General features: G+C 43.9%; 2 protein-coding genes across 2 annotated transcripts; both read left to right on the top strand.

Moving 5' to 3' along the window:
* Positions 1–5,930: 5,930 nt before the first annotated feature.
* LOC141133801 (E3 ubiquitin-protein ligase TRIM39-like) lies at positions 5,931–10,775 on the top strand. Its single transcript, XM_073623358.1, has one exon. It carries the CDS (start codon positions 5,946–5,948, stop codon positions 7,596–7,598), a length of 1,653 nt encoding a protein of 550 aa, XP_073479459.1. The 5' UTR covers positions 5,931–5,945; the 3' UTR covers positions 7,599–10,775.
* A 41,531-nt stretch (positions 10,776–52,306) lies between these two features.
* LOC141134948 (E3 ubiquitin-protein ligase TRIM11-like) lies at positions 52,307–54,672 on the top strand. The gene has a single exon (XM_073624382.1). It carries the CDS (start codon positions 52,322–52,324, stop codon positions 53,975–53,977), a length of 1,656 nt encoding a protein of 551 aa, XP_073480483.1. The 5' UTR covers positions 52,307–52,321; the 3' UTR covers positions 53,978–54,672.
* Positions 54,673–72,089: the final 17,417 nt, after the last annotated feature.

The raw sequence follows: 72,089 nt of genomic DNA, 5'->3' as shown, positions 1-72,089 counted from the left end.
TGGACCCACACATCTGGGATTTCATTTAAATTGGACTTTTTTGCACTTTTTTTTGCATTACCACAGCACTTGTAGGGTGTTTTTTTTGCATATGGACTTTCCCTCCTTTTTTTACCCTTTTTTTTATATTTTCTCCAAAATATGATATTATTTTTTTTTTGTTTTATATATACTGCAATCCCTCACGGTTTTATGTATGAATTTGATTTGTTATTGAATATATTCCTTTAAGGGGAAGTGGGATCAATCTCCCAACCTAGTATTCAGTTTGTCACACTTATCATATGTTTATATTTTTATATATAGGCTGAGTACTTCTCTTCAGTCATACACATGTTAGTTTTTGCTTTGAGCACGAGTCAATTTTTTTATTCTCACTAGTTATACAGTTTTATAGGTGGCGGGGCTGTAGTGGACCTAGTGCACCTCCAGTTGAAACCAGAGGCACTGATCGTGCATTTGGTTTCTAGTCCGGTAGTCCCTCTGATTGGACACCGGCCCTCTCAGGTAAAAGGGTAAGGCATGGCCAGTCCATACCACCCTGGAGTAAGGGAGGGGTCTGGGGACCCCTGTATTATTACTCTCTGTTCTTGTTACATGTATGACAGTTTAATGGATCAGATTTCAGTAACTTGCCTACTCCCTCTAATACTCCCTCTCACCCCTCTCCTTTCTTTCTCTCCCTCTCATCACATGAGCACTTCCAGGTTCCGCATTCGCTTCTGGCCTTTCCTCATAGGTCTTTGGTTCCCGGCAAGCTTATTCCTAGGTATCCTTGAGGCACTCTCCTCCACACGTACAGGTAAGACCTTTCTCATAAGCATGACCTTACAACACTCAAATTATGACTGACCTCCCTAAAGTCCCCCCACCCTCAAAATGTTATCACATAATACACAGGGACTGAACTCCCCCGTCAAAAGAAGGAAACTGTTTTAACTCTACCATTCTATGCACACTGACATTCTCTTTTTACAGGAGACCCATTTCCCCATATCATACCAACCCACATTTCTCCATCGCAACTTTCCCCAATTCTTCATATCCTCTGTACCCAACAAAACAAAAGGGGTGGCAATATGTTTTGCCAAACATATCAATCTCTCTCAATCTCAGACGATTATAGACCCTCTGGGACGCTTTATACTAGTATCGGGGAACATAGATGGTGAACAATACACCTTTGTATCCTATTACTCTCCTAATAGAGGTCAAAGGGCTTTTTTTGAATCCATACTACACAAACTCCGCCCTCACCTTAAGGGCACAACTATTATTGGTGGGGATTCCAATATAGCTTTTGACTTCTCCTTGGACAAGTCTGGAGCTGGGATACCCTACTAGACAGAGCGTTAAAGTAGCTAAGTTACTACATGAGGCGGGATTGGTAGATGCCTGGAGGGAAACTAACCCTCGCTCTAAGGATTATACGCATTTCTCAGCACCGCATAACTCCTATGCCAGGATAGACCACATCTTTACACATCCCTTTGGTCGTACGGTCACGGATTATGGACTCCCCTCTATCGGACCACTCAATGGTCACTCTAATCCTCCACAGACCATCAGGACATAGGGAGCGCAATCGTTGGCGCCTGCAGGAATCCATTCTTAATGATCCCATACAGGCCACTATCATAGAGAAATTCATTAAGGAATACTTTAGCCTAAACACCATGACTGACGTCTCCCTGTCCACAGTATGGGCTAACTAAACGAATGCAATTATCAGCTACACTAAAAGCGGAACACAAAAGTGACACGATCAAATTAACAGCAAACTTTCGATCTCTCGCAAAAGCCCACAAACAAAATCCCACTTCGGAATCTCTGGCTCACTTGGATAAGGCTCGGGCCCTTCTCAACCTGAACCTAACGACAGCTGCTGAAAAGCATCTCAGGTGGACAGGGGCGCGTTTCTACTCCCAGAGAGATAAGATAGGGTCGAAATTAGTGCTAAAACTTAGTCCTAAACCTCGCCAACTAGCATTCCCCAATATTAACTTAAGCTCAGGTGACCTGACCCAGAACCCCACCAAGTTTATGGAAGCCTTCCAACAGTTCTATTCGGAACTATATAGATCTCAACATCACCCTTCAGGTCAATCACGAGGAGGTTTCCTTGACTCCTTGCCTTTACCTTCCTTGACTTCAGATCATAGGGATCTACTTGAAAGCCCCTTTTTGGTCACTGAGATTCTGGGTACAATTACTTCCTTGAAAGTCGGCTCTTCTCCTGGACCTGATGGGTTCTCCACCGGGTATTATAAAAAATTTGGGGAAACATTGGCCCCACATCTCACAAAGTTTTTCAATTTTCTTAGGGAAGGTTCCGCATTGGGGGCAGACTTAAATGCAGCATATATTTCGGCGATTCCCAAAACAGGGAAAGACCCAAGCGAAGTTGGCAAATTACAGGCCTATATCCTTAATTAACAACGACATGAAGATTATGACCAAGATATTAGCCAATAGATTAGCAAGTTTTATCCCCTCATATATCCATAGAGATCAGGTAGGTTTTATACCTGGGAGGCAAGGCCCAGATCAGATTAGAAGGACAATAGACGTTATCTCCCTCCTTAAATCTAGCTGGGATGGAGGCTCCCCCCAATCGGGTTTTATTCTCTCTATAAACCTACACAAGGCGTTTGATTCAATTGAATGGAACTATCTTTCAGAGATCCTTAGAAGATGGAACTTCGGCCCCTATTTCCTAAACATAATCAACTCTATGTACTCCAATCCATCTGCCCAAGTGAGGTTAATGGGAAGATATTCGGCCTCCTTTCCAATTGGGAGGGGCACCAGGCAGGGCTGTCCCCTCTCACCCCTTCTCTTTGCAATGGCCATAGAAACTTTGGCCATAGCAATTAGAACAAATCCCGATATCAGGGGTGTTGCGTGCGGGGACCAGGAGCACAAATGCGCACTTTATGCGGACGATCTCTTGCTATAAACAATCTCACCTCTAATAACCACTCCGATTATTTACGGGGTTCTGAACTCATTCAGCAAAATCTCTGGCTTAAAGGTCAACATGTCTAAATCAATTGCCTTAAACATCACTGTTCATCCTGACATGGTGAAACAACTAACAACTTTGAGTTTTCCTGGGCCCCCACGACTATCCCCTATCTAGGGATTAATTTAACCCCAGATATAAATAACCTCTTTAAAGCTAACTATCCCCCCATGATCAACAGGTGCAGGGGGGGATCTCCAACAGTGGTCGAGATGTGGTCTGTCCTGGTTGGGAAAAGTACACGCTGTAAAGATGACTCGTCTTCCCCGTCTTTTATACCTGTTCCGCTCTCTACCAATCCCGCTTACGAGGAATGTTCTTCACAAATTCCAATCAGAGATTACACGCTTTGTCTGGGGCAATAAGGGTTATAGATGCCCATCTAAAATACTTCATCGCCTTAAGTCACAGGGAGGTTTAGGCCTTCCGGACATCTGGGACTACTTTTATTATCGCAAATATCGATCATTTTAACTAAGGGCCCAAAGCCCGAGTGGCTCTCAATGGAAAGGTGGGCTACACCCCTCAATACCATTGATTTTCTCCTTTGGTGTGACCCTAAACAAAGACCTGCCATAATGGCCCCCACACTTTCTCACTCTATTGCAATATGCACTAAATTATTTAAACACCCCTCCCTTATATCGCCGCTCAAACCTTTATCCCACATATTCCATAATGCTAAATTTTCACCAGGAATGAACATCCAAGCATTCCCATGGTGGACTGGCAATGGCCTTTACTGGATAGGACATTTGCTTTCCCCAGCTGGCCCTCTTACCCTGTCTTATTGTAAGCGTAAACTAGAAATGCCTGACATGGAACAGTTCAGATTTACACAAATCTCCCACTTCTTAAACTCTATTTGAATCACCAAACCTGAACCTCCCTCAATAACCCCTTATGAACACTGGTGCTCTAACCTTTCGGAACAAAAGGGAGGAATCTTCTTGATTTATACCGCACTACAGACAAATCTGGAAAAGCCGTCCTACGCAAAGACCTGGGAGGAGGACACGGGCGAAATGTGGCCGACGACAGACTGGTTCCGATCCTGGACATGCTCCTATAGAGGTATTTGTAACATCTCCCTTATAGAGGCCAGCCTAAAGGTCCTGACCAGGTGGTATTATGTCCCATCCAGATTGACATTGATATACCCTGGGACTTCACCTCTCTGCTTTAGGGGATGTGGACTTGAGGGTACAATGCTACATACATAGTGGACTTGTCCCCGCATCAGAACCTTTTGGAAGAAAATCTTCCATACAATTGGTAAACGAATAAAGGTCTCGGTGGCCCCCAACCCACACATTGCCTTACTTAACCACAATATACCCAATACACCTAAGCACCTACAGGTACTACCCTACTTTATTTTATTGGGTGTGAAAATCACCATAGCAAAAGCATGGAAGAGACCCTTCCAGTATTGCAAGAGAAAGGTGTCCTGGATTATGTCCCCGGAACAAATAGTAGCGAAGCTGAATGACAAAATTGGGAAGTTTAATACCGTCTGGGAACCCTGGGCACCATTCTGCAACATAAATCTCATACCGGGTATTGATCCTGACACAAGTTTAGTTTCTGTTATTAACTGAACCTCACCCTACCTTTCCCCTCCTATCTCAACCCTTTTCACACGTTTCTTATCTTTTCTTTATGGGTTTGCTCAGATCCTTCTATTCATCAGGTACAACTTGACATATACGCACCCAGAGGGGAATTCTTAAGAGAGTGTTAACCAGAGTATCCGAGGGACCCCTTCTTCTCCTCACTAGAGGTTCAGTAGTTACCGCAGTTGTGAATTGGAAATGGAGGTCTCCGCTTTTATAGCCCTTCCAACCAGTTCATAACGCTCCTGGGGGAGTCGGCTGACTCGGGGCAGAACCTAAACACACCTACAGGAAGATCCCACAGGGGGGGTGTGTGAGGGTTCCCTGGGTCATCCGGCGTTCATCCCCCAGAGACGAATCCCTACATCTACCTTTCCTCCCGCACAGATGGGCTCCCTCGGATAATTCCGTACAGTAAATACAGATCAACTGACTCGAATTTACCTTTCTGTCTCTTGAGATCTCCGATGGAAATCGCTGAAGGTACCTTAACTGTAATATTACCCTCATGGGGTTATCCTCTGATCCTTGAGCACCAGTATAGCTCTCTGACATACAGGACTGTTCATACTTTGTTCATTGGTTTCTTTATATTAATACATCAACATTTTTTTTTTTCCTTTTATTACTTTGCTTTGAACAGAGAAGTTTGCTACACTACTGAGTTAAGCTTGACTACAGGACATAACTGAGCCTCATATAGCTGCAGTGAGTTAATTTGGTAGTGACAGTTTTGCAACTATAACACTCAGTTCGGCATATAAGTGATGTTCATAAATGTAAGATACTTTCTGTGTAACTTTTCTTACTTCTTTAGAAATGTATGCAACTTCCTGTATGGTATGCACAAATTCTAATAAAAATGATTTGAAACTAAAAATATATTTTTTCCAAAATTGTTGTTTATTTATTTTTTTATAGCTCAAAAAAAAATGCAGTGGTGATCAGATACCACCAGAAGAAAGCTCTATTATATAAATGTAATTTATGTACAATGTAAATATAAGTTATAGTTAGGCAGTGTTGTATCGCAAAAAATGACCTGATCATGAAGGGGGGTAAATCTTCTGGAGGTCAAGTGGTTATATAACCAATTTCCTTTTCATCATGATGTAGTCATCTCCACTTCTCATGTCATTGTACTTAGTGCTCCGCATGTCTTCTCCACATCCGTCTTTCCCTCTTTCTCTCTTCTAATGTTGGGAGGTATAATTATCATTACTACTGAAAAACTAATCTTCTCCCTTCTGTACTCTGATCTCCGTGTCCTATAATATTCATACAGCCTCACCCTGTGTAGGAGGATGTCACCCCTCCCCCATCCGCATTCCTCTCCGGTGTCAGAGACTTTCAGTTTCATTTCTCCTCCCCTGTCAGCAATGGCGTCTGGTGATCTGAGAGCTGAGCTGAAATGTTCCGTCTGTCTGAACATTTATACCGATCCTGCAATGCTGAGATGTGGACATAACTTCTGCCGGGTCTGTATTGATCGTGTGCTGGATACACAGGAGGGGTCTGGAGATTTCTTCTGCCCTGTATGCAGAAAAAGGTTCAGGAGTCGTCCTGAACTGCACAGGAACATAACACTACGTAACATAGCAGAGACTTTCCTGTCTGCTCACCCAGATCGGGAGGAGTCTGGGGTCTTCTGTACTTACTGTGGGGACTCTACTGTACCTGCTGTTAGATCCTGTCTACACTGTGAGGTTTCTCTGTGTGATAAACACCTGAGAGTCCACAAAAAGTCCCCAGAACACGTCTTATGTGACCCCACCTTGTCCATGGAGAGCAGGAAATGCTCCATCCATAAGGAAGTTTTGAAGTATTTTTGCACCAAAGATAACGCCTGTATCTGCGTGTCCTGTAGTTTGGCTGGAGAACATCGGGGACACCAGGTGGAGACACTGGATGAGGCTTCTGAGAAGAAGAAGGAGACACTGAGGAATGTTCTGCAGAAACTTCTGACAAAGAGAGAGGAGATGGAGGAAAAAGTCCAGAGTCTGCAGGAACACAGGAGGAAAGTAGAAGAAGAAGCAGCTGGTGATACCGAGAGAGTCCCTGTCTTGTTTAGAGAACTCAGGAGACGTCTGGAAAACCTGGAAAAGAGAATCCTGAGAAACATCTCCAGGAGGGCAGAGCAGATCTCCATCTCCATCCGGGATCTGGAAATAAAGAAGGAGGAGCTGTCCAGGAAGATACGTCACATTGAGGAGCTGTGTAACATGACGGATCCACTGACTGTCTTACAGGAATCAGACACAGGTGACTTGTGTGATACTGAGGATGGAGATAATGAGGACAGAGAGAGACATGAGGAACTCCTCCATGAAGGAGGGGGTCTGGATGTGGCGGGGGTCTTACACGCAGGTTTATCTGGTATAATAACAGAGGTATATGTATACTATATACAGGGAGCTGCAGACATATTACTGGATGGAAACACAGCTAATAATAATCTACAGATATCAGATGACAGGAAAACTGTATCCAAGTCAGATAGGAACCAGAATCACCCAGAAACACCAGAGAGATTTCAGGATTGTTCTTTTCAGGTGTTGAGCAGTCAGAGTTTCTCCTCAGGGAGACATTACTGGGAAGTGGATGTCGGGGGATCAGATATATGGAGAGTAGGGATGTGTTACCCCAGTATAGAGAGGAGAGGGGGGGAGTCAGTGATTGGAAATAATAAGAAGTCCTGGGTATTGGACAAGGATGAAGATGATGATGAGTATTCAGTGGCACATGACAGTAAATGGTCCCTCTTACCCACCAGTCCCTCAAGTACCAGAGTCAGAATATATCTGGATTATGAGGCCGGACGGATCTCCTTTTATGATCTGTGTGACCCGATCCGACATATCCACACCTTCACCACCACCTTCACTGAGCCCCTCCATGCTGTGTTAGGTGTATGGAGAGGTTGTATAGAGATATGTGGGGGGAGGCGGGAGATGTGAGAACTCCGCCCACAGTCTGGTGATGTCAGACGAAGGAGGGGAATTCATTTAATATTCATCCAATAGTATATAGCAGTGGGTGGGGCTTCCTGCAAGTTTTATCTTCCATGACAATCTGACATAATACTTTCTGTGTTTTGTCACAGTATGTGACATCAGCCATCTCCTCCCCCTGCCCCTCCCCCTCTCTGCCCCTCCCCCTCTTCTCCCTTCCTGCCCCTCCCCCACATGTGGTCCCTCTGTTAGGGGGGCAGCCATGATCAAACATAGAGGGGGGTGGGGTCGCTGTGAAGGGATAGGATGGGGTCACCTCTCCTCTCTGCCCCTCCCCCTCCATACAATCTATACTACAAAGAGATGGAAATAAATGGTACAATCGTAGAGGAAATCTATGAAGACGTCATCTAGAGATTTATTACTGAAAGAAAATAATGTGATCAGAGAGTCAAGACTGTTTTTTAGGCAGAGTGGGTCAGGATTAGATCCCCTGTCAGCTTTTTTCTTCTATCCGGAGCTCCATTACAGAGATTTCCCCTCACTTCCTGTCCCGGTGACAACATTTATCTAGACAGGAAATGAGGGAACTCTCCAACAGGAACACAGACTGAAATAAGAATGATATGTTTAGTATAGTAAGGAAGGGGAAGGTTTAGAGCCCCTGTCAGATGTTTATATGTCTGTGTCCCTGTACAGATTTCTCTCACTCCTTGTATTGTTGTCACCAGGACAGGAAGTGAGAGGAAATCTCTCTAAGGCTGGGATCACATTGCTGTGCAGATCACATGTCATGTCTGTGTGATGTGAATTCAGCCGTACAAACTGTGTGACTGAAATCACATTCACACCAAAATGGTGCCGGACCCTTTTTTTGGTCCTCACTGGAATCGGATCACATTGGGTGTCACATCTATACAATTCAATTCCTGCGCCATTTCAGCGTTTGCACTGCGATCTGCGAAGTGATCTGGGGGTGTCATTAACTTTCCATTGACCCCCTGCAGCGGTTCTCAGATGTCAGTGTGAACGTCCGGTGATTGAGGTGTGATGAGGGAACCCGCACAGGAATCGCACTGGTTCCCGCATCCCACAAGTCTCATCCCAGCCTAATGCTCCATACACACGATCGAAATTTCCGTCAGAAAAAACTTGGATGGTTTTTCCGACGGAATTCCGCTCAAGCTTGCCTTGCATACACACGGCCACACAAAAGTTCTCTGAACTTTCGACCGCCAAGAACGCGGTGACGTACAACACTACGACGAGCCGAGAAAATGAAGTTCATTGTTTCAGAGCATGTGTCATTTTTTGCGTGTCCGAATTGCATACAGACAAACGGAATTTCCGATAGGAACTTTTTCCAATGGGAAAATAGAGAACCTGCTCTCAATCTTTTGCTGGTGGGAATTCCGCCAGCAAAAGTCCGATGGAGCAAACACACGGTCGGAATTTCTGACCAAAAGCTCACATACGATTTTTGCTGGCGGAATTTCCGATCGTGTGTACGGGGAATTAGGCTCCATTCACACCTATGCAGTTTGTGTTTCAGCCTTCCTTTTCACTGTGCTTTCCACAGGTTTTTTTTTTTTTTTTTTTAGATAATTTGCTGTTTGAGCAGAATTCAAAATGCAAATTGTGGCAAAATTGAAGTAAAAACGCTGTAAAAATGCACTACATGCTTTTCTGCAGCTTCTCCATTGAAGTCTATTGAACCATAAAAAGTAAAAACCTTTTTGCGTTGAAGGCTCCATTCAGGCCAATGCATTTTTTTCATTTTTTTTAACATGGATCCCTATGGAACACGTTCATATCAATGCATTTTTGTGCCTCTGCATTTTTGAAGAGTTTTCAATTGTCAAAAGTGTGATTTTTTTTGGCTCGATTCACATCTATGTCTGTTGCTTTTTAGTGTTTCTGCAGTGTTTTTTGTGTTTTGAACATGTGATTTTACCGCGTTTTTGCCGCGCTTTGTGTTTTGCGTTTTTTTTATGCTCTTTTTATCTAGGAAAATTTGTTGTTGGGTAGAAAAATGTAAAACACAAATTGTGGCAAAAAATGCGGTAAAATCACACTAAATGCTACATGCTCACTTAAGGCAGTCATAGCCCCTCCCCCCGACCAATTTCTATCCCCTTTCATAGCCCCCCATCAATCCATGTCAGATCCCAGAGTACTCACCTGTGTAAGATACATGGTGGGTTATGTCGGAGAACTGATGATGTCACCCCTCCATCATGTGACAGTATGTAAGTCCTGTGATTGACTGCTCAGGTCTGATCACTGCATGTTGGGAGAACATCACATGATCCCTCATACCCAGGAAAATGGGGACTTATTGAGAACTTAGATGGAGGAACAACAAAGAAAAGTATAAGTGGGTGTGTATGGCTCTTGGATCACCTATAGAATGGGCGGGGCATTTGTTCTAATGGCTCCTCCCAGTAGATGAGCACTGTGTATAGTTACATACATAGTTACATAGTAGTTGAGGTTGAAAAAAGACACAAGTCCATCAAGTTCAACCTAGTGAGATGGGACGGTGAAGAATTGTACTTTATAGAGTTCCGGAGCTGAGAAAGAGCACAGAGTGTAATATGACTTATTGTCTGTGTCCGAGCTGTGATGTCATAGTAGAGAAATGGCTGCCGAGGGACCCAATGTGGAAAGTACAGATAGAGGCATACTGGCCTTTTAGGAACAAATCTATCTATCTATCTATCTATCTATCTATCTATCTATCTATCTATCTATCTATCTATCTATCTATCTATCTATCTATCTATCTATCTATCTATCGGTTTATAATGTGTAGACGGGTCTCATTCCTTTATATTAATACATTTACAATTAGTTTATTCTATTGATTATTTTATTGTGTGAAGAAATAGAAATGTATAATAGATCTACAAATAAATAGAAAGAGATGAAAATCGATGGAAAAATCTCAGAGGAAATATATGAAGAAATTATCCCGAGATTTACTAATGAAAGAAATAATGGGATTTATCACTAATATAATGATATCACTATAATAACGCATGATTACTAGAACTGGAATGTGATCCCATTATAATGTGTCCCCATAGAATGGATCACCAATAGAATTCTGTGTGATCACTTTTATAATGGATCCTAATATAATGTATCATGTGATGGTGTATCTTATAATCACTAGTTGTGTCCCGGTGATGGAGGAGGAATTTGGAAAGATGTTAATGTGAATAAATTTTTTCTCAGTTGTAGATGTGAAGTGTTAGTGTTATACTTACCTGCTCTGTGTAATAGTTTTGCACAGAGCATCCCGGATCCTCCTCTTCTCAGGGTCCCTCCCCTACTTGGCCCTCCCTACAATTGAGTGCCCCCACAGCAAGCAGATTACTATGGGGGCACCCCAGCCGAGCTATAGCTTCCTGTTTCAATTCAGATATGGAGCCGAAGCCCGGTCCGCCTCTTTCTCTCCTCACTGGCTGACTGACTTTAATTGACAGTAGCAGGAGCCAATGGCACTATGCTGCTGCTGTATCAGCCAATGAGGAGGGGAGGTCCGGATGGGCGAGACACTCCTGCAACATTGCTGGATCTAGAGGGACCTCAGGTAAGTATTAGGGAGATGAGGGGGCTGCTGCACACGGAAGGCTCTTTATCTTAATGCATAGAATACAATTACATTTCTAAATAAAATAATGCTAAATACTTTGCAACAATTTACAAAGAGTGGCAAAACGTGTTTCATAGCACAGCACATGGTATTCATTTAATGCAGTACCACACTGTATTGTCTGCAGACCTTAATCAAATGTCATCACAGAGTGTACAAAACACCTCAATAGATAGAGTTACACGTTCCATAGATGAGGCAATTGTTATGAAGAAATAAAAATGACACAGCCGTATTTCAGAGACAATAGTCAGACAAATAACACAGTGGCTGGATAGTATGTAAGCAGCTTGATTGGCAGCAAATTAAGATGGAGAGACAAGGCAAGTTTTGAAAAAAATGTATAAAATAAAAATTACAGTGATTATGCCGAAATATTGCAGAGACATGCTGCAAATCATGTAAGCCTTTTAAGTGGGTCTAATTTGAAGAGGGAGAGAATCAAGGAGGTTTTTTTTTAGCAAGAAATAAATATTACACTGATTATGTTAAAGACATAAATAAGGAGTATTACAGGGACATGATGAACATCCTGTAAGCCTTGGTGGTAGGTCTCTTTTGAAGAAGGAGAAATGAGGCATTTTTTATCCAGAAATAAAAAATGCATTGGATTAAATCAGAGTCAAGAGGCAGAAATCCTACAGAGACACACTGCACATCATATAACCCTTCTAGTAAGCTGCATTTGAATATCGAGAGATGAGAAATTTTTACCCAGAAATAAAAGTCAGTTTGCTAGGTCAGAGACATGCTGCACATCCTGTAGTCCTTTGTACCGGGCTTCTGTAGAAAGAGAGAGACATGAGACACTTTTTTAACCCAAAAAAAGGAATTGCATTGGACTATGTCGTGGACAAGAGGCAGAAATTTTACAGAGATCCTTTGCCCATCACGTAAGCGTGTTTTAGTATTCCGCAATTGAATATGGGGGGGCACTTTTTTTTACCTGAAAATAAGAATTACATTGAATTAAGTCATTTTATATTATAGAATTGGAAGAAATATGGCAGATACTGCATGTGTAATGATATATTTCCGGAAAGCCTCCTTTGATTAAATTAATCTCATGCAGATTTTAGGACAAAGAACAAAAAACCTGTTTATTTTTGTCCACTTTAAAAGGAAAGAATGAATATTGTACATATTGCACAGACAGTATTGCTATTTTATTTTTCTTGTCCGCATTTTATAAAGTACAGAACGCGTGCATTTTTCCAGATAAAAAATATATACAGTATACTTCACATAGAGATTGAATAAATAACTGAATCATTCCATAGACACCATTTAAGCTACATAGTTATGTTGCATTTGGAATATAGGGACCACAGTTTCAACCTTAGAGTGTTTTTTCCCTGGAAAGAAGGTTAGCATTAAAGGGTTACTAAACCCTTGTTTTTTTTAATAACAAACATATCATACTTACCTCCACTGTGCAGTTCATTTTGCACAGAGTGGCCCCAAACCTTGTTTTCTGGGGTCCCCCGGCAGCGCTTGCGGCTCCTCCTGGCATCTGGAAACCCCCTAGAAAAAGAGCTCTTCCAGGGGGTTACTGCCGGTTCACTCCTGAATCCAGCATTTGCGTCTATAGACACAGAATGCCAGACTCGGCCCCGCAGCCCCAGTGGCCCGCGTCAGTGGATTTGATTGACAGCAGAGGGAGCCAGTGGCTGCGCTGCTATCAATCTGTTCAATCAAGAGCTGAGACAACGGGCAGATAGGTAGAGCGCGTCTCTACCATGGGAATGAAAGGGCTCAGGTGAGTAAAATGGGGGGGGGGGGCTGGGGGGTTGCTGAGTGACAGAAGTTGTTTTCACCTTAATGCATCAGTGCTGCCTTTTAGTACCCATCAGTGCCGCCTATTCGTGCCACCTATCATTGCCCATCAGTGCCACCTATCAGTACCCATCAGGCTGCATTCACACTACAGCACTTTGAATTGCAGGCAGATCTGCCCGCGATCTGACAGCGCTGATGTGTGAATGACAAAACACGGACCTCGCATTTGAGATGCCATTCATTTGAACGACACCTCAAATTGCGGTGTGGATCTGCTGCTATTGTCGCACGATAAAATGTGCTGCAATCGTGGCAACCAGCATCGCGGGATGCACATCACCCCAAAGTAGCTCCTGACTGTTCTGTCTCTCTTGGGAATGATCGTCGGCTTCCAGCGAACATTGGGTCTGCCTGACCCACTGATTGGCTCCCGCTGCGTCCAATCACATCGGGAGCGGGTCGCTGGAGGCGCGCATGCCCACCCCAGCCCTGGAAGTGCAGAATCACGTACAGGTAAGTGAATCTGCACAGGAGAGCCGCCTTGCCGCTGTATATATACGGTATACGGTCGGCAAGAGGTTAAAGTCTATGGACACAAGTGGGATAGAAGTCGCCTTGAAGTAGTACAGGAACCTTCTCTAAAGTTGGAGTGACTACAGTAGTACTAATTAGGAGATCGCTCTCATTGACTAAAATGGGATTTCACATGTCTTGGGGTCTTACAAGTCAGATCCCAAGTCACGGTAATGTGAACCGAGCCTAAAAGGAAGAGGATGCCTTATCCAAAAATAATGGAAATTTGTTTAATTAAAAATCAATGCACCATCACAATATATCATGGATGATATCAGCAACTGTGCAGTTTTTAGCAACCTTGTTCTTCCTCAATATAAAGTGAAATAATCCTGAAGTGCTCCCTCTTTATAGTATTGTGGTCAGTGGCGGCACGTCCATTAGGGGCACTGCCCCCCTAATCCATGTGTCCATCCCCCTAATCTACATTCAGGGCACCGGACGCATGGATTCCAATGTTTTTTTTTTTTTAGAAGCACGTGATTAAAGCCTGAAGCTCTAATTGGCTTCAAAAAAGGGTGGGCTCGGGAGCGCAGTGAGCCCACCCAGTTGTGTGACAATAGCGAAATAATATTCAATATGGTCTTCCTGATTCTCCTCCATGCCAATCAGGAAGCCGGTCCCAATTGGCCGAAAGGAAAGGCGATCGTATTGGTCACCAAAGAGGAGGAGAAGACACAGGGGAAGCCACCATTAAGCCGAGGAGGAGAAGACGCAGGGAAAGCCAACGAGGAGGAAGTGCTGCACGCAGCCTGGATGGGATAAGTGCGGGGGGGCTGGTGGTCTGATGATCGAGTGACGGCGGTCGGGTGTGTGACCAACCTACCGAACCGGGGGTATTGGGCAGTTTTGCCGTGCCCACCCCTCAAAATGGATCACCAGCCGCCACTGATTATGGTTGATAAAAGTGTTCCAGCGGCTGCTCACATCGGCACAGTGTGTCCCCACATGTATACATAGGAAAGAATAGAAGATAGATGTGGTGCTTTGCTAATAGTGTGCTATACTAGATAAAAAACATAAAGTGTCTCAATGTTGCAAAGAAGAGAGTGGAAAGAGAGTGGAAAGTGAAAAAAGTGCATTTTGCGCCCAATCATGGCTCAGTATAAGCTGTTTGTTAGGGAGCAGGGTCAGGAAGCTGGCCGTGGCGTACCCAACAACCGATGAGTCATCAGCTGTCAATGGGTTTCCCCCGCTGACAGCTGAATAAAGAAAAGAAAATTGCCAGCAAGAAAAAAAGAAAAAAAAAATGGCGTGGGGTCCCTCTCAGTCCATACCAGGCCCTCATCCAAGCATGCAGCCTAGCAGGTCAGGAAAGGGGGGATAAGTGTACGCCTCCCCTCCTGAACCATATCAGGCCACATGCCCTCAACATGGGGGTGGGCTCTGCCCCAAAGCGCCCCCCCAAAGCACCTTATCCCAATGTTGATGGACAAGGGTCTAATCCCCACAACCCTGGCCGGTGTTTGTGGGGGTATGCTGGTAGGAGGCATATCAGAATCTTGAATCTTTAACGAGGGGGCCCCCAGATCCCGTCCCCCCATGTGTCAAAAAGTAATAAAAATAAAGAGACAGTTTGACAGTTATTGAGCGAGCATTCCCCCTCCCCACCCCTTTCCTGATCTGCCAGGCTGCATGCTCGGATAAGGGTCTGGTATGAACTGGGGGGGACCCCACACCATTTTTTTTGTTTCAGTTTTTTTGCCAGGTGCTGGAAATTGCAACCACAAGTCAATTTAAATGTGATTTGACTTTTGTTTTTTTCCTTACAGGCACATTAAAGGGACCCCCCAGGCACTACAGTGGGACAAAAAAAGTATTTAATCAGCCACCAATTGTGCAAGTTCTCCCACTTAAAAAGATGAGAGAGGCCTGTAATTTTTGAAAGAATTTATTTGCAAATTATGGTGGAAAATAAGTATTTGGTCACCTACAAACAAGCAAGATTTCTGGCTCTCGGCGCATGCGCGGCATGGGACGGAGCGGCCGCTTCTAATCAGAGCTCCGGTGCCTTCAGGGCTTAAAGCCACTTAAACGGGGCCATAAACTCATAAAAACAGCCTGAAAGTAAGATACCCCCCGCGGACTATCATCTGTGCATGCCGAATTCTCGGAAAAAGAGACGGAAGAGCCAACAGAACTCTCTCACTCACTATCTGCTCAGATGAAAGGAGAAAAGCATGGCTAAATATGGCGCTGGCACCCTGCCTACATCATCTGCCGCCCATCCCCCCTGCTAAAGAACTACAACAGACAGACACAGGATCTTCAAAAAGCAGCGAGTACTCACCCTTATCTAAATCAGATTTGGGCAACAGCTTAGAAGCTTTATACTCTAAACTGCTCACTAAATTCCAAACAGAGATACAAAAATCCACTTGTACCTTATCCCAGGAAATTGCAGCAACAGGAACACGTACTGACCTGCTAGAGAATAAGCATGATGAACTATCAATTGCTTATAATGATCTCTCCAGAGAACATGAATCTCTTGCATCAGCTTTTTCCCAGTTGCAGGCGCATGTGGAGGATATGGACAATAGAAACAGAAGGAATAATCTTAGAATAAGAGGAGCCCCAGAATCTGTCACAGATTTAATCGCATACTCCACAAAATTATTCCAGTCTCTATTACCAGAGCAAAACCCCGAATCCTTCAAATGTGACCACATACATCGTGCACTTAGAGCTAAACCTCCGCCTGATAAACCCCCCAGAGATATTGTACTTTGTATGAAAGACTTCCTAATTAAAGAAGAAACAATGCGTGCCGCACGGAGCATCAGAAACATCACGTTAGATGGAGTCCAGCTACAGATCTATCCGGACATCTCGCAGGCAACGCTTGATAGACGCAGAAAAATGAAAGAAATCACCTCAGTTCTCTCTACAGCAAGGATCCGCTACAGATGGGGTTTCCCCTTCAAGCTAATAATTCCTCATAATGGTACCACCTACATAGCCACCAACATCACCGAAGGTCAAGACATCCTGATAACATTAGGTCTTCTAAACCCCAGCAACCTCCCACGTACTCCCTCTACAAACAGCCCAGCGCCTATCTGGAACACCCCGGCTTCACGTGGAAACAGACGCAGATACAGACACGATCCCGCTCAATGGAGCTAGACAAGAGCTACTAAAACTTTTTAGTTCCCCTTTTCTTTCTCTCATAAAGCTTTAACAGGAAGACAATTATTTTACATTTATTATTTTTATTCTTTTATATTTTTATTTTATTTTTATATATATATATATATATATATATATATATATATATATATATATATATATATATATATATATATTTTTTTTTTTTTTTTTTTTTTTCTGGAGTTTTTTGAGTTTTTTTTTCTACTTCCTCAGTACACTGCTTATTATAAGTCATTGAGCATCTGCTACTATATTTATGCAGAAGTGGGAATTTTGATACATGCATTTTTATGTATTTTTGCAAACTCCATATTATTTTATTTTATTTCATTTTATTCAAATTTACTTAAATTTCTTTTTTCTTTTTTTTTTTTTAACCACTTCCCTACCCACCTATAGTCAAATGACGTCCACAGATGGGATCTCCCATCCTGGGTGGACGTCATATGACGGCCTCGGGTTCCCGGCCGCCTAGGGGGAGCGCGCGCACCTGCCGCGTTGCTCGGGACCCGGTGCGTGTGCCCGGCGGCCGTGATGTCCGCCGGGCACCCGCGATTGCCCATTAACTGGGCCGGACTGTGGATGTGTGTGTGTAAACACACACATCCACATCCTGTCAGCTCAGAGGAGAGCGATCTGTGTTCCCAGAACAGCGGAACACCGATTGGTCTCCTCCCCTTGTGCGTCCCCTCCCCCTACAGTTAGAAGCATTCCCTAGGAAACACATTTAACCCCTCCCCGCCCCATAGTGGTTAACCCCTTCACTGCCTGTCACATTTACACAGTAATCAATGCAATTTTATAGCATTGATCGCTGTATAAATGTGAATGGTCCCAAAAATGTGTCAAAAGTGTCCGATGTGTCCAATATGTCGCAGTCATGAAAAAAAATCGTGATCGCCGCTATTATTAGTAAAAAAAAAAAATTTTTTTTTTAAAAAATGCCATAAATCTATCCCATATTTTATAGACGCTATAACTTTTGCGCAAACCAATCAATATACGCTTATTGTGATTTTTTTAACCAAAAATATGTAGAAGAATACGTATCGGCCGAAACTGAGGAAAACATTTGTTTTTTTTAAAAAAAAATTGGGATATTTATTTTAGCAAAAAGTAAAAAATATATATATATTTTTTTTTAATTGTCGCTCTGATTTTGTTTATAGCGCAAAAAATAAAAAACGCAGAGGTGATCAAATACCACCAAAAGAAAGCTCTATTTGTGGGGAAAAAAGGACGTCAATTTTTTTTGGGTACAACGTCGCACGACCGCGCAATTGTCATTTAAATTGCGACAGCGCTGAAAACTAAAAATTGGTCTGGGAAGGAAGGGGGTGAAAAGGCCCGGTATTGAACCGGTTAATATATTTCAGTATTATTTACAGTTTAGTACATAACTGGTATGTGCCTACTCACCCTTACTAATTATTGAGGCCTTGCAATCACATACATCTATGAGTAACTAATGGTAATTCTGTATTAATTCAATATATGTCTTCATAATAAGGCAAATATATTCAGATGGACTTTCTAAGCTTATCTGAATAATGGCACTACACTGACATCTACTGTCGCTACATGGCACTACATGCCTTAAATATCTTTCTTCACACAGGCTTTTAATAATCTCAATGCAGTTTTGTTATATGTTATACCATACCACAACACTGCCATCTTGTGTCATATACTGGAAAGACATACCAATTAAAAGAACCAGACCATAGTCACTTTTTGCTCTTTTACAGGTATGCTTCGCTCAATCCTCACTAGACATGTGCCCATGCAGCAACATGGTTTGCATCTCTTATACTAATTAACAATTTGGCCTGACCTTCAGTAGATCAATATACCTATTGGGTATAACAGATAATACTTCTATTACATGCTTCATTCTCTGGTATGGTAGTATTATTGCATACTATTCATTACGTATTAGTATACAACAGTACAATGAATCTAAAGTTTGATCTATATGTGTGTGTTCTTCAACATCACTAGACTTTTGGATCTATTCCTAGTTTTTTTTTTTTTTTTTTTCTCTTCCTTAGCTCCCTTTCCCTCAGGTATCAATAATAGATACAATTAAACCGTCTTTAAGCTCTAGAATACTAGACATAAGCTGCACAGTTATACTTTCCTATGACATTGGATTTGGCGTCCCACCTATGCCAACATGATTGACCCCCCTCTCAGTCTCTACATATTTTCTCACTAGAGAAATTTTTTCTATTTTTTCTAAAAGATTATTCATATATCTTTTTATGTTCTTATTAATGTTATCTCTTGTTATACACAAAAATTTTGTCTCATATACTCAAAGACTGAGTTTAAATTCTAGGGTTCGATTTAACTTTCTCGGTCGGTTGGAAAATGACTCTCTTTCCAACCCCATACAGTTTGTTCACTACAAATTTGGTTTACTCTTAATTAATGTTATGTTACTCTTAGACACTATACAGAAAAATGATGGTGCAATTTTTTTGTTATGCCTCAAGCTGCACTTGATTGTAAAGATTATTCACTGGATTAAATCCTTGTACGCCTATTTTACAGTATCTATCCCTATCACAATTCATCAATTATACACCATGTTTCCCTTATTTTATCAAATCTTATTACTTCCTGATGAGCCCCCAAATTTGTTTCCAACCACATGACTATAACAATCTTATCTCACAACGTCCAAGGATTTAATTCACCACACAAGAGGAAAAAAAGCATTCTTACAATATAAAAAACTAAATGCCAAAGTATTATTGTTACAAGAAACACATTTCATGAAAGATGGACACCCCACATATTTCCATAAAGCTTTTAATCAATCTTTATACCACATCCACCTCCAAAACTAAAGGTGTGGCAATTTTTATCCACCATTCTTTTCCATTGGAGGTTCAACAGGTTTACAAGGATCAAGATAGTAGGTACATCATCATAAAGGGATTGTTATCCGGTAGAGAACTAACGATTGCTAATGTATATGCACCAAATGATTCACAAACTACTTTTTTCACAAATTTCTTTAATATACTACAACAATACCACTCACCACATATTATTTTAGGTGGTGATTTTAACTCGGCCTACCAACCTAACTTAGACCGCAGCAAACAAAATCAAAACTCCAAAACTTTCTCAAAAACAACCATAAATAGTCTACAACTAATCGATACGTGGAGATCATTGAATTTAGGTGCTCGTGACTATACCTATTACTCTCACCCACACGATTCATACTCACGTATCGATTACATCTTTTGCACTCCAATAATCCTTGCCAACTCCCACGATGCCTCAATACACCCGTGTGCTTGGTCAGACCATCAAATCACAACGTTTAATACTCAATTTATAGGCCTCACTTCTACTCCATATTCGTGGAGAATTAACGAATCAATTCTAACAGACCCCATACACAACCAGGAGATCGCTTTAGAAATAAAAGACTATTTCAATCTAAATTCCACCCCAGAGATCTCCCCAACTTCATTATGGATAGCACATAAGGCTGTTCTGAGAGGCCTTCTCATTAAAAGAGCAGCAAGATGTAATAAACTAAAATGGGAAAAAATCCATACCCTTACTAAAGATCTTCACAATCTATACAAAATTCATACCAACACGCACGACCCAAACATATATTCATTAATATCCCAAAAACGTAATGAATTAGACTCATTACTCACATATAAAGCAGAAAAGTCCCTTAGATGGTCAAAAGCAAAATTTCTCCTGTCAAGTAATGCATATTCGTCAATGTTTGCTCGCAAGCTTAATCAATCTATAAAACCCACCCATGTATATAAACTTAAAAATAACTCAAACCAACTAGTCACTCATCCACAAGAAATATTATCTATCTTTAAAAAAATTCTACTCTGACCTACTTTCAGCCCCTAACTCATCGATCGCGCCCACAGCAATGTCCTGGTTGGAGAAAATCCCTTTCCCAAAGCTAACCCAAGCACAAATAGAAGCTTTAAACGCCCCATGTACAGAGGAGGAAATACATCATATAATAAAATCCCTTAAAAAAAACTCAGCCCCGGGCCCAGATGGTTTCACCTCATTCTATTATAAACAATATCAACAATTATTAACCAAATTTAGCAAAATGATATAACAACATTCTTAAAGGAGAACAGTTCCCAGAGGAAATGCTTCTTACAAATAAGTCTCTTATCCCAAAACCACACAAAGACCACACATTGCCACAAAACTACAGACCAATTTCTGTAATAAACAATGACCTTAAGATATTCTGTAGATTATTATCCAATAGACTTGCATTAATAATTCCCTCACTAATCTCCCCCTACCAATCAGGGTTCATACCTGGTAGACAAATTACAGACAACATTAGATTAGCCACTAACATAATACAAGACGCAAATATCAACTCCAAATCTGTTTTACTTCTTAGTCTCGATATCAATAAAGCATTCGATAGTGTATCCTGGGATTTCCTTGACTTAGTTCTGAAAAGATACGGCTTCTTAGGAGAATTTCTCCACGCCTTTCACGCTCTTTATCATAACCCATCTACTAGGATTAGATTACCAGGCTGTAATTCAGACTTTTTCAGACTAGGTAGAGGAACAAGACAGGGTCGTCCCCTATCTCCCTTATTATTCGCATTAGCGCTTGAACCCTTAGCTACAGCAATACTGCACAACCCAGATATAAAAGGTTATAACTCTAACAATAATACCTATAAATTGAGTATGTATGCAGACGACATGGTATTATTCCTCACACAACCCAATATTGCTTTACCAAATTTACTACACACTCTTAAAACATTTGCCTCACTATCTGGCCTAACAGTGAATGTCACCAAATCTATAGGAATGCCAATTAACATCCCATCATCCCAATTAGACTCCTTACGTTCCTCATTCAATTTCTCATGGTCAATGGATTCTCTCCCTTATCTTGGTATATTTCTTACACCAAATATTAATGACCTTTCCTTAAAAAACTACACCCCATTAATACAAAAAATGAGATTGATGCTCAAATTATGGAAATCATTTAAAATATCGTTTCTTGGCCGAATTACGATTAAGATGACAATCTTACCAAAAATGTTATACCTATTTAGAGCCCTCCCAATCAGATTAAATAAAGTAACTATTACTAAATTCCAAACAGAAATCGATAAATGTATCTGGTCAGACTCCTGTCCATGTCTATCTAGATCAGTATTACACAATCCACAGAAAAACGGTGGTCTGGGTCTCCCAGACTTCTGGCTTTATTACCTATCCGCCAGATGGTCACAAATAGCACAATGGCACATTCCCAACCCCAAAGTCCCATGGGTTAGATTTGAAAAAGACTCCATCCAACCATATTCTATCTCAAGTATATTATGGGGTAATAAAGTATCAACTCACATCCTAGACAACCTTAATCAATTAGTCTCACATTCATATCAATTATGGAAACTACATAACAAAAAATACAAATTAACCTCTAACACACCTCCACTTGCATCTTTTATTGGTGACCCAAAATTCCCCCTTACCTCCAATGAGAGAGGAGACTTTTCATGGTGGACAAATAATAACCTAATATCCCTCTATCATTTTATAGAAAACAACAACTTCACTTCATTCTCTTCATTGAAATATAGACATCAGATCCCCAATACTGAGTTTAATAAATTTCTCCAAATTAGACATTTTTTTAGTACATATTTCCAAACAGTAAACTCACTCCCACCATCATTTTTTGAAAACATTTGTCTAAAAACACCTAGGAGAGCAGGCCTGATATCTGAAATCTACTCTAATCTAGTCAATAATGCAGAACAATCCAAACTTCCCTATATGCTCAAGTGGGAACAAGAATGTGATTTCTCATTTACAATAGAAAATTGGGACAAATGTATCTCTAACTTACACAAATGCACAAGATCGATCACGATCAAAGAAACTGCAATCAAACTTTTTACAAGGTGGTATTATACTCCAGTTAAAATTCATGCTATTTTCCCTGACACCCCTCATACATGTTTCAGAGGTTGCAATTCAGCAGGATCCTTTTCTCATATCTTCTGGGATTGTGATAGAGTTACTCAGATATGGAAACAGCTGGAAAAATTTGCCTCCAAAATCTCAAATAGCAACATAAACCTCACTATATATAACTGTCTCCTATTTTCCCCGATCATCGGTCTTTCCATACATAATATGAGATTGATCCACACAATATGTGTTGCTGTACACTGGTTGATAGCATACCATTGGAAATCCCCCACAGTTCCTCTTTCACATTTGAAAACCAGAATTAACAATATTAATTTAATGGAAAACATTCCACACAATACAAAACACTAACCAATTCTACACAAAGAAATGGGACCCATGGTTTAACCGTGCTAATCTCTTCTTTAACCCTGAATAATTCTACTAAATACTGAAGTTCACTGAAGAGTATTATATGAATATAGAGTTTAATGTATAATAGGAATTGCTATATTTATATATAAATGTATACTCCATTCAAGAACCGCTTAATATATATTGTTATTCCTTTTTGTAGAAATTACTTTGATTGTACATTTTATGGCATATGTCAATGAGCTTTTTGTACTATTTATTTGTACCAAATAAAAAAGTTTGTAAACAAAAAAAAAGAATATCACAGTTCATTATTACCTTACTACTGCCACCTTCTGTCCTAAATATGAACTGCAGTTATTTTTGTAACAATTCTGTAACTATTCACAATCTTTTTTTTGGCACCTCTCTAAAAACAATAAATTATAGTAGAGCCATTAATAACTGAAGATATAATCTGTTCATCATCAAACCTTCTCTAGAAACAACTCCAGAGTTAACTACTTTATATGCAATTTAATGTTTTTCGGTTATATCTAAAATATAAGAATATTATTCTTGAGGGATTAGACATCAAGGGGAGTTTATATCTACAAGGTATTCTAGAGTCTAACACAACCCTGTGGTCATCATTCTTTCAAAGAAGTTATACATAACATGCACTATAGTATTAAAACATGAGTTTAAACCCAACTAAACTTATTATGGCCTCAGTGGATCTATCAAACTCTCTTGATGTCTAACTCTCCACCATTGTTCACCAAGTTCATAATAACTTCAATAGCTGAACCATTTACAACTTCTTTAGTTCAAAATGTAATAGATATTATAGCACAGCTAATAAGATATACGTTAACCACTTCCGGACCGCCCGCCGTCGTTTTACGTCACTACTTTGAAGAGGAATATTGTTGTTATGGTAGAAGCTAGCTACCATAACCCCGGTACCTTCTTCAAGAGTGGGTGGTCCAGTTTCAGATAAAAGTGGTCTCTGCAGCAGATTCGCCGCAAGATCACTTTTATCGACGGTTGGAGAGGGGGGCCCCCTCCTGCCGCTCTCCGGTGCCCTCCGCCGCTTACCGGAGCCATCAGCGGCAGCGGAGGTGATGGGATCCTCTCACATCTGTGGCATGGAGATGAGTGAGGAGAAGATGGCCCCCACCCATCTCCATACTACTGCAGGGCGGAAGCGACGTCAAAACGTCACTTCTGCCCAATGCTCTTACAGAGACATTTTTTTTTAAATGACATTCAATTTTTTATTTTTCATTTTTTTATTGCATTTTAGTGTAAAAATATGAGATGTAAAGTCTTTTTGACCCCAGATCTCATATTTAAGAGGTCCTGTCATGCTTTTTTTCCATTACAAGGGGTGTTTACATTTTTTTTTTTTAAATTGTGAAAGATGATGATACACCGAGTAAATTGATACCCAACATGTCACTCTTCAAAGTTGCGCCCGCTCGTGGAATGGCGACAAACTTTTACCCTTACAAATCTTCATAGGCGACGTTTAAAAATTTCTACAGGTTGCATGTTTTGAGTTACAGAGAAGGTCTAGGGATAGAATTATTGCTCTCGCTCTAACGATGGCGGCGATACCTCACATGTGTGGTTTGAACACCGTTTTCATATGCAGGCACTTCTCACATATGCGTTCGCTTTTGCACGCAAGCTCGGCGGGACGGGGCATGTTTCAATTTTTTAATTTTTTATTATAATTTATTTTATCTTTTATTTTACTTTTTTTTTTTAATTGTGTCACTTTTATTCCTATTACAAGCATGTAAACATCCCTTGTAATAGAAAAAAAGCATGACAGGTCCTCCTAAATATGAGATCTGGGGTCAAAAAGACTTTACATCTCATATTTACACTAAAATGCAATGTAATGTCATTTGAAAAAATAAAAAATAAAAATGCCCCTTTAAGAGCTATGGGCGGAAGTGACGTTTTGACGTCGTTTCCGCCCTGCAATGTAATGGAGACGGGTGGGGGCCATCTTCTCCTCACTCATCTCCATACCAAGCCAGGGAGAGGACACAATCGCCTCTGCCGGCAGCTCCGGTAAGCGGTGGAGGGCACCAGAGAGTGGTGGGAGGGGAGGGGGCCCTCTCCTGCAGTCGATAAAAGTGATCTTGAGGCGAATCCGCCACAGAGACCACTTTTATTTTGAAGCGACCGCCTGCTGAAGAAGAGGATATCTGGGTTATGGTAGCTGCTGCCATAACAACGGTACTCCTCTTCAAAGTACCAACGTAAAACGAACGGCGGGCGGTCAGGAAGTGGTTAAATTCCACCCCAGATATATCTCCCACAACACTATGGCTAGCGCACAAAGCGGTCCTGAGAGGTCGCCTCATCAAAGCTCAAGTGAAGAAGAAAAAATGGGAAAAGACTCATTCCCTCACAACAGATCTCCATAAACTATATAAAGACCACACCAATATACATGACCCCAACATCTTTAACATGATCTCCCAAAAAACGTAATGAATTTGATTCATTATTTACAATCAAAGCGGAAAAAGCGATTCGCTGGTCAAAAGCAAAATTTTTCCTGTCTAGCAATTCATATTCTACAATGTTTGCCCGTAAGATCAATCAATCAATAAACCCACTCATGTTTATAAACTCAAGAATAACGCCAATCAGCTGATCACTCACACCCAAGAAATACTGTCTATATTCCAAAAATTCTACTCAGACCTTCTTTACACCAACCTCTTCAATCTCACCCTCCGCACTGTCCTGGTTAGACAAACTTCCTACCTACACTAACCTCTACACAAACTGATAAATTAACCACTTCCCACCCGACACATCTACGGCGGGGTGGGCACTTCCTCCTTCTGAGTGGATGTTCAGGAATGTCCCTCAGAAGGAGGGGGATCACGCACGCGCGTTCCCGCATACTGGTGCGATCCCGATGCATTCGTGTCACCCGGACCCGGCGCATCTCCGATCGGCAGGAGGGCTCTGTGATTGGCCCTCCTGATCACATGACGGCTGTCTCCAATAACAGCCGTCATGTGATGTAAATAGAGAGCTGGTTGCTAGGTGATCGGCTCTCCTCTCACAGAAGTTGTCAGTGAGGAGAGGAGAGCGGATCGCTGCAGCCAGCTGGTGATCAGTAAGTATCAGATGATTTTTTACAGCTTTTTACACACTGATCACCGGCCCAGTGTCCCCACACATGTCCCCACACATGTCCCCACACATGTCCCCACACATGTCCCCACACATGTCCCCACACATGTCCTCACACATGTCCCCACACAATGTCCCCACACATGTCCTCACACACATGTCCCCACACATGTCCCCACACATGTCCCCACACATGTCCCCACACATGTCCCCACACAATGTCCCCACACATGTCCTCACACACATGTCCCCACACAATGTCCCCACACAATGTCCCCACACATGTCCTCACACATGTCCCCACACAATGTCCCCACACATGTCCCCACACAATGTCCCCACACATGTCCTCACACACATGTCCCCACACAATGTCCCCACACAATGTCCCCACACATGTCTCCACACATGTCCCCAAAATAGTGTCCCCACACATGTCCCCACACATGTCCCCACACATGTCTCAACACATGTCCCCACACAATGTCCCCACACATGTCCCCACACAATGTCCCCACACATGTCCCCACACATGTCCCCACACATGTCCCCACACAATGTCCCCACACATGTCCCCACACAATGTCCCCACACATGTCCCCACACAATGTCCCCACACATGTCTCCACACATGTCCCCAAAATAGTGTCCCCACACATGTCCCCACACATGTCCCCACACATGTCTCAACACATGTCCCCACACAATGTCCCCACACATGTCCCCACACAATGTCCCCACACATGTCCCCACACATGTCCCCACACATGTCCCCACACATGTCCCCACACAATGTCCCCACACATGTCCCCACACAATGTCCCCACACATGTCCCCACACAATGTCCCCACACATGTCCTCACACATGTCCCCACACATGTCCCCACACAATGTCCCCACACATGTCCTCACACAATGTCCCCACACAATGTAAACACACAAAGTCCCCATAATAGTGTCCCCAAAACACTGTCCTCACACACATGTCCCCACACAATGTCCCCACACATGTCCCCACACAATGTCCCCACACATGTCCTCACACATGTCCCCACACATGTCCCCACACAATGTCCCCACACATGTCCTCACACAATGTCCCCACACAATGTAAACACACAAAGTCCCCATAATAGTGTCCCCAAAACACTGTCCTCACACACATGTCCTCACACATGTCCTCACACATGTCCCCACACATGTCCCCAAAATAGTGTCCCCACACACATGTCCTCACACAATGTCCCCACACATGTCCTCACACAATGTCCCCACACAATGTAAACACACAAAGTCCCCATAATAGTGTCCCCAAAACACTGTCCTCACACACATGTCCCCACACAATGTCCTCACACATGTCCCCACACATGTCCCCAAAATAGTGTCCCCACACACATGTCCCCACACATGTCCCCACACATGTCCCCACACAATGTCTTCACACATGTCCCCACACATGTCCCCAAAATAGTGTCCCCACACACATGTCCCCACACATGTCCCCACACATGTCCCCACACAATGTCCTCACACATGTCCCCACACATGTCCCCAAAATAGTGTCCCCACACACATGTCCCCACACATGTCCTCACACATGTCCCCACACAATGTCCCCACACGTCCCCACACATGTCCCCACACATGTCCCCACACATGTCCTCACACATGTCCCCACACATGTCCCCAAAATAGTGTCCCCACACACATGTCCCCACACATGTCCTCACACATGTCCCCACACAATGTCCCCACACAATGTCCCCACACATGTCCCCACACATGTCCTCACACATGTCCCCACACATGTCCTCACACATGTCCCCACACATGTCCCCAAAATAGTGTCCCCACACACATGTCCCCACACATGTCCTCACACATGTCCCCACACAATGTCCCCACACAATGTCCCCACACATGTCCCCACACATGTCCTCACACATGTCCTCACACATGTCCCCACACATGTCCCCACACATGTCCCCACACATGTCCTCACACATGTCCCCACACATGTCCCCAAAATAGTGTCCCCACACACATGTCCCCACACATGTCCTCACACATGTCCCCACACAATGTCCCCACACATGTCCCCACACATGTCCCCACACATGTCCTCACACATGTCCCCACACATGTCCCCACACATGTCCCCACACATGTCCCCACACATGTCCCCACACATGTCCTCACACATGTCCCCACACATGTCCCCAAAATAGTGTCCCCACACACATGTCCCCACACATGTCCTCACACATGTCCCCACACAATGTCCCCACACAATGTCCCCACACATGTCCCCACACAATGTCCCCAGACAATGTATACACACAAAGTCCCCATAATATTGTCCCCAAAACACTGTCCTCACACACATGTCCTCACACATGTCCTCACACACATGTCCTCACACATGTCCTCTCACACATGTCCTCACACACATGTCCTCACACATGTCCCCACACATGTCCTCACACACATGTCCCCACATATGTCCCCACACATGTCCTCACACACATGTCCCCACACATGTCCCCACACATGTCCTCACACATGTCCTCACACACATGTCCCCACACATGTCCCCACACATGTCTCCACACATGTCCCCACACATGTCCCCAAAATAGTGTCCCCACACACATGTCCCCACACATGTCCCCACACAATGTCCCCAGACATTGTAAACACACAAAGTCCCCATAATAGTGTCCCCAAAACACTGTCCTCACACACATGTCCTCACACACATGTCCCCACACATGTCCCCACACACATGTCCCCACACACATGTCCTCACACACATGTCCTCACACACATGTCCCCACACAATGTCCCCAGACATTGTAAACACACAAAGTCCCCATAATAGTGTCCCCAAAACACTGTCCTCACACACATGTCCTCACACACATGTCCCCACACACATGTCCCCACACATGTCCCCACACACATGTCCCCACACACATGTCATCACACACATGTCCCCACACACATGTCCTCACACACACGTCCCCACACATGTCCCCACACACATATCGTCACACACATGTCCTCACACACATGTCCCCACACATGTCCCCACACACATGTCCTCACACACATGTCCCCACACATGTCCCCACACACATGTCCTTACACACATGTCCTCACACATGTCCACACACATGTCCTCACACACATGTCCCCACACATGTCCTCACACACATGTCCTCACACACATGTCCTCACACACATGTCCTCACACATGTCCCCACACATGTCCTCACACATGTCCCCACACATGTCCCCACACATGTCCCCACACATGTCCTCACACACATGTCCTCACACACATGTCCTCACACATGTCCTCACACATGTCCCCACACATGTCCCCACACATGTCCTCACACACATGTCCTCACACATGTCCTCACACACATGTCCTTACACACATGTCCCCACACATGTCCTCACACACATGTCCTTACACACATGTCCCCACACACATCCCCACACATGTCCTCACACACATGTCCCCACACATGTCCCCACACATGTCCTCACACACATGTCCTTACACACATGTCCCCACACACATCCCCACACATGTCCTCACACACATGTCCCCACACATGTCCTCACACACATGTCCCCACACATGTCCTCAAATACGTCCCCACACATGTCCTCACACACATGTCCTCACACACATGTCCCCACACACATGTCCTCACACACATGTCCCCACACACATGTCCTCACACACATGTCCCCACACACATGTCCTCACACACATGTCCTCACACACATGTCCTCACACACATGTCCTCACACACATGTCCCCACACATGTCCTCACACACATGTCCTCACACACATGTCCTCACACACATGTCCTCACACACATGTCCCAACACATGTCCCCACACATGTCCCCACACATGTCCTCACACACATGTCCCCACACATGTCCTCACACACATGTCCTCACACACATGTCCTCACACACATGTCCCAACACATGTCCCCACTCATGTCCCCACACATGTCCTCACACACATGTCCTCACACACATGTCCCCACACATGTCCTCACACACATGTCCTCACACACATGTCCTCACACATGTCCTCACACACATGTCCTCACACACATGTCCCAACACATGTCCCCTCACATGTCCTCACACACATGTCCCCACACATGTCCTCACACACATGTCCTCACACACATGTCCCCACACTCGTGTCCTCACACATGTCCCCACACTCGTGTCCTCACACATGTCCCCACACACGTGTCCTCACACACATGTCCCCACACATGTCCCCACACATGTCCCCACACATGTCCTCACATACATGTCCTCACACATGTCCTCAAACAGTAAAAACACCTGTCCCCCACATATGTAACAGTAAAATCATGTGTCCCAATGATTATCTGCGCACATCTGTACATGATAATCTGCGCACATCTGTCTGGTCACACAAACCAATTATTTTATACTTAACGGGATTTTTTTACCAAAGACATGTAGCAGAATACATTTTGGCTTTAATTTATGACAACATTTGATTTTATTGGATTTCTTTAAAAATAGAAAGAAGAAAATATTGTTTTTTCTGTCAAATTTCCACTCGGAGTCATTAATAAATACCACCAAAAGAAAGCTCTATTTGTGTGAACAAAATGATAAAAATTTCATTTGGGTACAGCGTAGCATGACCGCGCAATTGTCATTGAAAGTGTGAGAGCGCTGAAAGCTGAAAATTGGTCTGGGAAGGAAAGGGGTGAAAGTGCCCGGTATTGAGGTGGTTAAAAGCACCATACACTGATGAAGAAATCCTCCAAATAATTCAATCTATTAAGAGAGGTTCAGCTGCCGGCCCAGACGGGTTCTCCTCCTTTTATTATAAACAATTTCACCAACTTCTAATCCCGAACCTGAGAACATTATATAACAACATTCTAAAAGGAGAGCAATTCCCAGAGTTACTAACATGACCTTCATCCCAAAACCAAATAAAGACCATACATTACCCCAAAACTATAGGCCCATCTCAGTAATAAACAATGATCTCAACCACTTCAGCCCCGGAGGGATTTACCCCTCTTCCTGACCAGGCCCTTTTTTGCGACACGGCACTGCGTCACTTTAACTGACAATTGCGCGGTCGTGTGACGTTGTACCCAAACAAAATTTATGTCCTTTTTTCCCCACAAATATAACTTTCTTTTGGTGGTATTTGATCACCTCTGCGGTTTTTATTTTTTGCGCTATAAACAAAAATAGAGCGACCATTTTGAAAAATAAGCAATATTTTTTACTTTTTGCTATAATAAATATCCCCCAAAAAAATATATAAAAAAAACAAATTTCTTCCTCAGTTTAGGCCGATATGTATTCTTTTACATATTTTTGGTAAAAAAAAAAAATCGCAATAAGCGTATATTGAATGGATTGCACAAACGCTATAGCATCTACAAAATAGGGGATAATTTATGGCATTTTTATTATTATTTATTTTTCTAGTAATGGCGGCGATCTGAGATTTTTATCGGGACTGCGATTTTGCAGTGGACACATCGGACACTTTTGACACATTTTTGGGACCATTGACATTTATACAGCGATCAGAGCTATAAAAATCCACTGATTACTGTGTAAATGTCACTGGCAGGGAAGGGGTTAACACTAGGGGGCGATCAAGGGGTTAACTGTGTTCCCTATTGTGTGTTCTAACTGTAGGGGGGAGGGGAGTGACTAGGAGGAGAGAGAGATCGCTGTTCATACTTAGTATGAACACATGATCTGTCTCCTCTGCCCTGAGAGAACCGGGATCTGTATGTTTACACACACAGATCCTGGTTCTCGTTCTGTCACAAGCGATCGCAGGTGCCCGGCGGCCGTCGCGCCTGCCGGGCACTCACATCGGGGACGAGCCGTGGGCGTGCGCCCCCTAGTGGTCAAAAGGCGAAGCGACATAAGGTAACGTCGTTCTGCCCAGAGGAGCCAACCTGCCAGAGTACAACTGCGGCGGCTGGTCGGGAAGGGGTTAAAATGTGGGACTCTTTCAATGTATCATTTATAGGCAGAAAAAAAGCAATTAAAATGACAATTCTATCAAAGTTATTCTACTTATTTAGGATCCTCCCAATTAGAATAAATCAAATAATGATAACTAAATTCCAATCGGATATTAATAAATTGATTTGGCCAGATTCTCACCCTGGTCTATCTAGAATAGTGTTCTTCAATTCACAGAAGAGCCGAGGTCTAGACCTCCCAGATTTCTGGTTCTATTATTTACCTTCCAGATGGTCACAAATGGCCCAATGGCACATCCACAATCCTAACATCTCCTGGGTCAGATTGGAAAAAGACTCAATCCTTCCATATTCTATCTCAGGTCTTTTATGGGCCAACAAGATCTCAGAGCAAACTTTAGAGACTCTCAATCAATTAGTCTCACAATCATATCAACTGTGGAAGATACACAATAAGAAATACAGAAAAAATTTGGATTGTGAGTATAATTCATTCCGGAAACATGCTTGTAATCCAAAGCACTCGTATATCAAAGAGAATTTCCTCATAAGAAATAATGGAAACTCAGATGATTCGTTCCACAACCATTTATTCCTAAATCCTTCAGTTTATAGTCCATATAAATAGATTATAGCAATGTGATCAGGTTGTGTAACCATAAAATGTCCATCTACAAATGGAAGCCTCCACAAGGGGATTAGAAGAAAAATCCAGCAGAAGCTCCAGAGTATAAAAGAGAAGAGAGGAGCCTCTAAGTGCAGTAATATGGTTACATTTAATGAAGGTACAACATTTAGCAACTCACATGGTTGATGAATAAAACATACACATCTAAGTATTCAGACATCCGGGGTAAAGCTGTCCACATAGACTATCCCCCGCACCGCCGCCTCTCACCGCTGTCAGTCTGCAATCCTGACCAGGAAGACCACCCTGCAGTAGAGCGATTGAAGCGCTCGTGGAAGGGATGATGATGATGGCGGTGCGGGGGATGGTCTATGTGGACAGCTTTATACCGGATGTCTGAATAATTAGATGTGTCTGTTTTATTCATCAACCATGTGAGTTGCTAAATGTTGTACCTTCATTAAATGTAACCATATTACTACACTTAGAGCAGCCCTCTCTTCTCTTTTATACTCCGTTGTGACGTGACGCTACTTGTATATCAAGACATCGCTTGTATATCAAGGCAAAATTTATTTAGAAAAAGTTGCTTGTCTTGCAAAACTCTATCAAAGCAAGTTACTCTCAATCCGAGGTTTTACTGTATAAACTTATTTCTACCAAACCCCCCACACCCCTCCTTCATAGGAGATCCAAAATTCTCACCAAACCTCCATGAAACCGAGGAATTCACATGATGGTTTGACAATAACTTGTCGCCCCTCTGAAAATGGATTGAAAACATCACTTTTACTTCATTCGCTTCACTAAAAAACAGATATCAGATCCCTAATAATGAACTCAGGAATTTCCTACAAATAAGACATTTCTATAACACAAATTTCCAAACAACAATAACAAAATCAGCCACATTTTATGAGGACAAATGTCTAAAAACACCTAGAGGAACAGGACTGATATCAGAGATATATTCAAACCTGGTTAATAATATTAAACAAGATAAACTTCCCTATATGTATAAATGAGAGCAGGAATGTGATGTTCCATATTCAACTGAAAACTAATGACTAAGCCTATTTCTCACATTTGTTGCTTACAAGTTAAAATCTGTATTTTTTGCTAGAAAATTACTTAGAACCCCCAAACATTAAATATATATATAAGCAGAGAATCTAGAGAGTAAAATGGCGATCGTTGCAATATTTTATGTCACACGGTATTTGCAGCGGTCTTTCAAATGCAATTTTTTAGGAAAAAAAGACACCTTCATGAATTAAAAAAAGAAAAAACTAAACACTAAAGTTAGCCCAATTTTTTTATATAATGTGAAAGATCATGTTACGCCGAGTAAATAGATGCCTAACATGTCATGTTTTAAAATTGCGCACACCCGTGGAATGGTGACAAACTACGGTACCTAAAAATCTCCATAGGCGACGCTTTAAAAAAACAAATCACGGTTACCAGGTTAGAGTTACAGAAGAGGTCTAGTGCTAGAATAATTGCTCTTGCTCTGACAATCTCGGCAATACCTCACATATGTGATTTGGACACCGTTTACATATGTGGGCGCGAGTTACGTGTGCGTTTTCTTTGCTGCGTGAGCTCGTGGGGACGGGGGCGCTTTAAATTTTTTTTTTCTAATTTATTTTATATATTTATTTATTTTTATTTTTTTGCCACTTAAAAAAAAGATCCCTTGTGAGAGTAATAGGTGGTGACAGGTCCTCTTTATGGAGGGATCTGGGTCTATAATTAATGTACACATCCCATGTGACAGTAATAGGTGGTGACAGGTCCTCCTTATGGAGGGATCTGGGGTGTATAATGAATGTAAACATCACGTGTGACAGTAAAAGGAGGTTACAGGTCCTCTTTATGAAGAGATCTGGGGTCTATAATGAAAGTAAACATCCCTTGTGACAGTAATAGGCGGTGACAGGCCCTCTTTATGAAGAGATCTGGGGTCTATAATGAATGTAAACATCCCATGTGACAGTAATAGGTGGTGACAGGTCCTTTTTATGGAGAGATCTGGGGTCTATAATAAATGTAAACATCCCTTGTGACAGTAATAGGCGGTGACAGGTCCTCATAATGGAGAGATCTGGGGTCTATAATGAATGTAAACATCCCATGTGACAGTAATAGGCGGTGACAGGTCCTCTTTATGGAGAGATCTGGGGTCTATAATTAATGTAAACATCCCATGTGCAAGTAATAGGAGGTGACAGGTCCTCTTTATGAAGAGATCTGTGGTCTATAATGAATGTAAACATCCCATGTAACAGTAATAGGAGGTGACAGGTCCTCTTTATGAAGAGATCTGGGGTCTATAATGAAAGTAAACATCCCTTGTGACAGTAATAGGCGGTGACAGGCCCTCTTTATGGAGAGATCTGGGGTCTATAATGAATGTAAACATCCCATGTGACAGTAATAGGCAGTGACAGGTCCTCTTTATGGAGAGATCTGGGGTCTATAACGAATGTAAACATCCCATGTGACAGTAATAGGTGGTGACAGGTCCTCTTTATGGAGAGATCTGGGGTCTATAATGAATGTAAACATCCCTTGTGACAGTAATAGGCGGTGACAGGTCCTCTTTATGGAGAGATCTGGGGTCTATAATGAATGTAAACATCCCATGTGACAGTAATAGGCGGTGACAGGTCCTCTTTATGGAGAGATCTGGGGTCTATAACGAATGTAAACATCCCATGTGACAGTAATAGGTGGTGACAGGTCCTCTTTATGGAGAGATCTGGGGTCTATAATGAATGTAAACATCCCTTGTGACAGTAATAGGAGGTGACAGGTCCTCTTTATGGAGAGATTTGGGGTCTATAATGAATGTAAACATCCCATGTGACGGTAAAAGGGGTTTGACTGGTCCTCTTTATGGAGTTATCTGGGGTGTATAATGAATGTAAACATCCCATGTGACAGTAATAGGAGGTGACAGGTCCTCTTTATGGAGGGATCTGGGGTCTATAATGAATGTAAACATCCCATGTGACAGTAATAGGTGGTGACAGGTCCTCTTTATGGAGAGATCTGGGGTCTATAATGAATGTAAAAATCCCTTCTGACAGTAATAGGTGGTGACAGGTCCTCTTTATGGCGAGATCTAGGGTTTATAATGAATGTAAACATCCCATGTGACAGTAAAAGATGGTGACAGGTCCTCTTTATAGAGAGATCTGGGGTCTATAATGAATGTAAACATCCCATGTGACAGTAATAGGTGGTGACAGATCCTCTTTATGGAGGGATCTGGGGTCTATAATGAATGTAAACATCCCATGTGACAGTAATAGGTGGTGACAGGTCCTCTTTATAGAGAGATCTGGGGTCTATAATGAATGTAAACATCCCATGTGACAGTAATAGGCGGTGACAGGTCCTCTTTTTGGAGAGATCTGGGGTCTATAATGAATGCAAACATCCCTTCTGACAGTAATAGGTGGTGACAGGTCCTCTTTATAGAGAGATCTGGGGTCTATAATGAATGTAAACATCCCATGTGACAGTAATATGGGGTGACAGGTCCTCTTTATGGAGAGATCTGAGGTCTACAGATAGCTGCCATCACCCGTCTTGGCTCCGGTCTGTTCCACGTAGCCAATTCCTGCGGTTACGTAGAAACTGTACAAGTATAGAAACTTTCAAAGCACAGGCCAATATATTCAAAACTCGTTTATTGGATAAAGGATACAGCCATTTGGACATTGACTGGGAACTTTCACATACTATGGAAGTGGAGAGAGAATCTCTATTGGCCATTAGGGATGAGCCGAACACCCCCCTGTTCGGTTCGCACCAGAACATGCGAACAGGAAAAAATTTCGCTCGAACACGCGAACACCGTTAAAGTCTATGGGACACGAACATGAATAATCAAAAGTGCTAATTTTAAAGGCTAATATGCAAGTTATTGTCATAAAAAGTGTTTGGGGACCCGGGTCCTGCCCCAGGGGACATGAATCAATGCAAAAAAAAGTTTTAAAAACGTCCGTTTTTTCAGGAGCAGTGATTTTAATAATGCTTAAAGTCAAACAATAAAAGTGTAATATCCCTTTAAATTTCGTACCTGGGGGGTGTCTATAGTATGCCTGTAAAAGGGCGCATGTTTCCCGTGTTTAGAACAGTCTGACAGCAAAATGACATTTCGAAGGAAAAAACTCATTTAAAACTACCCGCGGCTATTGCATTGCCGACAATACACATAGAAGTTCATTGATAAAAACGGCATGGGAATTCCCCAAAGGGGAACCCCGAACCAAAATTAAAAAAAAAAAAATGACGTGGGGTTCCCCCTAAATTCCATACCAGGCCCTTCAGGTCTGGTATGGATATTAAGGGGAACCCCGCGCCAAAAAAAAAAAAAAAAAAAAAACGGCGTGGGGTCCCCCCAAAAATCCATACCAGACCCTTATCCGAGCACGCAACCTGGCAGGCCGCAGGAAAAGAGGGGGGGGACGAGAGTGCGCCCCCCCTCCTGAACCGTACCAGGCCACATGCCCTCAACATTGGGAGGGTGCTTTGGGGTAGCCCCCAAAACACCTTGTCCCCATGTTGATGAGGACAAGGGCCTCATCCCCACAACTCTGGCCGGTGGTTGTGGGGGTCTGCGGGCGGGGGGCTTATCGGAATCTGGAAGTCCCCTTTAACAAGGGGACCCCCAGATCCCGGCCCCCCCCTGTGTGAAATGGTAAGGGGGTACTTACCCCTACCATTTCACTTAAAAACTGTCAAAAATGTTAAAAATGACAAGAGACAGTTTTTGACAATTCCTTTATTTAAATGTTTCTTCTTTCTTCTATCTTCCTTCATCTTCTGGTTCTTCTGGCTCTTCTGGTTCTTCCTCCGGCGTTCTCGTCCAGCATCTCCTCCGCGGCGTCTTCTATCTTCTTCTCCTCGGGCCGCTCCGCACCCATGGCATGGGGGGGAGGCTCCCGCTCTTCTCTTCTTCATCTTCTTCTCCGGGCCGCTCCGCAACCCATGCTGGCATGGAGGGAGGCTCCCACTGTGTGACGGCGCTCCTCGTCTGACAGTTCTTAAATAACGGGGGGCGGGGCCACCCGGTGACCCCGCCCCCTCTGACGCATGGGACATGACAGGACTTCCCTGTGGCATTCCCCGTGACGTCACAGGGAAGTCCCGTCAAGTCACCGTGCGCCAGAGGGGGGCGGGGTCACCGGGTGGCCCCGCCCCCCGTTATTTAAGAACTGTCAGACGAGGAGCGCCGTCACACAGCGGGAGCCTCCCTCCATGCCAGCATGGGTGCGGAGCGGCCCGGAGAAGAAAATGAAGAAGAGAAGAAGAGAAGAAGAGAAGAAAAGAAGAAGAGAAGAAAAGAAGAAGAGAAGAAGATGAAGAAGATGAAGAGAAGAGCGGGAGCCTCCCCCCATGCCATGGGTGCGGAGCGGCCCGAGGAGAAGAAGGTAGAAGACGCTGGACGAGAACGCCGGAGGAAGAACCAGAAGAACCAGAAGATGAAGGAAGATAGAAGAAAGAAGAAACATTTAAATAAAGGAATTGTCAAAAACTGTCTCTTGTCATTAACATTTTTGACAGTTTTTTAGTGAAATGGCAGGGGTAAGTACCCCCTTACCATTTCACACAGGGGGGGGCCGGGATCTGGGGGTCCCCTTGTTAAAGGGGGCTTCCAGATTCCGATAAGCCCCCCGCCCGCAGACCCTCACAACCACCGGCCAGGGTTGTGGAGATGAGGCCCTTGTCCTCATCAACATGGGGACAAGGTGTTTTGGGGGGCTACCCCAAAGCACCCTCCCAATGTTGAGGGCATGTGGCCTGGTACGGTTCAGGGGGGGGGCGCACTCTCGTCCCCCCCTCTTTTCGTGCGGCCTGCCAGGTTGCGTGCTCGGATAAGGGTCTGGTATGGATTTTTGGGGGGACCCCACGCCGTTTTTTTTTTTTTTTTGGCGCAGGGTTCCCCTTAATATCCATACCAGACCTGAAGGGCCTGCTATGGAATTTAGGAGGACTCCCACGTCATTTTTTTTTTTTAATTTTGGTTCGGGGTTCCCCTTTGGGGAATTCCCATGCCGTTTTTATCAATGAACTTCTATGTGTATTGTCGGCAATGCAATAGCCGCGGGTAGTTTTAAATTAGTTTTTTCCTTCAAAATGTCATTTTGCTGTCAGACTGTTCTAAACACGGGAAACATGCGCCCTTTTACAGGCATACTATAGACACCCCCCAGGTTCGAAATTTAAAGGGATATTACACTTTTATTGTTTGACTTTAAGCATTATTAAAATCACTGCTCTTGAAAAAACGTCTGTTTTTAAAACTTTTTTTTGCATTGATCCATGTCCCCTGGGGCAGGACCCAGGTCCCCAAACACTTTTTATGACAATAACTTGCATATTAGCCTTTAAAATTAGCACTTTTGATTATTCATGTTCGTGTCCCATAGACTTTAACGGTGTTCGAACAAACTTTTTTCCTTTTCGCATGTTCTGATGCGAACCGAACAGGGGGGTGTTCGGCTCATCCCTAAACCCCACTATACCTTCAGTCCTCTCTGAGACCTGCACTGAGAGGAATGAAGGTGTAGAATTAGGTGTGTCACAGCCAAGTACTTGTGGGCAATCTGCTTTTGGTACACCGACGTCAGATTGTACCAGGCAAATTTCCCTGCCCCAGCTGCTGCACCGCCGAAAGAAGTTTGCCCCCAGCCATCCACATGCCCAGCGGTTGAATGCTAGCTTGGCAAAATTGCTAGCACTTCAACTGCTGCCTTTTCAGTTGGTAGACTCTGCCCCCTTCCGTGAGTTTGTGGAATGTGCGGTTCCTCAGTGGCAGGTACCTAAATGCCACTTTTTCTCACGGAAGGCAATTCCAGCTCTCTACCGCATGTGGAAGGCAATGTCCATGCCTCGCTGGACAGGGCGGTCAGCGGTAAGGTGCATATTACCGCTGACTCATGGTCCAGCAGGCATGGACAGGGACGTTACCTAAGTTTCACTGCGCATTGGGTGACTTTGCTGGCAGCTGGGAAGGATGCAGGACAAGTTGCAGTAGTGTTGGAGGTTGTTCCGCCACCACGCCTCCAAAATGCTAATGATTGTGACACACCTCTCTCCTCCACCCCTCCTCTTCTTCTTCCTCCATGGCCTCTTCCTGTGCTTTGTCCTCGGAACCAGCAGTGCTCCGTAGCTGTTCAAGGGGCCACGCAAGTACGCAGGCCAAAAGATGCCATGCGGTGCTTGAGCTGGTGTGCTTGGGGGACAGGAGCCACACTGGGGCAGAGGTTCTGTCAGCTCTGCAGGGGCAGGTTCAGAAGTGGTTGACGCCACGTCAACTTAAGGCAGGAATGGTGGTTTGCGACAATGGCACCTACCTGCTCTCTGCCCTCCGACAGGGACAAATGACCCATGTGCCCTATTTGGCTCACATCCTTAACTTGGTGGTGCAGCGGTTCTTGGGCAGGTACCCGGGCTTACAGGATGTCCTGAGGCAGGCCAGGAAAGTCTGTGTGCATTTCCGCCGGTCATATAATGCCAGTGCTCCAAAAAGGAGTTTAACCTGCCCAAGAACCGCCTAATCTGTGACATGCCCACCATGTGGAACTCAACGTTGGCCATGCTGCAGCGGCTGCACACGCAGCAGAGGGCCATCAATTAGTACCTGTGTGACTATGGCACCAGGACAGGGTCAGGGGAGCTTGTTTTTTTTCCCCACGCCAGTGGGCCATGATCAGGGATGCATGCACTGTCCTGTCACCATTTGAGGAGGCCACGAGGATGGTGAGCAGTGACAGTGCATGCATCAGTGACACTGTCCCCCTTGTCCACCTTTTGGAGCACACGCTGCGTGGAATAATGGACAGGGCACTTGAGGCAGAACAGAGGCAGGAAGAGGTGGACTTCCTTAGCTCTCAAGGCCCCTATTATCCAGACAGTGTTCTTGCGTGCCAGCCAATCACACAGGAAGAGGACGAGGAGGAGGAAGATTGTGTCAGTATGGAGGTGGAGCCTGGCACTCAGCATCAGCAGCAGTCTTTAAGGGATCAGTCCCAAGAAACACATGGACTTGTACATGGCTGGGAGGAGGTGGCTGCGGACCATGTCGTCCTTAGTGACCCAGAGGACTCCGGACCGAATGCCTCAGCATACCTACGCTGCATGGCCTCCCTGATCCTGCAAAGCCTGCGTAAGGATCCTCGTATTCGTGGTATCAAGGAGAAGGACCAATACTGGCTGGCAACCCTCCTTGATCCACGTTACAAGGGTAAGGTTGCGGACCTTATCTTGCCGTCGCAGAGGGAGCAGAGGATGAAACATCTTCGGGAGGCCTTGCAGAAAGGTCTGTGCAACGCGTTCCCAGAGCCTGGGAGGTTACAAACTCCTGTTTCTGGACAATGTGTTGCTGTGGCTTCGGTCAGTCAAAGAAGGAGCGGTGGAGAAGGTGGCCGTCTGACCGATGCGTTCAGAAAATTTTTTGGTCCGCAGCCCCAAGGTATGATCGGTTCCAGCAACCATCGCCAGCGTCTGTTTTACATGGTGCAGGAATACCTAGGGGCAAGATCAGACTTGGAGACCTTTCCCACCGAAAAGCCTCTGGGTTACTGGGTCTTGAGGATGGATCACTGGCCAGAGCTTGCACAGTATGCAATTGAGCTACTGGCCTGTCCTGCATCCAGCGTTCTTTCGGAACGCACATTCAGTGCTGCTGGAGGCTTTGTAACCGATCACAGGGTGCGTCTGTCCACCGACTCGGTCGATCGACTGACCTTCATAAAAATGAATCAGTCTTGGATCACCACCAGCTACCAAGCACCTGATGCTGATGTAACCAAATAATTTTTTTTGAAATCTCAGATCCCTTCAAAGACTGCCTATGCTGATGCTGAGTGACTATCCCTGAGTAATTATCCTCTTCCTCCTCAATGATCACGCTGATAGCTTGTAAGAACATTTTTGGTTCTGGGCGCCACATTTCAGCCCGTTTAACAGGGGCGTGTAATTACAATTTTTGATGCAATACTTTGCAGCAGGGCTCGTTTCTGCGTTACAACTAGAGTATCTGTGAGGGGTTGCAGTGTTGTGGCACCAGCACCAGTGCCTAAGGCCCAATTTTTCAGCCCCTGTTTAACAGGGGCGTGTAATTACAATTTTTGATGCAATACTTTGCAGCAGGGCTCGTTCCTGCGTTCCAACTAGAGTGTCTGTGAGGGGTTGCAGTGTTGTGGCACCAGTGCCTAAGGCCTAATTTTTCAGCCCCTGTTCAACAGGGGCATGTAATTACAATTCTTGATCTAATATTTCACAGCAGGGCCCATTTCTGCACCCACCAAGAGCGAGTGAGGACTTACAGTGTTGTGGCACCAGCACCACCAAAGGCACAATTTTTCTGCCCCTGTTCAACAGGGGCATGTAATTACAATTCTTGATCTAATATTTCACAGCAGGACCCTGTGAGGGCTTACAGTGTTGTGGCCACAACAACACCTAAGGCCCAAATTTCTGCTGAGTATATAGGGCAGGCCCCTACTTTCAAACATCTAACTTACAAACGACTCCTACTTGCAAACGGAAGGAGACAACAGGAAGTGAGATGAAATCTACCCCTAGGAAAGGAAATTCTCTCCTGTAAGAGTTAATATGGGAAAAACATTTCTCCTTTCCACTGATGCTTTCCAATCCTTGTTCCACAAAAAAACCCAAATTTTCAAAAAACATTTGTCATTGGGACAAAAAGTGAGGTGAAATCTTCTGAAGAGGAGGAAAGACAGCAAAACAAATGTCACAGGGGTGATAACCCTTCCCTATGTTTTCCAAAAAGCTTAAAAAAGATTTTTTGGCTGGAGCTAAACACGTTAAAAATGTTCAAAATTACAAACAGATTCTACTTAACAACAAACCTACAGTCCCTGTCTTGTTTGCACCACCTGTATGCTGCTGTTCAGAGGGCCTGGGGCCCCACGTCTTTCCTTTTTTTTAATTTGGGTGCGGGGTTCCCCTTAATATCAATGCAAGACCCAAAGGGTCTGGTAATGGACTGGGGGGTACCCACGCCGTTTGTCTCACTGATTTTCATCCAATTTGCCAGGACCCGACATGACATTAAACCCGCAAGCAGTTTTAAATGAGATTTTTTCCTTTAAAAATGACATTTTGTTGGGACCCTTGGTTTAACCATGCTAATCTCTTCTTTAACCCTGAATAATTCTACTAAATACTGAAGTTCACTTAAGAGTATTATATGAATATAGAGTTTAATGTATAATAGGAATTGCTATATTTATATATAAATTTATACTTCATTCAAGAACCGCTTAATATATATTGTTATTCCTTTGTGTAGAAATTACTTTGATTTTACATTTTATGGCGTATGTCAATAAGCTTTTTGTACTATTTCTTTGTACCAAATAAAAAAGTTTGTAAACAAAAATAAAAATGACATTTTGTGCAGGGACTGTTCTAAACACAGGAAACACGCGCCACTTTACAGGCATACTATAGACACCCCCCAGGTACGATATTTAAAGGAATATTTCACTTTTTTATTTTTACTTTAAGCATCATTAAGATCACTGCTCCCGAAAAAACTGACGTTTTTAAAAGTTTTTTTTGCATTGATACATGTCCCCTGGGGTAGGACCCGGGTCCCCAAACACTTTTTAGGACAATACCATGCAAATTAGCCTTTAAAATGAGCACTTTTGATTTTGAACGTTCGAGTCCCATAGACGTCAATGGGGTTCTAACGTTCGTGCAAATTTTCGGTCCGTTCGCAGGTTCTGGTGCGAACCGAACTGGGGGGTGTTCGTCTCATCCCTACCCTCTACACATCTGTGGATTTCTGAGCATCGGTCCGCATGAGATGTTATTGTCCATATGCTTCCACCTGGCCGAGAATTGGGAATCTCTGTCCTAGGATACTGACAGCTCCAGAGTCCATCCACCTCAATACAAGCCTGTTTGGAACGCAGAACATATGCACTGGCGTTTCCAAACAATCTGGTAAGCCTCCTCTTCAGATGGTGGTGGTTTTGTCACAATCACACATCCCAGCCTTTGGAAATTATTCCTCACACTCGAGTTTTTCACTGATGAGTTTACATCCTCAATCATATAGACTGGGACTATATACACATCAAGTTTTTTTCTTTTTTTCCTTTTTTGCACTATTATCTGTATAGACGTCAATTGATTATATATATATATATATATATATATATATATATATATATATATATATATATGGTCGTGGCCCTAAGACCGAGACAAATGTGGATCACATAAACACGCGACAAGACTCACAACATAAATAGACCTGAGGTGTGGCTTTTGGTCGTCTGGTAGGTATGGCAAGAAAAGGGGCCAAAAATAACCAGGTAGGAAAGTATCTTTATTGCCTCTAACCTCATTGAGTGAGCTTGGAGAAAGGGCCATCTTGAGGGAATATATATCTGGTAAAGCAGGCAGACTTTCACCTGCCTAGCTTCTTGGTCACATGGTCTGGTACTCCTTGCTGAGATGTGGCTGAGGCTGCGCCGATCCAAAGGAATATCCAGAATACCGCCCGGGGTCTAGGCCTAAGTTGACCAGTAGGACCCAAACATGTTTAATAAACTGATTTCCACTCAGTGGGTTGACCTGAAAAGGCAGTAACGGGCTGGAGACTGGCTGGGTAGGTGAAAGAGCAGACGGTCAAAAGATCGTTGCTGGGCACCAGGCGTTGCTGGTTCAAAAGAAGTTTATATCCACTCCGGGTCCGGTTTGTTGCGTTTTCCGTAAGATAAAGGACATAGTGGCTTGGATACCGGCCAGGTACAGCCTGATAGGGGTATGAGGGAGAGCCAGCTGTGTGTGGCAATAAGATATAAAGGCTAGGACATGAGTGACGTCATCTACTGTGGTTCCGGGACAAGTGGCAAGGAACCTACGGTAGGTGTACCAGGCCGTGGGATAAGCCTTTAGTGTGTTGCTAGACAGTGAGTGGTTGATGAGCTGGGTTGCATTGGCAAGGTGTGGCTTCAATCCATTGTTAGTTGAGACCAAGGTGGGATAGGAGTGGATGATGGGTCGGCTCCGGGTTCCTGCTGGAAGAATGAGACAAAATTGGAGTGGGACAGTGCATTGGCTGCGGTATTGCACTTGCTAGGGATATGCTTACAGTAACTGTTAAATTTGGTGATGTAGTGACAATTGCAGCAGACTGCGCAGGAAGGACATGATGGGGAGTGACTTGGATCTACCCTTATTAATGATGTCAGCTGTAACCTGGTTGTCTGGTGAAGAGCTCTGTCTGATCTGTCCACGTGTGGCCCCAGACTTGGGCTGCTGCCACGATGGGGTACAGCTCGAACAATGACAAAGATCGAGGGAAGCCAGGAATCAGGCAGATTTCCGGGGGCCAAGGTCTGGAAAACCAGTGATGGCCAAAAATTGCAGCAAAGCCAGTGGAGGCTGCAGCATCTGTGACTACCTGGGGCGACTGAGCTGATACTGAGGGAAAAACATTGATATGTCATTCCAGTTGAAGAGGAACTCGTCCCACAAAGCCAAGTCTGCTATTGCTGCTGGGTCTAGTCTGAGGACTTGGTCGGGTCCTGCACTCGGGCAAGAAAGACTAAGAGCCTTGAGATGAACGACCGCCCCGGAGGAATTGTTCTCATAGCGAAATTGAGCATCCCTATCAAGGACTGCAGCTGTCTTTTAGTACATTCCTGTGACCGGGTAAACTCTTGAATGACTAACCTAACACAAGCTAATTTGTCAGAAGGCAGGCTAGGCTGCATGGCATGCGTATCCAGGACGATGCCTGAGAAACTTATGAAATGTGTTGGACCTTCCACTATGTGTCCATTGAGATTGTTGAAGACCTCTTAGCTTGTCTAGATCTACCGGGGGGGGGTATGTCTAGGTGTTCGATAAGCAGAAAATCGTCCGGATTATGGATAACCCTTTGACATTGGGCCTGGTGTGACAGGTTCAAGTGAGGGATTGGGCGAAACCGTCAGCTTTGTGGGCAAAGTGGCGACAAAAGAGTTCCGTGTCTGTGAGGCTCCAGTCAGAGCTTATCTGGAACTGGGCAAGTCTCGCTGCTGCTTTGGCTGAAAAATGGCCGATGGTCGTAGACGGCAAAACCTCCATATTTGTAAGCAAGATCTGTCACTGCGTGAAGGTATAAGTCCCGCTCCTCCCTCCTGCTGAGGGTGGCTGAACAAAGTACATCTCTGAACATCCCGAAGGCCAGGGAGAACTCAGTGGCTGACAGCTTACGACTGAGGCTGGGGTCTCCGACTTGACAACCACTAAGACATCACCCCAGGCGTATGATTTGTTGTCCGCCAAGTCATGGACTGAGATGAGCAGGGATGCCAAATGACATCTTTGCCCTCCAATATATCCTCCCTGATGCTGGTCGGGACAAGATGAATGGGGAGGACGATAGGTGCAGAGCCTGGTGTACCTGCAGAAGGAGAAGCTGTCATCGGGACCATGACCAGGTCCGGGAGGGCCATGGATGGGCGAACTTTCAAAGTTGTTACTCTGGTCTGGACGTCCGAACTGTTGTGGCTAAGGGGGAGACCAAAGAGTGCAGCTGGGCCCCGTGGATGAATTGTAGGGATGTCTGTTGGGCCCAGCTGCAGCTGGAGGCGGGAAGAGGAGCCTGAAAAGCTTTGCCTTCCTGGCCGTTAGCAGGAAAGGGAATATCCCTGCGACTCAGCTATGAGTTTGGGGATGTTCCGTCCCCTGAGGGACTGCAGGCAGCCGTGCTCTGAGACGTTTGGGGGGGTAACAGAGGGGCGGGTGTGAAGTCCTCGCTGCCAGAAGACAAAAAGGGGGCTGGGTGCTCATATTTAAGAGGAGTCATAGCCATAGGATAGAGAGCGGAGTGGTAAAGAGAAAACTCAGAGAGGAGGAAAAAGGAAGAAGTACAGAAAAAGGAATGAGAGGCATAGACAGGAGCTGACAGAGTTCTGTTGTGCAGAACTTATGTTGAGTGGAAATTTAGAAAACTCAGAAGAGTGCGTGGCGACCGAGGTGGGCCAGGAGGTGACTGGCCAGATAACCGATAGCTCGGGTGCCTGTCTGTGGCAAGCACAAACCTGAAGACCAGAAGCCCAGGGCGTACTGGAGCAAGAAGTAGAAGTCTAGTACGGCCTACGTAGGAATGTTGCAGTCTGTAGGGGGTGACGTGTGCTCGGCCTGCTAACACTTGCCCTGCCAGCAAGTCTACTGTTAAGCGACCTTGTCTGCGAGGTGAAGGGTCGCCCTTCGAAAACAGAGTGTCATGTATAGACATATGTGACAGAACTAGGGCCTGGAGATCAAGTCCAATGATGTATGTGAATTAACAGTATAGTGAAAGGGTGCTGCAGAATGATGTGATAGAAAAGCCCATGAACTAGACCCTGACTGACGCTATAGTAGCGAGGTCCTGGTTATGATCGAAACTCGGTCAACCGGGAACACCTGCAGTAGGGGTGACATGAGTGCAACAAGATTTCTTTACTTTTTTTCTTTTCTTTTTTTTTTTTTTCATGTGTCCCCCTTGTATGCGACTGGCCCTGGTGAAGATGCAAACATAGCGTTTTTTTTTTTTTTTTTTTTTTACCTGGGAAATAACGTCCAACCTGGTACAGGATGGAACCTGAACTCGACTGACCTGAGGGAGAAAAGATAGACGAAAACAATGAGTGGCTCGTATGAATGCCACTGGAGACCGATTAAGTGCCACTAAAAAATGAAGTGGGCTGTATGAGCACCACTGAGTGTGCTTGCAGGGATTGCAAGGAGTATATGTTGAGATGCATGTTTGCAGCGATTGCAAATGGGTATATGCTGAGATGCATGTTTTTGCAGCGATTGCAAGGAGTATATACTGAGATGCGTGTTTTGCAGTGATTGCAAAAAAGGGTAAATGCTGAACTGCGTGTTTTGTAGCGATTGCAAGGAGTTTATACTTAGATGCGTGTTTTGCAGTGATTGCAAAAATGGGTAAATGCTGAGATGCATGTTTTGCAGCGATTGCAAGTGGGTAAACACTAAGATGCGTGTATTTGCAGCAATTGCAAGGAGTTTATACTGAGATGCATGTTTTGCAGTGATTGTATACGGGTAAATGGTAAGATGCGTGTATTTGTAGCAATTGCAAGGAGTTTGTACTGAGATGCATAATTTTACAGAGATTGCAAAATGGGTATATGCCGAGATGCGTGTTTTTTGCAGCAAATGCAAGGAGTTATGATGAGATGTGTGTCTTGCAGCGATTGCAAGGAGTTATGATGAGATGCATGTCTTGCAGCGATTGCAAGGAGTTATGATGAGATGCGTGGATTGCAGCGATTGCAAGCAGTTATGATGAGATGCGTATCTTGCAGCGATTGCAAGGAGCTATGATGAGATGCGTGTTCTTGCAGTGATTGCAAAATGGGTATATGCTGAGATGCGTGTATTTGCAGCAACTGCAAGGAGTTTGTACTGAGATGCATGTTTTGCAGAGATTGCAAAATGGGTATATGCTGAGATGCGTGTTTTTTGCAGCGATTGCAAGGAGTTATCATGAGATGCGTATCTTGCAGCGATTGCAAGGAGTTATGATGAGATGCGTGTCTTGCAGCGATTGCAAGGAGTTATGATGAGATGCGTGGATTGCAGCGATTGCAAGGATTTATGATGAAATGCGTGTCTTGCAGCGATTGCAAGGAGTTATGATGAGATGCGTATCCTGCAGCGATTGCAAGGAGCTATGATGAGATGCGTATCTTGCAGCGATTGCAAGGAGCTATGATGAGATGCGTATCTTGCAGCGATTGCAAAGAGCAATGATGGAATGCGTGTCTTGCAGCGATTGCAAGGAGTTATGATGAAATGCGTGTCTTGCAGCGATTGCAAGGAGTTATGATGAGATGCGTATCTTGCAGCGATTGCAAGGAGCTATGATGAGATGCGTATCTTGCAGCGATTGCAAGGAGCTATGATGAGATGCGTATCTTGCAGCGATTGCAAAGAGCAATGATGGAATGCGTGTCTTGCAGCGATTGCAAGGAGTTATGATGAAATGCGTGTCTTGCAGCGATTGCAAGGAGTTATGATGAGATGCGTATCTTGCAGCGATTGCAAGGAGCTATGATGAGATGCGTATCTTGCAGCGATTGCAAGGAGCTATGATGAGATGCGTATCTTGCAGCGATTGCAAAGAGCTATGATGAGATGCGTATCTTGCAGCGATTGCAAGGAGCTATGATGAGATGCGTATCTTGCAGCGATTGCAAGGAGCTATGATGGGATGCGTGTTCTTGCAGTGATTGCAAAATGGGTATATGCTGAGATGCGTGTATTTGCAGCAATTGCAAGGAGTTTGTACTGAGATGCATGTTTTGCAGAGATTGCAAAATGGGTATATGCTGAGATGCGTGTTTTTTGCAGCGATTGCAAGGAGTTATCATGAGATGCGTATCTTGCAGCGATTGCAAGGAGTTTATACTGAGATGCATGTTGCAGCAATTGCAAAAATGGGTAAATGTTGAGATGCGTGATCTTGCAATGATTGCAAGGAGATTATACTGAGATGCATGTTTTTGCAGCGATAGCAAATGGGTAAATGTTGAGATGCGCGATCTTGCAATGATTGCAAGGAGATTATACTGAGATGCATGTTTTTGCAGCGATAGCAAATGGGTAAATGTTGAAATGCGTGTTCTTGCAGCGATTGCAAGGAGTTATGATGAGATGCGTAGCTTGCAGCGATTGCAAGAAAGGTCACCTACTGATAGGCGAAAAAGAAAAGGATAGCAGAAATTGTATATGTAGGAAGGAACTGCGAAGTGGCATACGTAACGAATCGTAGATTTGTTATAGGGACTGTTAAGTATTGGTGTGTGGGATACTCGTGACGCGAACTGTTGTGCAGCTTGTGCGACTAGGTTCGGAGTGGACTGTGATGCATGTAGCTGCTAAGGTGATGTGAATCGGACAAAAAATAAATAATGAATTGTAGGGTATGGTAGGAACCACTAAAAATTGGTGTGCAGGATAAGACCGATGCAAACCGTTGTGCCGCCGAGGCGACTAGGCTTGAATCCGGCTGATTCGTATGACATGAAAGCAATACGAAGCAGTCAGTAGAAAATTACATAAACAACGAACCATTTGTGGGGTACAACAGGGACTAATAAGAATCAGTGAGCGGGATGCATCCGATGCGAACCATTGTGCTGCCGATGCGACTAGGTTCGAATCGGATTGTAGCAGGTATGCAATATGAATCGGTTGTAAAGAGATGGCACTGATACAAATCGGTTGTAAGATGTATGAAGTGAATCCAATACAAATCGGTTGCAGCGTGTATACCACACCTTACTTCTAAAACCGAACACATTCCAACCACCCAGCCCCCCAGGCTAATCAAAGTGCAGGCAAGGCCCCATGTGGGTCTAATTACCAATTCAATCAGACACAAAACCCATGCAAATAATACATGCTGATCTCCAAATGGATGAGATGGCAACCCCATAGACAGTGAATCCTATGAGAAAATGAAGCCTGTATCGAGTGATATCAGAGAACAACCGACAATGGCTCAGAGCCTTGGATCTACGAACGAATCGTATGTTTGTGGATAGGATGACAAGCAAGGCAGAGCGAGCCTGCAAATATAAGTTTGCAGGTATAGGAAACATATCCAATGGTAACATTGCATATGAACAAAAAGGTTTGAACCCTACCTGCAACGGCAAGCGAGAACCGCCGACGAAGACGCCGCAACCCACTTGTAATCGAACGCACAGACTTATGAACACAAGGTAAGCTGGGAAGAGTCAGCACAGTGACATGTAGTATCGTGCACTGAAACTGACAAAGAGGAAGGGGAAGTGGTCAGCTTAAATACCCTCCGGGCTCCTCCCATAAATTCAGGCCAGCACACTGGCCTTCTAACATATACATATATATGTTTGCCATAATTATTTTATTCATTTTTTGAGGTTTTTTAGTGCCATCTGGACTCATTGTCCATATTGTCTTTGGCACATCACTTTTTAGCTCTACACTTTTTGTTTTTGTTTATGTTTGCCATTTATCCAATTTGGTGTGTCAGCTGCTAGGTTTGCGAGCTGCGCCAAATTATTTGTTTACACTTTTCTACTAGTATTTGCCAATGGTCCAGAAGACTACGGGTTCACCAAAGCCACTGACTACCCGATCCACACAGGGCATGCTCCATTCATTAGGGAGCGGTGCTGTCACATTCCCCCAACCCTGTGCAAGGAGGTCCAAGATCTACTCCACAATATACTACAAAGCGGGGTGATACCGGAGAGTACGGGATTCTGCTCTAGGGGGCATGTGCACATGGGGGGTGCGCACGCCGCTTGTGCTGTGATTACTAAAACCACAAGTTGATCAGTGGGTGCCAGCCAATAGATGACCACCGGCACCCGCTGATCAGCGAGGAGGATGACAGGACAGATCTCCATCTATGTAAACAATGAGGAGTTCTGTCCTGTCAGCGGGGGATGTGCTAGTTTTTTTCCCCTGCAAATTACATTCCTTAGTAAAAGCAGCACACTGTACACACAAAAACACTGGCTAGGCACACATTTAACCCTTTAATTGCCCAAGATGTTTAACCCCTTCCCAACCAGTGTCATTAGTACAGTGACAGTGCATATTTATAGCACTAATCACTGTATTAGTGTCACTGATTCCTAGAAAGTTTCAGATTCACTCATATCGCAGTCCCGCTATAAGTCGCTGATCACCGTCATTAATAGTATAAAAAAAAAAAACTCCAGTATTTTTCTTACAGTTTTTTAGACACTTTAACTTTTCTGCAAAGAAATCAATATACGCTTATTGGGATTTTTTTTCACCAAAAACATGTAGCAGAATACATATTGGCCTAAATTGATGAAGAAATTTGATTTTTTTTTTTGATTTAAATGTTTTTATTGGATATGTTTTATAACAAAAAGTAAGAAAAAATATATTTTATCCAAACTTGTTTATTTTTGTTTTTAAAGCGCAAAAAAATGCAGAAGTGATCAAATACCACCAGAAGAAATCCCTGTGGGAAAAATTATATAAATGTAATTGTGAGTTAAAGTAATGCAGTGTTGTATCGGAAAAAATGGCCTGGTCATGAAGGGGGGTAAATCTTCCGGAGGTCAAGTGGTTATATAACCAATTTCCTTTTCATCATGATGTAGTCATCTCCACTTTTCATGTCATTGTACTTAGTGCTCCGCATGTCTTCTCCACATCCGTCTTTCCCTCTTTCTCTCTTCTAATGTTGGGAGGTATAATTATCATTACTACTGCAAAACAAATCTTCTCCCTTCTGTACTCTGATCTCCGTGTCCTATAATATTCATCCAGCCTCACCCTGTGTAGGAGGATGTCACCCCTCCCCCATCCACATTCCTCTCCGGTGTCAGAGACTTTCAGGTTCGTTTCTCTTCTGCTGTCAGCGATGGCGTCTGGTGATCTGAGAGCTGAGTTGGAATGTTCCGTCTGTCTGAACATTTATACCGATCCTGTAACCCTGAAATGTGGACACAACTTCTGCCGGGTCTGTATTGATCGTGTGCTGGATACACAGGGGGGATCTGGAGGATATTCCTGTCCTGAATGCAGAGAGGAGTTTCCGGATCGGCCTGCACTGCACAGGAACATAACACTACGTAACATAGCAGAGACTTTCCTGTCTGCTCAGCCAGATTGGGAGGAGTCCGGGGTCTTCTGTACTCACTGTGTGGACTCTCCTGTACCTGCTGTTAGATCCTGTCTGCTCTGTGAGGTTTATCTGTGTGATAAACACCTGAGAGTCCACAAAAAGTCCCCAGAACACATCTTATGTGACCCCACCTTGTCCATGGAGAGAAGGAAATGCTCCATCCATAAGAAGATTCTGGAGTATTACTGCACTGAGGATGAGACCTGTATCTGTGTGTCTTGTTATGTGATTGGAGAACATAAAGGACATGAGATGAAGTCACTGGATGAGGCTTCTGAGAAGAAGAAGGAGACACTGAGGAATGTTCTGCAGAATCTTCTGACAAAGAGAGAGGAGACGGAGGAAAGAGTCCAGAGTCTGCAGGAACACAGGAGGAAAGTAGAAGAAGAAGCAGCTGGTGACACCGAGAGAGTCACTGCCCTGTTTATAGATCTCAGGAGACGTCTGGAAGACCTGGAGAAGAGAATCCTGATGGACATCTCCGGGAGGGCAGAGCGGATCTCCATCTCCATCCGGGATCTGGAAATAAAGAAGGAGGAGCTGTCCAGGAAGTTGCGTCACATTGAGGAGCTGTGTAACATGACGGATCCACTGACTGTCTTACAGGAATCAGACACAGGTGACTTGTGTGATACTGAGGATGAAGATAATGAGGACAGAGAGAGACATGAGGAACTCCTCCATGATGGAGGGGGTCTGGATGTGGCGGGGGTCTTACACACAGGTTTATCTGATATAATAACAGAGATAAATGTATACTTCTATATACAGGGAGCTGCAGACATATTACTGGATGGAAACACAGCTGATAATAATCTACAGATATCAGATGACAGGAAAACTGTATCCGGGTCAGATATAGACCAGAATCTCCCAGAAACACCAGAGAGATTTCAGAATTATCCTCAGGTGTTGAGCAGTCAGAGTTTCTCCTCAGGGAGACATTACTGGGAAGTGGATGTCGGGGGGTTAGATGAATGGAGAGTCGGGATGTGTTACCCCAGTATAGACAGGGGAGGGGGGGAGGAGTCAGAGATTGGATATAATAAGAAGTCCTGGGGATTGGACTGGGATGATGATAATAATCAGTATTTGGTGATACATGACAGTAATAAGATCCTCTTACCCCCCGATCCCTCCAGTAACAGAATCAGGATATATCTGGATTATGAGGCCGGGCGGATCTCCTTTTATGATCTGTGTGACCCGATCCGACATCTCCACACCTTCACCACCATCTTCACCGAGCCCCTTCATGCTGTGTTATATGTATGGGAAGGTTGTATAAAGATATGTGGGGGGAGGCGGGACATGTGAGAACTCCGCCCACAGTCTGGTGATGTCAGATGAAGGAGGGGAATTCTTTTAATATTCATCCAATAGTATATAGCAGTGGGCGGGGCTTCCTGCAAGTTTTTCTACTATAAATAAATGTGAGATTTCTTACTGATCGTTGTGATTGGGTAGAATATCTGTCCAATTATTGGAGTAACAATAACATGTTCCTATTGGTCATTGAGATATCTATCTATCTATCTATCTATCTATCTATCTATCTATCTATCTATCTATCTATCTATCTATCTATCTATCTATCTATCTATCTATCTATCTATCTATCGGATTATAATGTGTAGACGGTCTCATTCCTTATTATTATTAATACATTTACAATTATTTTATTCTATTGATTATTTTATTGTGTGAAGAAATAGAAATGAATAATAGATCTACAAATAGAAAGAGATGAAAATCGATGGAGAAATCTCAGAGGAAATATATGAAGAAATTATCCCGAGATTTACTAATGAAAGAAATAATGGGATTTATCACTAATATAATGATATCACTATAATAATGTATAATTACTAGAACTGGAATGTGTCCCCAATATAATGTGTCCCCATAGAATGCATCACCAATAGAATTCTATGGGATGACTTTTATAACGGATCCTAATATAATGTATCATTTGATGGTGTATTATATTCGCTAGATGTGTCCTGGTGATGGGGGAGAATTAGGAAATGAAATGTTAATTTTAAATAAAGATTTTACTCTATGAAATTATTATCATTATTATTACTATTATTATTATTATACGGGGTTTATATAGAGCCAACAGTTTACGCAGCACTTTACAACATGAAGGCAGACAGTACAATAATGCCCCGTACACACGGTCGGATTTTCCGATGGAAAATGTGTGATAGGACCTTGTTGTCAGAAATTCCGACCGTGTGTGGGCTCCATCACACATTTTCCATCAGATTTTCCGACACACAAAGTTTGAGAGCAGGCTATAAAATTTTCCGACAACGAAATCCGTTGTCGGAAATTCCGATCGTGTGTACACAAATCCGACGCACAAAGTGCCACGCATGCTCAGAATAAATAAAGAGATGAAAGCTATTGGCTACTGCCCCGTTTATAGTCCCGACATACGTGTTTTACGTCACCGCGTTCAGAACAATTGGATTTTCACGACAACTTTGTGTGACCGTGTGTATGCAAGACAAGTTTAAGCCAACATCCGTTGGAAAAAATTCTAGGATTTTGTTGTCGGAATGTCCGATCAATGTCCGGCCGTGTGTACGGGGCATTAGAGTGTAATACAGGAGGAATTAGAGCCCTGATCGTTAGAGCTTACAATCTAAGAGGGAGGGTCAAGAGATACAAAAGGTAATAATTGTGGGGGATGGGCTGATGGAGAAAATAAATGTACAGTTGTTAGGTGGGGACAGGATAGGCCTCTCTGAAGAGATGAGTTTTCAGGGATCGTCTGAAAGTTGACAGAGTAGGAGAAAGTCGGACTGATGTGGGTAGCAAGTTCCAGAGGATAAGAGAGGCTCGGGAGAAGTCCTGGAGGTGAGCATGGGAGGAGGTGATGACGGAGTTAGAGAGCAGGAGGTCTTGCGAGGAACAAAGAGAACGGTTTGGTTGGTATTTTGAGACTAGCTTAGTGATGTAGCTGGGGGCCAAGTTGTGGGTGGCTTTGTAAGTTATTGTTATGCCCCGTACACACGGTCGGGTTTTCCGATGGGAAATGTTTCGATGGAAGCTTGTTGTCGGAAATTCCGACTGTGTGTAGGCTCCATCAGACATTTTCTGTCGGAATTTCCGACAAACAAAATTTGAGATCTGGATCTTAAATTTTCCGACAATAAAATCCGTTGAAAAAATCCGAAATGAAGGAAGTAATGTGGGAGTGAAAGAGTTGGTAGGAGCAGTATTAGGGGGAGGACAGGAGGGAGGGTGATATATACAGAGTGGAGAAGAGGGGTGATGGAAAGAGAGGGGTTAAGTTTGCACACATCTGCAAATACATGAGTAATCTACAGAGTTCCATCAAGGCACCCCAATATTTTCTGTACTCATAACTCATCTAATTTAAGAGCCTCCGCAGTGGAAGCACATGCATTATAATAAATAGGCAGAGGGCAAGTGAGCCTGGAGGGAGCCCACCCCTCATTAAAGGCACAGGGGTGCATACCCCCAACATAGACAGGACCCCTCTGATATGACAACAATTTGCTCGCAGATCTTAATTTTATACTTTAGAGATTTCAATGAAGTTGCCACCCTCCCAGCCTCTCCAATTTAATTAAAGGGGATGGCCACTGCATCTTACCTAATTAACCACCTTCCACCCGGCCACTTTTTATAAACGGCCAGATGGTTCACTCCTAGGGGCGGGGAGGCTTTTGCTGCTTGTGCACACCCTCTAGGTCAGGCAGCAGTGCATGCTGTGTCCTTCATTAACAATGAGATTGTACCATGTGATCACTGAGACCAACAGGGCTGTCTTTATCGTGAGGCGAATGGGGAAGCTGCCCCAGGCCCAGTCACTGTTTTGGGGCCCGAAACAGCTGCCCCTGGAGCCCACGCTGTCTGAATATTGGGGGGCTGCCCCCACACCCCACACCCCACGATGCCCCCAGACCAGTTAAAGTCAGTAACAGTGTTCCTGATCACCTACCACACCAGTCCCAGTGTCACCAGACCAGTGTAGCCATCAACAGTGTTCCCGATCACCACCACACCAGTAGGGTGTTAATAGACCGGTGTACTCCTTTAACAGTGTTCTGTCACCGCCACACCCGTATACTTGTAGTGCAACAAAGTCTATCAATCGACTTCAGTACAATCAGCATGTCAGGTATTTCTGTACACTGTGGCCATACATTAGCGCAGGAGAAGGGATTCCACCAATAACATGGACTGTTCTGTTGGGGTATCAAGTAAATTTCTTCTGACCTGTGAAGGAAAGAAAATTGTAATTGTAAAGGAATACGACAAATCAATACACAGCAAACAACCAATGCAGGGGGAGAATGAGGGGAGTTGGAGCTTCAGTGAGACTTCCTCTGATGAAGAGTGAATGGTAACAAGCCCTGATCAGAGCGCCCCCAGCAGGGCTTCTTACATTTATCTCATTGCATGCTCCGGATCCAGCGGTGTTACTAGGAATATAGAGGGGGGGTAAAAATGTGACACAGCCACAAGTGGTTGTAAACAAACCAATGGTCTCTGATCACTCGCCACAGCAGTACAATGTCACCAGACCAGTGTAGACATTAACAGTGTTCCTGATCACTAACACACCAGTACCAGTGTCAACATACCAGTGCAACCAGTCAGTGTCCCTGATCACCATCCAACCAATCCCAGTGTCACCACACCAGTGAAGCCATCAACAGTGTTCCCGATTACTGCCACACCAGTCCCAGTGTCACCAGACCAGTGTAGCTATTAACAGGTTTCCTGATCACCTACCACACCAGTCCCAGGGTCACCAATCACAGTGTAGCCATCAACAGTGTTCCTGATTATTGCCACACCAGTCCCAGTGTCACCATACCAGTGCAGGCAGTCACAGTGTCCCTGACAACCATCACAGTGTCACCAGACCAGTATAGCCATCAACAGGGTTCCTGATTAGCACCATACTAGTCCTAGTGTCACCATACTAGTGAAAGTCAGTAACAGGGTTCCTAATCACCTATCACACCAGTCCCAGTGTCATCAGACCAATGTAGCCATCAACAGGGTTCCTGATCACCATCCCACCAATCCCAGTGTCACCAGACCACTGTAGCCATCAACAGGGTTCCAGATTACTGCCACACCAGTCCCAGTGTCCCCAGACCAGTGTAGCCATCACCAGTGTTCCTGATTATTGCCACACCAGTCCCAGTGTGACCACGCCAGTGCAGGCAGTCACAGTGTCCCTGATCACCATCACAGTGTCACCAGACCAGTATAGCCATCAACATAGTTACATAGTTGGTCAGTTTGAAAAAAGACACATCCAGTTCAACCATAAAAAAATACAAAAATAAATAAAATAAAAAATATTGTACAATCCAATATACCCAATTCTATACCCACAGTTGATCCAGAGGAAGGCAAAAAACCCCAGCAGAGCATTCTCCAATTTGCTACAGCAGGGAAAAAAAATCCTTCCTGATCCCCCAAGAGGCAATCGGAATTTCCCTGGATCAACTTTGCCTATAAATGTCAGTACCCAGTTATATTATGTACATTTAGGAAAGTATCCAGGCCTTTCTTAAAGCAATCTACTGAGCTGGCCAGAACCACCTCAGGTGGTAGTCTATTCCACATTTTCACAGCTCTTACTGTGAAGAAACCTTTCCATATTTGGAGATGAAATTTCCTCTAGACGTAAAGAGTGCCCCCGTGTCCTCTGTGTTGACTGTAAAGAGAATAACTCAACACAAAGTTCACTATATGGACCCCTTATATATGTGAACATGTTAATCATATCCCCCCTTAATCACCTCTTCTCAAGAGTGAATAAATTCAGTTCCTCTAATCTTTCCTCATAGCTGAGCTCCTCCATGCCTCTTATCAGTTTGGTTGCCCTTCTCTGCACTTTCTCCAGTTCCCCGATATCCTTTTTGAGAACTGGTGCCCAAAACTGAACTGCATATTCCAGATGAGGTCTTACTAATGATTTGTACAGGGGCAAAATTATATTTCTCTCTCTGGAGTCCATACCTCTCTTATAAAAAGCAAAAATAAAAATTAAGTACAGCGCTACGTTTAGAAAAAATGAAAAAGCAGCCAACACACCTATAGATTCAAGGCAAAGAAATATAAAAAAATTAATAAAAGTGTGGCGCTATATATCACATCCACACCAGTGTGTGTTACAGTGAGTATGTATATCAATGGTGAATACTACCAAAATATGTATGACCATAATATGGATAGTGCCAAATAATTAATCAGTGTTGATCACATATAAAGTAAATAAACATAAATACTTAGTTATCAAATGTGTCAGTGATTGGTAAAAACCCATGCTGGTTCCATGAACCAAACACCAAAAAATCACAAAACATAACAGTCCATATTAGGTATATAAAGAAGTGTAGGAAAATAGTGAAGAGAACATCAACAGAGTTCAATGGGGGTGATGAATGGCCAGATGGTAGAAGGAAACTCCCAAATTCACAGATGGATGGTTACACCAAATATGGCGAGTCGGTAGAAGGAAGACCATGAATGTGCATAGGTTGTACATCAGTGCTGGGGCCAACACCAGAAGTAGAGGAGGCTTACCGGAAAAAATCGACCTGAAAAGGCGTACGCCAGACAAGTCAAAAAGGCTCAATGACCACTGGTTCTGAGAAGTGCGTCTTGTCAGATGTCATCAACAGATGGTAGGAAAAAGGGGTAACTGCACGGCTTTCTCACCCATGGACAATCCAGCATAAATCAATCGTGTAGTTCATACATCCACCAGCCACTATATGATGTTTTTTGAGCTTTGTGTCGTTCTTCCAAAATGTGAGTCTGTTTTTATTATTTTAATAAATTAGTGTTTTTTAAAACGTTATTACGCTATGTGAGTTTTGTTTGCCCCTTGCATGGCATATGACCTACACGATTGATTTATGCTGGATTGTCCATGGGTGAGGAAGCCGTGCAGTTACCCCTTTTTCCTACCATCTGTTGATGACATCTGACAAGACGCACTTCTCAGAACCAGTGGTCATTAAGCCTTTTTGACTTGTCTGGTGTACGCCATTTCAGGTAAATTTTTTCCGGTAAGCCTCCTCTACTTCTGGTGTTGGCCCTGGCACTGATGTACAACCTATGCACATTCATGGTCTTCCTTCTACCCACTCGCCATATTTGGTGTAACCATCCATCTGTGAATTTGGGAGTTTCCTTCTACCATCTGGCCATTCATCACCCCCATTGAACTCTGTTGATGTTCTCTTCACTATTTTCCTACACTTCTTTATATACCTAATATGGACTGTTATGTTTTTTGATTTTTTTGTGTTTGGTGTTTGGTTCATGGAGCCAGCATGGGTTTTTACCAATCACTGACACATTTGATAACTAAGTATTTATGTTTATTTACTTTATATGTGATCAACACTGATTAATTATTTGGCACTATCCATATTATGGTCATACTTATTTTGGTAGTATTGACCATTGATATACATACTCACTGTAACACACACTGGTGTGGATGTGATATATAGCGCCACACTTTTATTAATTTTTTCATACCTCTCTTATACAAGAAAGGACTTTGCTCGATTTGGAAACCGCAGCTTGGCATTGCATGTTATTATTGAGCTTATGATCTACCAAAACCCCCAGATCCTTCTCCACTACGGATTCCCCCAGTTGTACTCCCCCTAGTATGTATGATGCATATTCTTAGCCCCCAAGTGCATAACTTTACATTTCTCAACATTAAAACTCATCTACCACATAGTCGCCCAATTAGACAGTGCATTGAGGTCAGCTTGTAAATTGGAGACATCCTGTAAGGACGTTTTTCCACTGCATCGCTTGCTGTTATCTGCAAAGACAGAAATGTTACTTTTGATCACAGACCCAATATAATTTATAAAGATATTAAAAAGTAAGGGTCCCAGCACTGAACCTTGGGGTACACCACTGACATCCTTAGACCATTCAGAGTAAGAGTCATTAACCACTACTCTCTGAACTCTGTCTTTTAGACAGTTTTCTATCCATTTACAAACTGATATTTCCAGGCCTGTAGACTTTACCTTACACATGAGGCGTGTGTGGGGAACTGTGTCGAATGCTTTTGCAAAATCCAAGTATACCACGTCCACCCCTCTGTCCAAGGTTTTACTTACCTCATAAAAAGAAATCAGGTTTGTCTGACAACTTATGTCTTTCATGCTGTCTGTTGCTTAAAATGTTTATTTCCAGCAAGAACCCTTCTATGTGGTCTTTTATTAAATGCTCCAGTATCTTCCCGACTATAGAAGTTAAACTAACAGGTCTATAGTTACCGTATTTATCGGCGTATAGCACGCACCGGCGTATAACACGCACCCCAATTTAGGAGGGAATTTTAAGGAAAAAAAAACTTTTAGGAGGGAAATTGAAGGGAAAAAAACTTACATTTAAATGCCCATCATTGCAGCCTTCTCAGTGCAGCCTTGCCCCAGTGCAGCCATGTCAGTGCAGCCATGTCAGTGCAGCCTTGTCAGTGCAGCCTTGTCAGTGCAGCCTTCCCCAGTGCAGCCTTCCCCAGTGCAGCCTTCCCCAGTGCAGCCTTGTCAGTGCAGCCTTCCCCAGTGCAGCCTTGTCAGTGCAGCCTTCCCCAGTGCAGCCTTGTCAGTGCAGCCTTCCCCAGTGCAGCCTTGTCAGTGCAGCCTTCCCCAGTGCAGCCTTGTCAGTGCAGCCTTCCCCAGTGCAGCTTGGGCTTCAAAATCGCCGACCGCGATTTGAAAATGGCGCCGCCGGCGCCGAAATACACAGAGCCGATCCTCGGCTCTTCCCGACGGCTCTCGTTCACTTTCGGCTCCACTCGTAGTCCCGAGCGGAGCTATCCGAACCTAGCCGAGTAGGTTCGGATAGCTCCGCTCGGGACTACGAGTGGAGCCGAAAGTGAACGAGAGCCGCCGAGAAGAGCCGAGGACTGGCTCTGTGCATTTCGGCGCCGGCGGCGCCATTTTCAAATCGCGGTCGGCGATTTTGAAGCCCAAGCTGCACTGGGGAAGGCTGCACTGACAAGGCTGCACTGGCCATTTTCAAATCGCGGTCGGCGATTTTGAAGATGTGACAGCTCGGGATTGGCGTATAACACGCACCTGCGATTTTCCCCTGATTTTAATGGGAAAAAAGTGTGTTATACGCCGATAAATACGGTACTTGGTAAAGACTTTGTTCGCTTTTTAAATATAGGCACCACGTTCGCCCTGCGCCAATCCAGTGGTACTATTCCCGTCATTAATGAGTCCCTAAAAATTTGATACAATGGCTTTGAAATTTCAGTGCTCGATTCTTTTAGGATCCATGGGTGGAAGCCATCTGGTTCAGGTGATTTATCCATCTTTATTCTGTCTAAATATTTCTGGACCCTATCACTTTTGAGCCATTGTGGATCATTTGGGGCTGTGTCACTACCGCCCCCATTATGGACATGAGCTCCCCCATGCTCTTTTGTATACACAGAGCTGAAGAAAGTATTTAATAAATTAGCCTTCTCTTTGTCCCCAGTCACCCACTCTAGATTATTTTGTAAAGGGCCTACATGCTCAGACCTGGCTTTTTTACTATTAATATATTTGAAGAATTTTTGGGGGGTTTGTCCTACTATCTTTTGCAATCTGTCGTTCGTTTTGAATTTTTGCATCCTTGATCAGGGTTCCTGATCACCACCACACCAGTCCCAGTGTCACCAGATTAGTGTAGCCATCAACAGTGTTCCTGATCACCTACCACACCAGCCCCAGTGTAACCAGACCATTGCAGCCATCAACAGTGTTTCCAATCACCATCACACCATTCCCAGTGTCACCAGACCAGTGAAAGTCAGTAACAGTGTTCCTGATCACCTACCAGGGGCGTGTCTGGACGAGCACCGAGGAGGATATGAGCTAGCTGAGCTCCTCAAAAGCACAAGGTATCCGTTGCCATCCGGATACTAATCCACCTTTTTGAGCCTCCATCACCCCTTTACAGCCTTCTGGACTCCCCCTGCTATACTCCGGGAGGGGTCTTTCCTGGCTCCAGCTAAATATTCTGATCCGGGCCTACGGATCGTGCCGCGCCGGGGTCCTGGTCGCCATCTTGGGGCCCACTGCCTGCACGGAGCCTCCGGCCTGGTGTCCCTGCGACCCGAGCGCTGAGCGGACATCTGCCCTGGGTTGGCAGCCCCCCGTCCTACCGGAGATTGACAGGGACCAGCAGCGGTGGTTTGCTTGTGAGCCCGAGCCCTCAGCCTTTCTTCCCTGCGGCCGGTCGCCATCTTGTGGCCTGCGGCTCGATCGGAGCCTCCGGCCTGTAGTATTCAGGTTCCGGACACCAATCTGGAGTTGATCAGCCCTCTCGAATAACTGGGACACAATGAGTAACAGCATTCCCCCTCCACCCACGCACCGCACGGATACTAGACTCTTTTTTAGAGACGGCGCCCACCCGGCTGGGTAGAGCCGCTAGGAAAGTCCGTGGCTTCGGCCTAATTCTGGAGGCCGGCGGCCATCTTGGTGCTCCAAATACACCCTTTTAGATTTTCTGCCTCACTAAACCTCATTGAAGTTCCCTTACTGCTTCCTGCAGCAAGATTCCCCCCTCAAAGAGCTGGGCTATATATCTTATGGACGATCCTGGATCCTCGGGCTCTGAAATGTCTACACTTATGAGCGGTTTCAAAAAAGAACTTGCAGGCATGTTTCACAGTTTGGAGAAATCCATTAAAAAAGAAATAACTGCAGTTAGATCTGATATGTCACATATCTTGGTCAGAATAGAGGAAACGGAGCAGCGACAAGACACGTAAGCATTAGCTATTAAAGAATTGCAGGACACTGTTACCCAGCTGGCGTTTGCCCACCGTGCATCTTTGTATAAGCTTGAAGACCTCGAGAACCGTAACCGCAGAAATAATATACGTGTTAGAGGTCTGCCGGAGGCCACTGGAGATACTGATCTTGAACCTTCTATAAGGGGCATTTTTAATACTATTCTGGGTAACCCTGTCACTGCACCGCTACGCTTCTACCATGTGCATCGTGCCCTACGACCCCGTAATGCTAACTCAGATCTGCCCAGGGATGTTATATGTCGCCTGCATTACTTTGAAGATAAAAATGCCATCATGGTGAAGATGCGGGACTGCCTAACATTGACTTTGACGGGGCTACTATCACCATCTATCCAGATCTTTCCAAGGATACTTTAGATCGTCGTAGAGCCCTAAAAACACTCTTTGACCGCCTACGCTCTGACGGGATCACATACAGATGGGGCTTTCCTGCCTGCCTGATTGCCACAAAAATTGGCCGCTCCCATATGCTGAGATTTCCTGAGGAACTCCCCACTTTTCTGCAGGATTTACATCTCTCGCCCATGGAACTTCCAGGCTGGCAGGACCCAATCCCTAAATTCTCCTGCCCTATGGACGCTCTTTGGAAAAAAACTCCCTCAAAGAAGAGGCGTACTTCTCTCCCGGGTTCTGCACAAAAACATGGTTGAACCATTTATTTTTTCACCCACGCCTTTATCATTAATGTGAACAGTCTCTCTCCTACAAGGTTTTTTTTTTTTTGTTTGTTTTTCTGTTTTTTATAGAGTCCGATTATGGCTGCTATGTTTTTCCTACTTTTACTTGCCTACATATGACTAAAGCGGACTCGCCATTGATCTGACCAGTGTTTGATCTTCCCTTTTTCTTTTCTTTTGGGTTTTTTGGTTCAAGCTCTAGGTTGGTCTACATTTATGATATCTTGTAGGATGTACACTGTTTATACTGATTCTGGTTCTATTTGTATGGTTTTTCATATTTCTAACTGGAACTTATTGTTTTCTTGCTGGTTGCAAGTTATTTGTTAATCTTTTACAGGCCGTGTGCTGTCAGGGCACACTCCCCTCACTACCTCCCTCCTACAGCGTAACCCCGCCCCCATCTCCTTCTGGGGTAGGCGAGTGCGAACGGCCCTGAAGTTGTCCTATTCCACCCCTGCTCAGGGATTGGGATGGCCTTTCGCTCTCTCTTTCCCCAACGGGACCACTGCAGATTTCTGTGTGACATTCATTCATTTCCCACAAGTTCTTTGATTTACATGTATATTTTCTGTATATGTTTATCCTTTTCCATCCCTCCTCATCTCTCTCTTTGCTTACTTTTTCTTCCTTCTTTCCCCCCACTTTCTCCTCCCTGCTGGCATGCCTGGCAAGCTTGTTTGAAGGTTCACATCTTATTTTTAAATGGCTAAGGTAAAGATAGTATCCTATAATGTTAGGGGTCTTAATGTTGCTGCTAAACGACACCAAGTATATCGGGAACTGAAACAAGCTACATGTTCCATTGCCTTTCTTCAGGAAACCCATTTAACTCACACGACACCCGTTAAACTAACGTCACCTAACTTTCCACAGTGGTATTATAGCCTATCGGACACCAATAAAGCTAAGGGGGTAGCAATTGGTTTTTTGCAGAAACATGTCCTTTAGGTTATCTGAAATGCTTGCAGATGATCATGGTCGCTTTCTTTTTCTTAGGGGATTTATTGGAAATACTCAATGCACTCTTGCGAATATCTATTGCCCGAACCATAATCAACCAACCTTTCTCTCCCAAATACTGACTAAATTGTCACATTTCGCTAAAGGACTTACTATCCTAGCAGGGGATATAAACATGCCATTAGACCCCACTATTGATACATCACAAAATCGTTCTAATATCTCTTTTAAACGACTGAAATTTGTGAAAAAACGGCTTCTTGATCTTCAATTAATGGACGTATGGCGCCTTCTTCACCCCAAGGAGAAGGATTTTTCACATTACTCCTCAACACATCAGTCATACTCTAGAATAGACAATATATTCATAGATCACTTTCATCTCCCCCTCTTACACTCTTCTCACATAGGCACCGCATCTATTTCAGACCATGCACCTGTGTCGATGACATTGACCATGCCTTCCCTACCCCGACGCACCACCAATTGGAAGCTGAATGACTCCCTTCTCTCTGATGAAGTGGAGGTTTCCATGTTGGCTTCTCATTTATCGCAGTATTTTAAGGAAAACAAACCTTCTGACACCTCCCCCTCTATTGTATGGGAAGCTCACAAGGCTACTATTAGAGGCCGACTCATTGAGCTTGGCGCTCGGAAGAAAAGGGAGCATGGTCAACAAATTGACAAGGTCTTACAACAGATAGCGGCTCTTGACAAGCAACATAAACTTTCTTTACACATTGCACACCTTCAATCCCTCACACTTAAACGAGAGGAATTGAAATCCCTCCTTAATTTAGATACCAAGCGAAAGTTCCAACGCCTGTCACAGAAATTTTACGAATGGGGGAATAAACCTAGCAGATTGTTAGCTAGATCATTAAAGACTAAGCAATCGAAATCATTTATTCCCAAAATCAAACTCCCGTCAGGTTCATTAGCTTATGCAACTCCAGACATCGCTAAAGCCTTCAGAGATTATTATTCGGACCTGTATAACGTCAAAAACGACTTAGCCTCTCTTCCTTATAAGGAGAGACGGAATCGCATGCTTTCCTACTTGACAGAAGCTAATCTTCCTAAATTGCCCATGTCTGTCCTTAAAGAATTAGAAGAAGACTTCTCGGTTGAGGAATTTCAAGCAGCATTAAAGTCTTCCTCCCCTGGTAAAGCCCCTGGACCTGACGGGTTCACTATTCTTTATTATAAAACATTCAGTGACATCTTACTTCCTCGCCTCTCTGCATATGCAAATTCTATCTCTCACTCCTCAGGTCTACGCCCGGAATCACTTTCAACTCATATCACTGTCATTCCCAAATCAGATAAGGACCCTACCCTTTGTAACAGTTATAGACCAATATCATTAATTAACGTTGACACTAAATTATTCGCCAAAGTCATGGCAAACCGCTTACTTCCCCTTATACCCAAATGGATCTCGGCAGACCAATCAGGTTTCATACCCACTAGAGAAGCAAAAGATAATTCCCTTTGTGCAATCTCCTTAATTCAATATGTTCAGCGCTACTCCCAGCCCACCCTACTCCTTTCTACTGATGCAGAAAAAGCTTTTGATAGGGTGGACTGGGAGTACCTTAAATTGACCTTACGCCACTTTGGCCTGGGACCTAAAATGTTCCATCGTATCTCATCCCTATATTCTGATCCCTCAGCACAAATTAGAATTAATGGGACGCTAAGTGACCCCTTTGTTATACATAATGGAACCAGGCAAGGATGTCCCCTCTCCCCTCTCCTTTTTGCTATTACCTTAGAACCCCTCTTAGCTACAATTAGGAACAATGCATTTTCCTCGTTTCATTCAATTTCAAACTTCAAAATAAACCTAAATCTAAATCCGAAATTTTAAACATTAACATCCCTAAGTCTGAGGCTCTTTCTCTTAAACCCCTCTTTCCATTTAAATGGGAACCAAAATGTATGAAATACTTAGGAATTTATCTTACTTCTAATCTCCACTCCCTTTTTCGATATAATTATATTCCCATGCTAAATAGGATCAGAAATGACTTACAAAATTGGTCCAACTTGTCTCACACCTGGTTAGGGAAAGTAAATATAATTAAAATGAACATTTTACCTCGCATCCTCTTTCTCTTTCAAATGCTGCCATTGAGTGTTCCAGTGTGGTTTTTTTCTATTTTACAATCCATGGTTTCCCGCTTCATCTGGAAGGACAGACATCCTAGAATATCCAGGGAGTCATTGTTTCATTCCAAATGCTCAGGTGGTCTGGCACTTCCCAATTTCAAAGCATATTACCAAGCGACTGTATTGGCCAGACTAGCTGAGTGGAAATATGCTCTTAACTCGAAGTTATGGGTACAAATTGAGTACTCCTTAAGTGGCATGGATCTTTCAATGGCTCCCTGGATACCCAGATCCCACAGGAACCTTGCCCGTACTACCTCGGCTCTCACCATATCCTCTTTAGATGTATGGGACGCCTTACATAAAAAACTTTCTTGGGCTTATGACTCCCCCCTATTACCTCTTCTCAATCATACATACTTTTTGCCGGGTCTTCTGGATCCAGGTTTTAAGTCATGGAGGCCGGAAGAGCCTCTTTTGCTCCATCGTATTCTTAATGGCAATGTACTAAAACCATTACCTACGATCCTCGCCCCTAAACCTGCCACGTTTCTAGATAAATGGAGATACCACCAGATACAACACTTCCTAAGCTCTCTTGCTACTCCACTTAGGGGCGTTAGTGAGTTAAACGCTATAGAAGTTATATTTCATCCAAAAGATCCTCCTCTACATAGCATTTTGTTATTTTATAAAGCCCTTATCACTCTTCAAAATCCCGGATTCCCACATTACTTGACTAAATGGGAAGCTGAATTTGATCTTTCCCTGACTGACAATCAAAAGGATAGGATCCTACAATTAGCCCACACCTCATCCCTAGCCTCAAAAATGTCAGAGGTCAACTATAAATTGCTTACTAGATGGCATTACACCCCAGTTAGACTGCACCAAATGTTCCCCGCCAGTTCCCCTTTGTGCTGGAGGAACTGTGGGAACAAAGCTACCCATGCACACATATGGTGGTTTTGTCCACTTATCCGTCCATATTGGGATGTCATTCGTGATCTGATTGTTCAGATTGCTGATGTTCACATACCAAACGACCCGTGGGCTATCCTTTTTCATGTTACAAAAACTCCCATAAGGTCGTACAAACGCTCAATCATTCCTCATCTACTGAATACTGCCAAGGCCTTGATTCCCACTTTATGGGGTCAACCAGTAATTCCTTCTATAAAAAACTGGCTACAAATGGTTGACAACGTACACCTCATGGAGAGTATCACCCACAATATCAGAGGGACCTCTCAGAAACATTCTCTCATATGGGATTCTTGGAAAAAATGTCAGATCACTTCCTCATATAAAAATTTCATTACAGAAACCCCTTAAACTAATCAATCAGACTTAGCCACCTAGCATTGTCTTAACTTCACCAATGCAAACCTCTTTTCAATACATGGCCCTGCATGCCGGCAGCCTCCCACCTCCCTTCTCCTCCCTTTTCACCTTTCTCCCCTCACTTTTTTCTCTTATATTCCTTTTTATTTTTTTTCTCTTCTATTCTCTTTCTCTCTACATTCTTTCCCCAATAATCTCTTTTAAGTGTCTATTTTCAATAAACCAAAGCATTATGTTTTTACTCAATTACGTTTGATTCATGGTACTCACATAGTTTATATCCTTTGCCTAGTCAGTGCGCTGATTTTATGTATCTTCCTAGAGGCAATTACAGAATTATACTAACTGGTACGGTATGTGAGTACTGTTTTTCTTTCTTTGTGTTATTGTAAAAATGGAAATGTTCTCTATTTTGAGTTATAATTGTATCTGTTATATTTTTCTTTAATAAAAATTTATTAAACATAATGATCACCTACCACACTAGTCCCAGTGTCACCAGACCAGTGCAGCCATCAACAGTGTTCCCGATCACCACCACACCATTCCCAGTGTCACCAGAGCAGTGAAAGTCAGTAACAGTGTTCCCAATCACCACCACACCATTCCCAGTGTCACCAGACTAGTGTAGCCATCAACAGTGTTCCTTATTACTGCCACACCAGTGTGGTGTTAATAGACCAGTGTACTCCTTCAAAAGTGTTCTGAACACCACCACACCCGTATACTTGTAGTGTACCAAAGTCTATCAGTCAACTTCTGTACACTCATCCTGTCCGGTATTTCTGTACACTGTGATGATACATTACCGCAGCAGAAAGGATTCCACCAATAACACAGACTGTTCTGTTGGGGAATCAAGTGAATTTCTTCTAACCTGTGGTTGAAGGAAAGAAAATTGTATAATCTGTGGCCTGCCTTAGAGGAGAGCACACTGCTGCCTGTTCCATAGAAACTTAGAAAAGTGCCTGCAGAAAAAAGAACGACTTGATGATTGTGAGATATATTACAGGAATGTTCACCCTCCGTGTCTCTCGGTGTCACTGAAAACCCTTCATGATACAGAGAACCGGTCATACAGGACAGACACACCCTGAAAGATTAAGGAGATACTGAGAGGAATGCAACAAATCAATACACAGCAAACAACCAATGCAGGGGGAGAATGAGGGGAGTTGTAGCTTCAGTGAGACTTCCTCTGGTGAAGAGTGAATGGTAACAAGCCCTGAGCAGAGCGCCCCCAGCAGGTGACACAGGAGAAGTGTGGGCTCCTTACATTTGTCTAATTGCATGCTCTAGATCCAGAGGTGTTACTAGAATGTAGAAGACCTGGGGGGGTAAAAATGTGACCCAGCCACTAGTGGTTGTAGACAAACCAATGGGAGAGGATACAGGGACATAAATAAAACTCAAGTCTCCTGGTACTCAGAAGTTATACTTTAATTGCTGGGCCATCAGCAAGAGTCTGATAGACATGAATACTCCTCATCATCAATATTTTCTATCTAATATTCCCCTCTCAGCACAAATCTTCTTTCCCACCCAAATCCCTCCTTAAAACATCAATCCCCTCTTTCCCAAATCCTCCCTCCAATCACAAATTATTTCCTTTGCCCAAATCCCACCTTCCTTCAGAAATCCTCTCCAACGCCCAAATCCCCCCTCCTAGCACAAGTCTTTGCCCCATCCGAATCGCCCCTCAGGCTCGGTGGGGGCCGTGCATTACCGTTGCAGGTGTGGGAATCGCTTTGATTATTTTTGTCCCAAATCCACCCTCCTGGCTCAAATCCTCTTCCTCGAACCAATCCCCGACAGCACAAATCCTCTCTCTCATGAAATCACTCGTCCCAACACAAACCTTTTCCTATACCCAAATCTCTCCTCCCAGCACAAATCCCTTAACCCCCAAAAACCCTCCTAGCACAAATCCTCTCCACAAAATCTGCTGCCCTAACACAAAATGTGTCCCCCACCCAAATTCCACCACAAAGCTCTATTCCGGGCACAAATCTCCTCCTCCAGCACAAATCCCCTCTCCCTAAATTTCTTCTCCCAGCATGAATGGTCTCCCTCACAAAATCCCCCATCCCAGCAAGAAAGTTTGTCACCCAAGAAAAACTCTCCACACAGGACAAATCCTTACCCTATCAAATTCCCCCTGCCAGCACAAAACCCCTTCCCCTATTCAAATAATCCTTCCCAGCACATATAACCTCCCCCACCACACAAATACTCTCCCCCATCCAAATCTCTCCTCCCAACACAGATCTGTGTCCCCCACTCAGTTCTCTCTTCCCAGTACAAATCCTTTACCCCTTAAAATCCCCACTACCAGCACAAATCATCCCCCCAAAAATCCCTCCTCCACCCAAGTCCTTCCTCCCGACGCAATCTCCCCTCTAATCTCTCCTCATTGCACAAATGCTCCCCCATAACCCCCCATCAAATCAACTTCTCCCCAAATCCCAGTCCCATCAAAAATTCTCCCCCCAAATTCCCTCTCCTTGCACAGATCTTTATCCTCTGCTCAAATCCTCCCTTCAAACACAAATCCTCCCTCTAAACTCTCCTCCCAGCACAAATCATAGTTACATAGTTACATAGTAGGTGAGGTTGAAAAAAGACACAAGTCCATCAAGTCCAACCTATGTGTGTGATTATATGTCAGTATTACATTGTATATCCCTGTATGTTGCGGTCATTCAGGTGATTATCTAATAGTTTCTTGAAGCTATCAATGCTCCCCGCTGAGACCACTGCCTGTGGAAGGGAATTCCACATCCTTGCCGCTCTTACAGTAAAGAACCCTCTACGTAGTTTAAGGTTAAACCTCTTTTCTTCTAATTGTAATGAGTGGCCACGAGTCTTATTAAACTCTCTTCTGCAAAAAAGTTTTATCCCTATTGTGGGGTCACCAGTACAGTATTTGTAAATTGAAATCATATTCCCTCTCAAGCGTCTCTTCTCCAGAGAGAATAAGTTCAGTGCTTGCAACCTTTCCTCATAACTAAGATCCTCCAGACCCTTTATTAGCTTTGTTGCCCTTCTTTGTACTTGCTCCATTTCCAGTACATCCTTTCTGAGGACTGGTGCCCAGAACTGGACAGCATACTCCAGGTGCGGCCGGACCAGAGCCTTGTAGAGTGGGAGAATTATCGTTTTATCTCTTGAGTTGATCCCCTTTTAATGCATGCCAATATTCTGTTTGCTTTATTAGCAGCAGCTTGGCATTGCATGCCATTGCTGAGCCTATCATCTACTAGGACCCCCAGGTCCTTTTCCATCCTAGATTCCCCCAGAGGTTCTCCCCCCAGTGTATAGATTGCATTCATATTTTTGCCACCCAAATGCACTATTTTACATTTTTCTACATTGAACCTCATTTGCCATGTAGTCGCCCACCCCATTAATTTGTTCAGGTCTTTTTGCAAGGTTTCCACATCCTGCGGAGAAGTTATTGCCCTGCTTAGCT

This window comes from Aquarana catesbeiana, linkage group LG03 (genome assembly GCF_042186555.1).
Source record: "Aquarana catesbeiana isolate 2022-GZ linkage group LG03, ASM4218655v1, whole genome shotgun sequence".
Taxonomy (NCBI): domain Eukaryota; kingdom Metazoa; phylum Chordata; class Amphibia; order Anura; family Ranidae; genus Aquarana; species Aquarana catesbeiana.
The sequence above is the reverse complement of the archived record's forward strand: the minus strand, read 5'-3'. Positions and strand labels throughout refer to the sequence as shown.

Excerpts from the sequence above, each read along its gene's own strand:
- LOC141133801 (XM_073623358.1), top strand. The coding sequence starts at position 5,946 with ATGTCACCCCTCCCCCATCCGCATTCCTCTCCGGTGTCAGAGACTTTC.
- LOC141134948 (XM_073624382.1), top strand. The coding sequence starts at position 52,322 with ATGTCACCCCTCCCCCATCCACATTCCTCTCCGGTGTCAGAGACTTTC.